This window comes from Chenopodium album, chromosome 10, assembly GCF_948465745.1.
Source record: "Chenopodium album chromosome 10, dcCheAlbu1.1, whole genome shotgun sequence".
Taxonomy (NCBI): domain Eukaryota; kingdom Viridiplantae; phylum Streptophyta; class Magnoliopsida; order Caryophyllales; family Amaranthaceae; genus Chenopodium; species Chenopodium album.
Genome location: NC_137843.1, coordinates 48,231,156 through 48,303,244, shown reverse-complemented (window position 1 = coordinate 48,303,244; position 72,089 = coordinate 48,231,156). Strand labels below are relative to the sequence as shown.

At 36.9% G+C, this 72,089-nt stretch overlaps 1 protein-coding gene, 1 long non-coding RNA gene and 1 other non-coding gene across 3 annotated transcripts; 2 read left to right on the top strand and 1 right to left on the bottom strand.

Annotated features, from left to right (window-relative positions):
* Positions 1-34,344: 34,344 nt before the first annotated feature.
* Positions 34,345-36,552, bottom strand: LOC145564008 (uncharacterized). Its single transcript, XR_014094711.1, has 3 exons — positions 36,317-36,552; positions 35,735-35,790; positions 34,345-34,618 (listed from the first exon to the last, which is right to left on the bottom strand). It is a non-coding gene; the product is annotated as an uncharacterized LOC145564008 (long non-coding RNA).
* A 1,147-nt stretch (positions 36,553-37,699) lies between these two features.
* Positions 37,700-42,944, top strand: LOC145564007 (uncharacterized). The gene is made up of 3 exons (XM_081624379.1): positions 37,700-37,938; positions 38,131-38,404; positions 42,604-42,944. Exons 1-3 carry the CDS (start codon positions 37,911-37,913, stop codon positions 42,650-42,652), a joined length of 351 nt encoding a protein of 116 aa, XP_081480505.1. The 5' UTR covers positions 37,700-37,910; the 3' UTR covers positions 42,653-42,944.
* Positions 42,945-62,867: 19,923 nt separating this feature from the next.
* On the top strand, positions 62,868-62,973 carry LOC145565708 (small nucleolar RNA R71). The gene has a single exon (XR_014095089.1). It is a non-coding gene; the product is annotated as a small nucleolar RNA R71 (small nucleolar RNA).
* The last annotated feature ends 9,116 nt before the right edge of the window (positions 62,974-72,089 follow it).

Sequence of the window (72,089 nt, the reverse complement as noted above, 5' to 3'; positions counted from 1 at the left end):
ATATGAAAACTGAAATTGTATAAAATAATATTTTATTCCAAGTAAAACTTATCAAAATATAATTACTAATTCTAATTTTATTAGGACTTAAGAGAACCTTCTAGAGAATTCTAGAAGAGTATAATTAATTCTAATAACTTTAGGAATAATAATTAACATTGGGCCCTCCCCTAGATCATTGGGCCGCATGTAAAGATCAACCGGGCCCAGTTTAGTATTTTGGCCATAACTTCCTCATTATTTATCGGAATTGAGCTTATAATATATCGTTGGAAAGCTCTTTGCAAGCCCCATCCAACTACACTATTATTGGACCCTTGTCGTGGACCAAACTAAACTGGATTGGCTATTTTCATAAAATAGAGTTGTTTTTTCGAAAACAGAAAGAAAGAATTTTTAATAAAAACTAACCGCAACACCTGACCTTTCACGCTTTCACTTTATTCGATTATCATTCGACGCAAAAGGTATTCATCACTGGGTTTGGTTTTGGGGAGACACAAATGGGTGTCTAGAGAAGCCCCCACTTTGACTGAGTTTGGAGAAACGCAAGTTTCGAAAACGAAAGTCAAAGTAGCGATAGGGACGGAGAATGATTCAGAACGTTTTGCGATCCTAAGTCACTCTTGTAACGCCGATACCTGCAAACTAGCGTTAGTTTTAACAGATAAAATAGTTAAGAAACGCGTATCTTGCACCGTCGAGCACACGTCTCTGAAGGTAACTGATTTGTTGCATTTTGTTTTGACGACCTTCCACAAGCTAGAGAACGCCATCCCGCCTGAAAACTGCTACGCTTGTAACTGCCTCCAATTTCCGCTGTGATAATCTTCCGCAAGCCAGGGAACACTATCAAAGATTGCTTCGATTGAACGATCATCTACCGCCTTGTGACCATCTTCCGCAAGCCAGGGAACATGATCGATGATTTCTTCGCCTAAAGCCATCCTCGATTGTTGCGATAATATTTCGAAGAAAATTACCGAAGATCAACGCCTGTCGATCCTTAATGCTGCTTGAATTTTGTCGTTGATGCTTTGGGTGATGACAATTCTCTTTTCATCAGGAAAAATTGTCAACACGACTCTTGTATGATGTATGACAATCCGATTTAGGGAAATTTGTCAATGCCACGTAACAATCCATCCTTGGAAATATTGCTACGATGAAGCGACAATCCGTATCACGGAAAATTTTCTAAAATCCAATTTTGGGAAAAGTTGCCAATTCTTTGTAACAATATGTCATAAGAACTTTGCTACAATCAACAATCCACATCTTGGAATATAACTCTTGAAAGCAATCCACCTTGAAAATTTGCCAACGGTATGCGACAATCCTTTTAGGAAAATATTGCCACTATTGACAATCCGCGTCTTGGAACATTTGCAACAAAGAGTCGACCGACAATCCACTTCGGGAAAATTTGCCACTTACTGAAATGAATGACAATCCACGTTGAGGAACCTTTGCCGAAATTTATGATGAGTAGAGACCTACGACAATCCTTTAGGAAATTTTTCCATAAGGAACTTGATGCATGACGATCCAATTTCGGAAATATTGCCAAGGATTTAATGAATGTATGACAATCCGAACTTGGAAAAACTTGCCAAATAGAGAAGGAGTACGACAATCCATGCTTGGAACATTGCCAATTTGAGATGACAATACAATCTTGGAAAATTTGTCGTTGAAGAAGATGCACGACAATCCACTTGTGGAAATATTGTGAGTTGGGGATGACAATCAAATCTTGGAAAAATTGTCGTATAACTGCTTTCTTTTGATCAAATGCCTTGGTGCTTGTAATGAGCCAATGCTTAGGCGCTTAAGCTAAGTGAGACGATCGTCGTCAGGTCAATCACTTATTGCGATTGTAATCGAGCCGACCACTAATCATGTCAATTTGCTTATAGGGGCTAACTGGCATATAAGGAACCCGAAATTGCTGTATGAGGTCCGCATAATCCAATATGGGGCCATGCATCTCATCGTTGCTCCGGCGCACGCTGGAAACCGCTGTCGCCACACTGACGCCTGCTGGAAGACTCTAGCGCCGCGCTTTTCTTCTGTCGCCAGGCGACAGCCTTGTCGTCTGACGCTGGAGTCATGTTTTCATTCGCGGTTTTTCGAAAAAATCCGAGAATGTTCTTGCTCACTGAAATGTACCTGCATTTATATTTTTGACTATAGGATTTTGCTCATGTAATTAGGGTTGACTTAAGACTTAGTGTTGCTTGACTCGACGTGTAACTTGATGTACTCAAATCGACTCGTGTGCGTAGACTTAACTCGATGTGATAACACGACATGACTCGATGTGTACATGACTCGCGTGTGCATTGTAATGTGATCGTGCGAATCGAAAATGCAAAAAAAAGAAAAAATTTCCGTCCCGTCATTTTTGTGGAGGGTACCGACTTTCTCCCGAAAAAGAAAGACGCGAAAAAAGAAAGAAGCGAAGTTTTTGAAGGTGCATGTTGAATGAGCTTAATCCGTTAACGTTGTCTCTCACAGTATAAGGATTGTAACATCTTAGACTATCCTGGTTGACTCGATAATGAAAGTATTTAGGTAACTTAGGCGCGGAGACTAAGTACTTCATACTTTGTGATTCAATGATGAGTGATGAGTGATTTTGTTATGACAAAGTATGCTCCAACGTTGTGTTAAGATTTCAGGACAAATGGTTCCTAAGGGAAAGACTATTTGGTCATGTATCTGCGTAGTGTGTGAAAGTGACACTAAAGTTAGGCCACAAGGGCTAAGTGTGTGGAAACATATATTGAAAAGAGTCAAATGATGGTGTCTCCTAAGCTAGGTAAGCTAATGATGTGAGGATCAAGCCCCCAAGTCTAGCTCTAAGTGGAAAAGGATGAGCATTGGAAATTCCTAGATATGATCAATTATGTACATAAATGTGAATGCATTTTTATTACTGCCGCACCCCAATGTGAGGTTGCCTACGTATCCGTTAGGAATCAGGCCAAACGTAGTTATAGCCGAACCTCGCACAAGTGTGTATACCTCAAAAAGGTCTTTAAAGGGTTGTAACGTGGTTAGGCTAAAGGTTTGAAGAAGAAAGGGATATAGGCTTAACACCCTAAGTAAGCCCCCAAGGTGTGCAACCTTGCTTTTGAATCTTTGTATTTTTATGCTTGAGTGTTTTAACTCTTTTTTCTTTTTTTTTTGCTTTTGCATTTTTTTTTTATAAGTGTGGGCAATCCCGATCATGCGGTCTATCACTCACTCGACATTCACGTTTCTCGGGCACGGTACCGAGTACTCGATAAGAAACGCAATCTGAGACGTGTTCATATCAAAGACATGTTCATGTCAAAGACATTGGAACACTTGCCCTTTTGTACACTTTTATTGTTTTTGCTATTTTATTTATTTTGATCTTTTGAAATCACTCAAGCTTTTTAAAACTGCAGAAATTGCACACTATCCCATCCCAAGGTTAGGTAGATATGGGTTGAAAAATGAAAGGTCTATCGTTAGACGAGGCTCAAAGTGGTTTATAAAAAAAAGGATTGTATATTTGAAAGGGTGAAGATGATATGATAGGCTACAAGGGGTGCCTCAAATCATTGGTATATCTTGTGCTTAGTTTGACATGGATTTTTTTTTTTTTTTTTTTAATGCGATGTAATGAAATGATCATATGCAAGAAAATAAATGTTTATTTCATTATAGGGAAAAAGAAAAAAACCTACAAAATAAATCTAAGAAAGGTGCCTATGCTAGACTTATTGGGGAAAGGAAGAATAAAAGAAAAATAGAAAAAGAGGTCACAAAATCTTGTCGTTGAAGCTCGCCTTATATCTTTTGCTTTATCATCACCCAGTCTTCTTGCTAGTTAGAGGCAATGGGATCTTGTTTGCTTCTATGAGATCTTGAATGAGATTTTGAAACCTATAGCATTCATCGGTGGTGTGACCATTTCCTTGATGGTACTTGCAATAGGAATTGGGATCCCATCTTGAAGATCGCTTTTCTGGCGTTGGATCGGTAGGGCCAATGGGTTTGATTAATCCTCGATCATAGAGACGATCGAAAGCAGCATCGTAGGTCATTCCAATGGGTGTGAACTCTCTCCTGGGTTTCTTTTTATATCCTTTATATAAGACACCGTTATTGTCAAAGGTGCTAACATTGTTACTAGAGTGGGCGTTTCCAGAAGAAGAAGGATTGTCGTTCTTCTTTCCTTTCCAGCTACTGTAGTTATTATTGTTAGTAGCTTTTTGCTTTGCGAGGTCATCTTCGATTTCAATACCGATATCATAGACGACCTTGAAAGTATTCAAATTATGTTGATACTTTAAATGTTTTGAATACTTCTCTTGGAGGTTCTTGATAAACATCCTCACAGATTCTTTTTCGGAGGGCACCTCAATCATGTTAGCGGAAGTTTCCCTCCACTTATTAAAGAAAGAAGTAAAGCCTTCATTCTCTTTTTGTTTTAGCATCTCAAGTTATCTGTAATCAGTTTCGACTTGAATATTACATTTATATCTATCAATGAAAGCGTTTACAATAGCATCCCAAGTAGAGGTTTTCTCTTTATCAAGAGAAAAGTACCATTGCTGACAAACGGTTTCTAAAGATAGAGAAAACACAGAATGAAAAGCTTTCTTATCTATTCCCTTAATATTCATTACAGTTTCAAAGGCTATTAAATTAAAATAAGGGTTATCCATTACCTTGAATTTCGGGATGTCGTTGGCATTGAACTTATGCGGAAGAAGATCTTTGTCCACCGAGACCCCTTGTGAGCTAATGCCCTGGAATCTATAGTCATTGGATAATCTGCTCAAACTCTCCTGGATGAGCTCCATTTGCTGTTGTCTCACAGGGTCATTGATTTGGAGAGTCAGATTCCTCAACATTTCAGCATGTTAGCCACTTGTCCCTTGAGTTCGTTGACTTCTTCCTGACTTGCCATTATCTTCTTAGCTTTCCTTTTTCGACCGATTGGCTTATCAAAAAGTGAGACTTGAACGAAAGTGTTGTCTTTGATTAATCGTCCTTCTCTCCTTGACCAAGTACTGTGGAAAGGGAAATTAAGGGATATTTATTGTTAATTATTTGACTCAACTCTATTCAATATGCAATGGATGGAAGAAGGTAGGAAGAACGAATATTGTGACATGGGGAAAGCATGTAGAGAATGGAAAGATGATGTAGATGGAGAGATATGAAAAAAAAATTAGGAATAGAATGTACCCCCAACTCAAATGACGGAAAATACCGACTCATGCATGAACCTAAGACATGGTCATGGTGACTATATAAAGTGTGTGCTAACACTAGTGAGTATATGTGACATGTTAAGGCTCTTGTGTAAGACCATGCGGCTAGACTATGTGACTAGACTCAATTAAGGACTTAACAAAGGTATTGTTTATTAATAAAATAATCGAATTGATTAGCAAACTGTTTAATTAGACTCATCGTGATGACTCGAGTAAGAATCTGGACTGTCGCCGGAACAACAGAACTGTCGCCACAGTTTGAAGCTTGTCGCCAAACGACAAATTTGTCGCCAGGCGACAAACAGTAAACTGTGGCGCCACAGCCCAAACTTCTGTGCCATTGCTGGAACATTAATCTGGGATTGTTTCTAGTAAGTTTACTCTAAGGGGACATGCCTACAGTCGTACTAAGTCAGATTGATTGCTTTATTAGTTTTTAATTAGTCAAATTAATTAATTAATTAGTTAGACAAAGTCTTTTTAGTCATTAATTATTTTATTTAGACTTAAACACAAGTCAAACAAACGGTTAGCACATATAGGGTATGCACAAGCAAAGAATGCACAAATAGTTCAAATAGTCACAATATGATGCAATGACTTTGCAACCTAACCCTAGTTTTCTAAAGTTCAAGGATATGGGTTAGTCAAATACGGTCCATGGTTATGAGTCCAGATGCACCGCGCGGAAGCCTTACCTTTGGAAGGGTTGGCGCGTATGGAGGGGACCCCGCAAGTTAAAAAACTTGCTTCCACAGTTTGGTTGATTCACAAACTCGGATGTACCCGTCGTTGTCAGGAGCGTTCGATTGGGTAGATGGAGCGTGAACCCTCAGAGGGTTATGTCCATATGTAGAACACATATGGCTTTCAGAAAAGAGAGAAAAACTCAATCAGGAAGTAAAATTGAGCCAACAGTGCTAGAAATGGTCAAAACAGAAAGGCAGAGTTTTGGCTCGGTATTAGAAGAACTTGGCGCCAGACTACAGGGATTGTCGCCACAAAAGTACCCTTGTCGCCAGGCGACAGAAGCACTTTACAGGCGACCAGCCCTGTTTTCTAGACGCTAGTTCCTACATGCCTCAGCAGATATCTTCGTTCTTAGAATTTTCTAGATTTCACAGTATTATTTCAATTCTAGTTGTGAAAAATATTTCTCAAGTTTCCTACGTGTAAAAATCCTATGTTTTTTACTCATTTCGGATGGTCTATCCAATGAGGACCTTTTTTTTATGCATATTATAATAATGCTAATCAAAATTATACACATGAAATACTTAGAACTTTTCGAGTCTCATCCGCTCATTCTAAATGATTGCCAAAATAAATTTTAGGAATTAAAATAGGAATCCTCCCCATTAGAGTCGCCAAAAACTATAGGGAATATTTCAAGCATTAACCCCAAGCTTGAACCCCACTATGATCATATACTTAAGCATGCTGGCGTCCAAAGGGAAGGAAGCTAGAGCAAAAGAGTCGCCAACAAGTTTTAGGAACTTGTAAACCGTTCACAGGGTGAAGGTTACACCCCTTAACGATCCATGAGATCGTCAACTCCAAAAGGTCTTGAACCAAATAGGGTTCAGGGATGAAGGTACGAATCCAATCTACAAAAGAAAGAACTCGCCCTATAAAATAGGCCTCTATTTCATTCTACTCGTATTCATGTGCACTTTCTAACTAACATGCAAACAATAGGTTAACCCTAAACCTGTTTATCTATGTTGGTTGAATATTAATGCACAAATAAATCTATTATTGGCGATCATTTGAATTATAATCAAATTAACCCTAAACAAGATTATTAAGCGTGATTACAAGTACAAATTCCCTTTAAACATGCATAAAAGGCGTGATCAAGCAATAACAACAAGAAACAATAATAATAATCATAATCATAATCATAAATAATCATGTTAAAGCATAATATTAATAACAAGATCCTAGACATGATACTAACAAGATTAATAACAAACCCTAGCATGTCACTAAACAATAAAAATCAAAGCTTTACCCCTAGCATAGTACTAACATGATATTAGAAAAGAGTAAAAGGCATCCTAAACATGATACTAGAAAGCAATAGAAACATCCTAACATGATACTAGGAATTAAACAAATTTAAACACGCTTTCTACAAGAATAGAGTAATAAGATTACATACTTTGATGCCTCGTACCTCTTTCTAATAAAAAAATACACGCGTTAGTAACTTCAAGGAAAAGTATAAAATCAAAGAATTAAATTAAATAAATTGAAATAAAGAGTTAAAAAGTTTAGACTGGATTTGGGACCAAACCCTCAGAAAAGTATAAACCTTTCACGTGTAAGGCGAAGGCAACTTCGAACTTAGTTAGGTGTTTCTAGATCTCGTGTATGCAGAATTGTGTTTGTGAAAAGCTAGAGAGAGGAGAGCTTAGAGAGAATTTAGAGAATAGATTAATTGTTGATTGTAAATTGTAGATTGTAGATCCATAAAAAACGGAGGTTCAGGAACCTATTTATAAGAAAACAGTCCGAAAATAGGTAGAATTTGATAAGGAATAAAACTCCACGTTGTCGCCGCAAAACCAACTTGTCACTTGGCGACAAGCTTTGTCGCGTGGCGACAAGGCTTGTCGCGTAGCGACAGGCCTGTCGCGTAGCGACAGCCTGGATTCTTACGCGCTTTCAAACACGAAGTCCACTTAACAATCAAAATTGACTTGTAAAGTCCGTATGAAAACTGAAATCGTATAAAATAATATTTTATTCCAAGTAAAGCTTATCAAATATAATTATTAATTCTAATTTTATTAGGACTTAAGAGAACCTTCTAGAGAATTCTAGAAGAGTATAATTAATTCTAATAACTTTAGGAATAATAATTAACATTGGGTCCTCCCCTAGATCATTGGGCCGCATGTAAAGATCAACCGGGCCCAGTTTAGTATTTTGGCCATAACTTCCTCATTATTCATCGGAATTGGGCTTATAATATATCGTTGGAAAGCTCTTTGCAAGCCCCATCCAACTACATTATTATTGGACCCTTGTCGTGGACCAAACTAAACTGGATTGGCTATTTTCATAAAATAGAGTTGTTTTTTCGAAAATAGAAAGAAAGAATTTTTAATAAAAACTAACCGCAACACCTGACCTTTCACGATTTCACTTTATTCGATTATCATTCATCGCAAAAGGTATTCATCACTGGGTTTGGTTTTGGGCAGACACAAATGGGTGTCTACACATTGCATTCATAAAAAAAAAAAAAAAAAAAAAAAAAAAAAAAAAAAAAAATCCATGTCGAATTAAGCACAAGGTATACTAATGATTTGAGGCACCCCTTGTAGCCATATCATATTACCTTTCACCCTTCAAATATACAATCTTTTCTTAATAAACCACTTTGAGCCTCGTCTAACGACATACCTTTCTTTATTCAACCCACATCTACCTAGCCTGGGGATGGGATGGTGTGCAATTTATGTAATTTTCAAAGAATAAAAGCTTGAGTGATTTTATAAAAATTTCAAAAGAATAAATAGCAATAAAAGTGTACAAAAGGACAAGTGTTACAATGTCTTTGATATAAATATGTCTTTGATATGAACACGTCTCAAATTGCGTCTCTTATCAAGTGCTAGGTACCGTGCCTGAGAAACATGAACGCCAAGTGAGTGATAGCCCGCATGATCGGGATAGCCCACACTTATCAAAAAAAATGCAAAAGCAAAAAAAAAAGAGCAAAACAAAAAAAAAATAAACAAAAGAAAGAGAGTTAAAAAGTGAGAAACCTCAAGCATAATAATATAAAGATTTCAAAAGCAAGGTTGCACACCTTGGGGGCTTATCTAGGGTCTTGAGCCTTTATCCACTTCTTCTTCAACCTTTAGCCTGACCATGTTACAACCCTTAAAAGACCTATTTGAGGTATACACATACTTGTGCGAGGTTCGGCTGGAGCTATGTTCGTCCTGATTCCTAACAGATACGTAGGCAACCTCACATCGAGGTGCGGCCGTAATAAAAATGCATTCATTCACATTCATATTTACATTCATACATGATCATATCAAGGTATCTCCAATGCTCATCCCTATCCATTTAGAGCTAGACTTGGGGGCTTGATCCCTACATCATTAGCCTACCCAACCTAAGAGTCACCACTATCTGACTCTTTTTAAAATATTTTTTCCATACACTTAGCCTTTGCAGCCTAGCTTTAGTGTCACTTTCACACACATCATAGATAAATAGACAAATAATCCTCCTCTTAGGAAGCCTTTGTCATGAAATCTTAACACAACGATGAAGCACGCCTTGTCATATCAAAATCATTCATCGCTGTAATCATTATTGCATCACTAAGTATGAAGTGCTTAGCCTCCGCACCTAAGTTACCCGAATACTTTCATTATCGAGTCAACAATTGAGATAGCCTAGGATGTTATAATCCTTGCACTATGAGATACAACGTTGACATATACATTTAACTAAGCTCATTCAACATGCACCTCAAACACCCACTTCGATTCTTTTTTGTGTCTTTCTTTTTCGGGAGAAACGGCACCCTCCACAAAAATGACGGAAAATTTTTGCTTTTCTGCATTTTGAGTCAAACACATCACAATACAATGCAAACTCAAATCATGCACATTGAGTCATGTCGTGTCCAAACACATTGAGTCAACCTCAAGTCACTCAATCACAATGATTCAAGTATAACAAACCTTAGGTCAACCCTAAGAAAAACATGAGCAAAGTCCTATAATCCAAAATATAAATGCAGGCACACTAGGTCCCAGACGGACAGGTGATCTTTACAAAAATTTTGAAGCAAAAGGATGCAAATAACTTAGCAAATCACTAGAGTCAAATGGTCATATTGATTGATTGGGTTCCTTGGTATGCCAGTTAGCCCCTATAAGCAAATTGACATGATTAATAGTCGGCTCGATTACAATCGCAATCAGTGATCGGCCTGACGACAATCATCTCCCTTTGCTTAAGCGCCTAATCATTGGCTCATTACAAGCACCAAGGCATTGGTTCAAAAGCAAGCACATCACCAAAATGACAATTTTCTAAGATTGGATTGTCATCTCAAACTGACAATATTTCCAAGAGTGAATTATCGAGCATCATTCTTCAACGATAAACTTTTAAAGATTGGATTGTCCCCTTTGGAAATGTTTCCGAGAGTGGATTGTCGTGCTCCTTCTCTATTTGGAAAGTTTTTCCAAGTTCAGATTGTCATACATTCATCAAATCTTCGACAATTTTTCCAAGATTGAATTGTCATCTCAAACTGGCAATGTTTCCAAGCATGGATTGTCGTGCTCCTTTTCTATGTGGCAAGTTTTTCCAAGTTCGGATTGTCATACATTCATCAAATCCTTGGCAATATTTCCGAGATTGGATTGTCATGCATCAAGTTCCCTATGGGAAAATTTCCCAAAATATTGTCGTAGGTCTCTATTCATCCTAACATTTTGGCAAAGGTTCCCCAACGTGGATTGTCACTCATTTCAGTACGTGGAAAATTTTCCCGAAGTGGATTGTCGATCGACTCTTTTTTGCAAATGTTCCAAGACGCGGATTGTCAATTGTGGCAATATTTTCCCAAAAGGATTGCCGCATAATATTGGCAAATTTCCAAGGTGGATTGTTTTCAAGAGTTACATTCCAAGACATGGATTGTCAATCGTAGCAAGGTTCTTATGACAGATTGTTACGAAGCATTGGCAACTTTTCCCAAATTTGGATTTTGGCAAAATTTCCAAGATACGGATTGTCGCTTCATCGTGGCAACATTTCCTAGGATGGATTGTTACGTGGAATTGACAACTTTCCCTTAATCGGATTGTCATGCATCATTCAAGAGTTGTGTTGGCAACTATTCCTAAAGAAGAGAGGATTGTCATCAACCCCCAAGGCATCAAAAGCAGCGAAGTGCGACCACAACATCAACAGCAGCGAAACTGAAGATGACTACAAGCGGAGTTATCTTCGATCCTATTCCCTAGGATGTGGAAGATGGTCATAAAACCGCAGAAGATCGCTACAAGCGGAGCAATCTTCGATGGTGTTCCCTATGATGTGGAAGACTATCACAACAGAAATTGAAGGCAGCTACAAGCGGAGCAGTCTTTAGGCGATGTCCCCTAGCTTGAGGAAGATCGTCAAACAAAATTGGTTACTCTAGAGACGTGTACTCGACGGTGCAAGATCAAGTTTCTTAACTCTTTTATCTGTTTTAACTAACGCTAGTTTGCAGGCATTGGCGTTACAAGAATGATTTAGGATCGCGGAACGTTCTGAATCATTCTCCGTCCCTATCGCTACTTTGACTTTTGTTTTTTAAACTTGCATTTCTCCAAACTCAGTCAAAGTGGGGGCTTCTGTAGACACCCAAATGTATCTCCCCAAAACCAAACCCAGTGATGAATACCTTTCACGTCATTTGATTATCGAACGAAGTGAAAATGTGAAAAGTCTTGTGATGCGGTTGTTTTTATTAAAATATCTCTTTTTCTGTTTTTGAAAATATTTCTTTTTACACTCTATTTATGAAAATAGACAGTCAAATAATAGTATAGTTGGATTGGGCTCGAAAAGAGCTTTCCAACGATATATTATAAGCCCAATTCCGATAAATAACGAGGAAGTTATGGCCAAAATACTAAATTGGGCCCAAACCGGATTTTACCTACGACCCAATGATCATGTGAGGGTCCAAAGGTTTAATCTCATTCCTAAACTAATTAGAATTTATTAGAAACTTCTATAAGTTTCTAAAAGATCTTAATTATCCTTTTTTAAAAGGATAAGATCAAAGAATTCGAAATTGAATAAAACTTCTGTTTTTGAGAGTCCTTGTTCTGTGCGAAATGAAAGATGGTCAGATATTATTTTCGTGCCTCATGATTTTTATCCAAATCTTATATGGTTGGATAGATCTTGAAATTAGGGGTGAGCATGGATCGGATATCCGATCTGAAGTTGGATTTCGGATCGGATATCCGTATCCGAAAATGCAAATATTTGATATCCGTATCCGATCCGAAATCATCGGATATCCGAAAATCCGGATATCCGAAAACTTCGGATCAGATAGTTCGGATATCCTATATCCGAACCTTTTAATGATTTGGTTTTTTTTACACGAATAATTATGTTAAAATAATAATTTATTGTCAAAATTAATTTGTTTTTAAAGGCAATTCATGACTGCAAACTCAAACTCATAATTAAAAGCTACAATTCTTCATATAATTTGAGTTTAATAATTCTACAAACTTTAAAATATAACAATCCACAAATTTCAAAATCTAAAATCAAAGATTAACAGTAACACATACCAATAGAAGGCAGAAAAAAAAAAAAAAAAAAAAAAAAAAAAAAAAGAAACCCACATAACAAAAAAGCAAAATTAATTCACTGTAAAAATGGAATAAAAATTAAAAAAAACCCCTTGTAATTATGTACATTATACAAGACAAATAAAAAAACCAAATTAAATGAAAAAAATGTAGATCTTGAGTGATGACGACGAAGACGACGAGAGTTGAGACTTGTGAAAGGCAAGCTTCTAGTTGTGACTTCTGAGGACGACCGACGACGAAGACACGATGGTTTGTAGATCTAAGAGGTTGAAATTGAGAGGCGAGGGGTCTGAATTGTTGAGGGATTTTTAGGAAATGTTTAAGGAGAGAGTGAACTAGTATAGTGAAGCAGCCATGAACTCATGAAGAGGAAGGAGGAGATCTGAATTTTGGGAGAGTAAGGAGGAAAGAGGGAGAGAGAGAGAGGGGGGAAGAGGAAACGGCTGAATGAGAGAGGAGAGAGAAATAATTAGATTATTAGGGTATGGTACTTGGGCCTTTGGGGAAATGGGGAGTTTCTAAAAACTGATGGATATTATGAGGTTTTGATTTTTTTTCGGATATTCGGATATCCAAAATCGAAATTTTCTATATCCGTATCCAATCCGATATCCGAAATATTCGGATCAGATATCCGATCCGAAAATCTTTTCGGATCGGTTATCCTAAATTTTCGGATCGGATGCGGATCGGAATTTCAGATTTTCGGATTATCAGATAGTTTTGCTCAGCCCTACTTGAAATTATCATTCCAATGATATATTATAATATTAATTTCGAGGTATAACGAAAAAGACATGAAAGAAATAAGAAACTCTATCAAAAACTGACACCCTTCCACTATTTTGGCCATATCGTTTTATCTACAAAAGATTTTAATCTGATTCCAATTAAGTTTAAAAGTAGAATTCAACAGCTTTCCAACGGCATATTATATGACTTATTGGGACTTCTGGATCAAAATATATGATAAAAATAAAATCCGTAAAAAATTATCCCAGCGCCAAACGACAGAGTCATTCGCCTGGCGCTACTACCTGTCGCCTAGCGCTAATACCTATCGTCTGACGCTAACTCCTGTCATTCGCGACAGGAGGTCTTTTATTCCGAATGGGACTTGAACTCTTTTCTATCGTTTCCGGACTATTTTTCTATAAATAGGGGTCGTATCTCCCCGTTTTTAATCATCAACAATCATCTCTTTCTCTCTCTCTAAAAGCTAGAAGCTTATTCTCCCTCTATTCTTTTTCTAAACTTCCCCTTTTACAAAATTCCACATTCACAAGTTCTAGACACACCTAGCCAAGTTCGAAGTTGCCTTCGCCCTAGACGTGAAAGGTTGATAGTTTCTGAGGGTTTGATCCCAAATCCTATTTCAATTATTTAACTTAACTGTTTATTATTTTCCTTGAAGTTACTAACGCGTGTATTTTGTTATTATAAAGAGATACGAGGCATCCAAGTAAGTAATTTAATTGTTATATAGAAATCATGCTTTGATTATTTTAATTCCTAGTATCATGTTAGGATGTCTTTATGATTCCTAGTATCATGTTTAGGGTAATAACTAAGATTTCTAATATCATGTATGTTTCTATGGGATGCTTCCTATTCTTTCTTTATATCATGTTAGTATCATGTTAGGGATAAAGCTTTGATCTTTATGGTTTAGTGACATGTTAGGATTTGTTATTAATCTTGTTAGTATCATGCCTAGGATCTTGCTAATATTATTATTGCTTTGAGATTGAGATTATTATTATTAATATGATGATGATGATTGTTGTCAATTTATATTATGTTGCTTGATATTATATATTATTGTTATTGCTTGATCACGCCTTTTATGCATGTTTAAAGAGAATTTGTACTTGTAATCACGCTTAATAAGATAATTAATAATCTTGTTTAGGCTAATATGATTATAATTCAAGTGATCGCCAATAATAGATTTGTTTATGCATTAATATTCAATCAACATAGATAAAGAGGTTTAGGGTTAACATATTGATTGTATGTTAGTCAGAAATCGCACATGAATATGAGAAGAATAAAGTAGAGGCCTATTTAGGGAATGTTCAATCTCTTTTAGGTTGGATTTGTACCTTCATCCCCGAATATCCAGTCATGGTTCCGTACCTATGGGGTTAGCGATCTCATGGATCGTGAAGGGGTGTAACCATCACCCTGTGAACGGTTTAAGAGTTCCTAAAACTTGTTGGCGACTCTTTTACTCTAGCTTCCTTCCCTTTGGACGCCACCATGCTTAAGTGTATGATCACGGTGGGGGTCAAGTGTGGGATGCTTGAAATATTCCCTACACCTTGCTATTGTTTTGATTGAGAAACTCTCTCCCTCTTGGAAGGATTTTTTTAACCAATTGATGCACAAAAAGAAAGACTTAATCTTAGAGGAGCTTGTAAGACACCTCAAAATTAAGGAGGAAAACCGTATCAAAGACAAAGGCCCTTCTGTTTTTCCTTCCTCTTCTTTTGCCAAACCCAATCTTGTTGAACCCAAACCAAACAGCTAGTCCAAAGCAAAAAACAGTTCTCTTAAGCCTAAAGGGAAGGTTCAGAAGTACAAGTTTAAGGGTACCTGTTTTGAGTGTGGTTTGATTGGTCACAAGGTTAAGGATTGCAGGGTCAAGAAGAAGAATGGGCAAAGTCAAGCAAATCTTATTGAGGATTCTGACGTTATTATTGTTGTTGTTTTAGAAGCTAACTTTACAGGTAATACTGTTGAGTGGATTGTTGACACTGGAGCTACCAGGCACATCTGCGCCAACAAAGACATGTTCACTACCTATGACAAGGTTGAAGGTGAAAATGTCTTCATCGGAAACTCAGGCTCTACTTTTATTCAAGGCAAAGGGAAGATTGTTTACATTCTCACTTTTGGAAAATTGCTTACTCTCACTAATGTTTTGCATGTCCCAGAAATGTGCAAGAATTTGATTTTTGGTAGTTTGCTCATGAAAGCTGGACTGAAGCTCTCTTTTGATTCTAATAGATTAGTTCTTACTCGCAATGGGGAATTTGTATGGTTTCTATGAGTCCGACTCACCACGGAAATAAAACTCGAGCCCAAGAACAAACTCACAATTAATATAACAAAATGCATAAATAACAAGAATAGAGAAAAGACTAAATTACCCTTGAAGCGTGCTTCTCTCAACCGGATGGAGGTCTTACTTGAGAAAGCCAAGCCTCAAAAATGACAAGGACCTCCAACGAAGTCTACCCACAACTCAATCCGACCGGTCTACTACTTGGAAGTTAGCCAAATCCGACCAAAAAGACTACCCAAGTAATTAATGAGCTTGTAGGTTTTCTCTCAAGTGGAGATGCCTAATTGAGCTCTTACTCAAGTGAACAATCCCAAGGTATGCCTTGGATATTTATAAATAGTGCTTCCTTGTGAATTCCATTCATCTTTCAATGTGGGACTTTTTCACAAAAAGATCCCACATGGAAAGAATGTTGAATTCAATCCTTAGTTAAATAAACCAAGGAATAACTAAGTAACAAGTGTCACATGATTAGGTGAGGACCACTTTCTCACCTGCTCTCCAAGGCAACTCACGTGCTTCCCTAGATTTCGCGTGGCTAGGGTTTTTAATTGTTTCTTGAAGCACTTTCCCTTCTTGTCAATTCCTAAATTTTTAGCTCGACTTTTAAGATTCGATTTCGACACTCTAAGCTTGGAATCTGACGTCTTTGTTCACAATACTCAAGTGACTCATTAACTCCTTTTGGATTAATTCATCGTGTCGGATCATTAGTTGCTTGGGTGTGACCCGAGGGGTTCAGTCAAGATTAAGCTGTAATATTAATTAAGCATTAATATTATTGATTAGAAGTGGCCTCCACCTAGGCATTACGATCACTTGAACTTACTGAATAAATATATTTCCAATAGCTCTGAACCCTCTATCGGAATAATACACTTATTCGAAGGACACCATTCCTTTCAATCTCCCACTTGTCTTTTCGGACAAGTGCGCTTTTAGTGTATAGCCTTTTTACTATGTCACTTAATGTCTCTTCATGAAATATAAGGTAAGATTATTCGTCATCCTTATTACGTCCAGAAGTGTTTCTCGAAATCCGAGTTTGACTGTCAATAAACAGATGATTTCTAAAATCCATCCGAGCACGGCCATGCATTTTCACGATCTCGCTCTTCGAGAAGCCTTGTAAACAATAAAGACATGTTCCCTATTATTAGTAGGGGTACATTCCCAGTCTTGTAATGTAAGCTTCTCTTACTAAGAGAACCTAGTCGTCTGAGTGTTGCCGTTATAATCTCCATGTACGGCAGACGTTTGACTAACATCAAAATGGGCTAGTACTCAAACAAGAGAACTCACAATACTCATGGTCGAGGAAAGAGGTTCCGATAGCCATAATGAGAAGTATACTTATGATGATTTTTAAATCTCTTACAGTATTCTCATAGGTCGATCCAGTATGGTTTTAAACCAATGCCTGGGCAAATGATTTATCACAATCATGTCCTTGTAGCACAACAAACGATGCTATAAATCAAACTACACACTAATCTCAAGCGGTCATTAATCGTCCATCATTTAAATGACCTCAATTAGGGATAATTTTCAATTTTAATATTCAATGTTCACTTAATAGATGTTTCTTTCAACACTGGTCTTGATACCCTATTTTGAATATTCTCAAAATAGAATGGACTCATAATTTAGTTCTAAACCACAATTAAATAGAAACAGAGTGATAAAATTGCATGAAAGTAAATTACTCCAAAACCTGAATGGTTCATCTTATGATAAACGGTTTTTCCAAATGTTTTAAGAGTAATAATCTTTATAAAACATTTATAGAAATCACACCCATATTTAATATGCTTGATTTCTTTCGTGCAATTGTGAATGTTGTCGTTCACTTATTGCATAGGTTTAGTTATAATTACTTTGTAAATCTTAGCATCTTCATTATTGATTACTTTCATAATAAGATAATAAAATTTTAGAGTGTCGTGGATTATATGTGATTTAGGATTTATTGTCCAAGTGATGGCTCCCACTCATCTTCATAATCTGAGATCTTCAACTTGACAATCTACAATCATCAACGTTCAACAACGAACTTTCTATTTAACATCTTACTTATTATTGCCTTTAAGGCAACCATATTCTCAACATATATTTTAGTAGACTTCCTGATGATGATTTGATTGGGTTTCACTCCAAACGGCTCACAATGATTTGGGATACCCTAATCACTTGTGATCATGGAAATTTACCTTAAATTCCCGCACATTACACATGGATGTACGTCCATGTTACCATTCTCAAGTCACGACTCATTGTTAGCTCGTGCTTATAAATAACTTCCTTGTTAAGGATCTGATCCTTCTTAAGGTTTGTGCTTGCAATATCAATTCTCAAATTACATTTGTTTCCATGCATCAAGAACCCATCCCTTTTACTTATCCAAGTACTTTGGATGTTCTTGATCATAATCTAACAGTCCATGACTTAGATTTATTTCGATTGGTACTCTATTCTTCTCCTGCTCCAAGCAAGTAAGTCGTGTGACAATTCCATATTATAACGTACACGATGGATTTAATTGTAGAATGATTCTCAACATTATCCCATCCATGTTACATTTTAACTCATCCAGTTTCACTGTGTCTTGCTAAACTGTTTGATATGTGATATGGTTGAAAGTCTCTACTAGAGTCTTTCTTGTTTGACTTAGTATTAAGGCTAGCGTATACTTAGTTCAAACATTTACATAGTTTATACATATGGGTTGAAAGCCTTTCAAAATCCTTCAATTCATGTTTAACACGATAAATTCCTTTACTCGTTTAAATATTTTATTAAGTTTATACAATAGATCTTAATTCCTAATATGTACTAATTATCATCTTTTGCTTGGTCCATTGTAATCATTTAGCATTTGATAGTTAATTTATAACAGAGTTCATAAACTTCTTGTTGAACCTTAAAAGATTGACTCTTGCTCCCACTAAACATCTTATCCATAAGAATTTCTATGTTTCTTCATAAGCTAATCCCTTTTATTAACTTTACGAGAAAACACGTTCCGATTCCTTTATGCAATGCTTCCTTCAATCCCATAATGGATTTCTTGAGTTTGCTTTCAAATCTAGCATTATTCAGATTTTCAAAACCCTTGGACTATTTTCATAGTCACTTCCAAAATCCTATTTTAGGAAGGCGATTTTGGTATCTATTTTGCCATATTTCATATGTGCAATTTTGCTAGAATAATCACGAAAAGACTTGAGGATTCCGATTGGTGAATAGGTTTTTATTAAAATCAACTCCGTGAATTTAATTATATCATTTTCAACCAATCTAGATATGTATGCATATACATTTCCACATTTGTTAGTTTTCTCCTTGAAAACTTATTTGCGATCAATGGGTCTTTCACCCTTCATGCAAGTTAATCAAGTTTTAAACATGCTTTTCAAACATGGAATCTATTTCGGATTTTATGGCCTCTAACCATTATTCTGAATTTTGATTTGTCGTAGCTATCTTACAAGGCATTATTCCCTTACTATCTAATAGTAAATAGTATGCTTGTAAGTCTTAGGTTTATTTTTAACTTAATAGAAAATTTATAGGATTCAACCCAAATCTTTGGTGAATTCTATACCTATACCAGGTAATTGCATCAAACATTGAGTTTCAAGGTGCTTTCAAGCCCTTTCATTATGAGTAATGAATTCTCTTTTAAGGCACTTGTAAAGTTCTTTTGAGTATTCTTGATCAATTATTCTCATGAAGCCCTTTTGAGTCTTCCGAGATTCTCAATTCTAGTTTGTTGCTAAACTCGACAGTCATCGAGTTCATTTTCCTCCCACTTGTTGTTTTGGAAATGTGTTACTTTCCAGAAAGACACTACTTAGAGGAACAAACATTATGTTCTCAAAAGTTTGTGGAGGTAATGCCCGTAGTCTCACTTAAATGCTTACAAAAAGACACGTATATTGACTTTGGGTAAAAGTTCGTTGTGAAACAAACAGTTAGCTCCCACTTGAGCTATCGTAGCCTTTAATGAGCCATAAAGCTCCCACTTAGACACCTAGCTCTTGCTAAGCCGGTGAGCTCCCACTGAGTCACTTAGCTCTCATTGAGCCAGTGAGCTCCCACTGAGGCTAAGAGTTTTAGACATATACTTGAAAAGACGTTTAGAAGTTATTTCTATCCATAACTGAATATGGCGTCCTTTCTTAGCTTCGACATTTTATTTAGTGTAACATTAGTCATTTGTGCAAATATTTAAGAGTTTTATAGGAAGTGATATGATCCATCATTGTTCGAGTCATTTTCAAATGGCATTTAGGTCTCCGTGAAGACACACTATGTTATTTGTGGAGTTATTTATGAAAATTTCAATTCATAAATTTGTGATGGTCACGCTTGGCTCAAGCAAACATCGCTCGATCTAATCTAGACGTTTTGATATATTTCCAAGTCGATTCTGTACTTCACTGAACTCTTGAGCTGCTTAAGTCAAGTTTGTTCACATTTGATGAATATAGCCACATTCTTTCAAATTCTTTGTGAAACTTTGAAGTAATTGAATCTTCTTTAACGTTTGGATTCAATTGTCTATGCCAAGAACAATATCTATTTACTCTGTTGGTTTTTAACAAGTAAGATTTGCTTCTCTTAGAACGATTCTGAATCGATCAATTGTCAAGAGCCTATATAGCCTTGAGTAAGTTCTTGTTAATGTGACACTGCTAAATTTTTTTGGAACACAAATCATGCCTATGATTTGAAATTTGTGAGTTTATCATGTTAGAGAAATGTTTGTTTATAATCAAGCATTTTTGACTCATGGTTTAGACAACCATGCCATTCAAATAAATTCAAAACTATTGCTCTTTACATTGAATGTGAGTCTTTCCGTGTGTTAACGGATTATTTGCTAATTATGGAACATAATAACAATTTATTTGTTCCAGCCTTAGCTTAAAAGGTCTTTAAACAAAGTATACGACCTTACAACTGATGTAGCTCTTCTTACTTCATTCTAAACTTGTAAGTCAATAACTTAGCTTAACTTCAATAGTTTGAGGTCACTTTCAAAGTGTAACACTCAAGCAATATCTGATACTTGTGAAGATAATGACTTGCTAAATTAATAACATGAACTCTTTAGTAGAAATGGAATCTTATTCCTTTTCTTTTTTTCTCGTTTCCTATAATTCTTATCATACTTTATCTCATAATCTTTCAGAATCATTTCTTTAAGAGTATTTGACTTTTATACTTTGTTAGGCATAATTAAGCATCTAGTCTGTCGTATAACAAAGTTCCATCTTTTCCTTTAATTCGTACTTGAATTAATACATCAATGAGTTGTACTCACTAGTGTATAAAGCGAAAAGATATGTTGGTTGTCAAGCATTGACAATTTGAGTTTTCAACTCAATACTTCATGGTTATCAAAACTACCTAATATTTTGAATACATGATGTCCAACCATCCTTTCGGACTTATAAAAGTCATTTATGAGAATTGTATTTTAGAAATGCCTCTCCTTTCTTTGAGAACTATTCTCAAAGATTTCCTTTACCAATCATTGAAAACAATATATTTTGATTTGGAATTCTACAAATATAAGTGCAAAGTATAACCATTTATCAAGAAAATAACATAATAAGTTTGAAATTTAAAAGCATTCATGCAAACTTTCAATCTTATTAAGCGTCTTATCCACGCATTAAATTTATCCCCATTTGGAGAGAATAAGGCGATTCTAAGATCCAAATAATCAATGAGTGATTAAGCATGCTTTGGCTTGTCTTAACACTTATTACTCTAAGGTAAGAAACTCTTTGCTAATGGCTCCAAGCCACTCTTGGTTAGATAAATCGTCGCATCTAATGCTCTCTCAACAATTTATCCCCTTTACCACGACATGTTAGGACTCCATCACTCATATCGTTGAGTATAACCAAAACCAACTTGCATACCCGGTATGCCTTATATATCCTAGGGAGTAATAGTGATGCCTCGCTTTGGCGTAGCCCATCACTACTCTCAATAGGTTGATAATTATTGTTTTGGAATGGCAATTTTACTCAATATTTTAGTGACCTAGGGTTTTTATGTTGGTTGATTTAAGTGAACTTAATTAATCATCGCAAATTTCGAAATCCTGAACATGCATCTAACATATAATTCATATATATAATCATAAATATATATCGAAAACATAAATAAATGATGCATTTGGCAACTAGAATGACCCCTTTAGTCTTCAAGGGTCATCTTTTGCAACTTCATGACTTCGTCTTCCAAGAACCTCCGTTTTCAAGACATAACCAAAATAATGCAAGTACTAATATCTACGATTAGGACTAATCTAAATATTAAGGTACAAAAATACTCGACGGTTTGCAGACCGTATTTAGATTTACAAAAATACGAGATGGAACGCAGTCCGTATTTTCTATCCTAATCAGGCCCCACTAGTTTCCATTTCTATAAAACTTGCGGGAGAATATACATTCCATTCATCCATTCACTATTTGTGAATGGCCCATGCATTTTACAATGATAAACAAGTAAAAATGCACAAACACGCGTAAACTAGTAACTAATTTAGGTTGTTAATCCGATTAATGCGCCTAATTAAAACTAGTCAAAGTTTTTTGAACGATTATGTAATCTCCCACTAAATTCCGCATCCATCTTAAATAATCCAATTAATTAAGCCGGTAAACCCAAAATTTTGCCAAAATTGCCAAAATTAATTTTGCAAATGCCGCTAAAAAACCCGAGGCCTAGCCTCCAAAATTTAATTAAACTTAATAATCATAATTAAAATAATTAAAATAAATAAAACGGCCTTAACTGCAAAATTAGCATTGCCTTAAAACCCGGGGCTAAAGTGCCAAGTGTGGGGTTGTGTGCATCGTGTCGCATGCACGTAGCACACTCCACACGCATTCCCCACAACAGCACCAAGCACACACACACATGCTCACTGCCCACAGCAGCACGCACCCCAGCCACGCCTCGCACCCTTGCGCACACAGCAGCGCGCTGTGCTAGCAGCAGCTGCGGCTTGCTGGCTGGCCATGGTGCGCCATGCTGCTGGTCAGCAGGCGGCAGCCATGCCTTGTGGCGCGCACCAAGCGCACCTGCCCTTGGCAGCCACATGTGGGCTGCTTAGTAGGCCAGCTGGCCGAGGGTAGTGTGCCTTGGTTTACGTGCCACACTCTCGGGATTAAATCCGAATTTTGCGTGACTTTAATTAATTAATTCCAAATTAATTTTAGAATTAATTTAATGAGAAAAATGAAAAATTATAACAAGTCCAACTTAAATAAAATTCATCAAAGTGCACACAACCAAAATTATTCCCAAGAACTATTCTTTAATAAAATTGGTTAAACTTGGTGCAATAAAATAAATGAGGGCAATACTCACTGTTAATTTAATTAATTTAAATTAATCATGAGACTTGACAAAATAAAAGGGGAGTTGGAATTATGAACCTAAAATATAAATAAAGATTCCAACTTTAACTTGTGAATCCTTGAAAAATTATATCTTCCAATATGAAGATAAATGAAATTTCTATCACAAGATTGTAACTTTATGATTCCAATCAACTTAATACATGATTAAATCAAAAGTTCAACCAAAAATTCATGGAATTTAGTAACTCAAAGTTCCAACCACTTAAAACAATTAAACATTGGATCTTTAGTACTTAGAAGCCTCAAAGAATAAATTTTTCACACTTAATGCAATGGATTTGCAATTATGTGAAAATTTAACCAATCTTTCAAGCACTAATTACTACAAAGTAACCATGCTTAAAGAGGTCAAAAAATGCAAAAACATTAAGGAAAGAACCATATACATAATCACCATAAATATGCCATTAAGATTCAAGGTTACAAGACTTAAAATTTTTCGTCAAAACGAAAAACCCTCAAAAAAGGCATTTTTGGTCAGATTTTGGCCTTTTTACAGTCCTCAAAAGGGTAAAAACATTTCCAGAACGCTGTTTCCACCCAAAATTCACAATTTTCGGGCGAAAATATGGGTTCGGGGCCAATAATCAGCTTTAAAACTAACGGGTTTAAAATTATTAAAACTGAGCTACTAATCTAATTAGTAACATAAACCAGAAAAATAAAATCATAAAACACCTTGAAAATTTTTGTTATAAAAATAAATGAGCAAGGCTCCGATACCGCTGTAGGGTTTTGATGAGTCCGACTCACCGCGGAAATAAAACCCGACCCCAGGAACAAAATCACAATTAATATAACAAAATGCATAAATAACAAGAATAGAGAAAAGACTAAACTACCGGATGGAGCTCTTATTGAGAAAGCCGAGCCTCACAAATGGCAAGGACCTCCAACGAAATCCACCCACAACTCGACCCAACCGGTCTACTACTTGGAGGTTAGTCAAGTCCGACCAAAAAGACTACTCGAGTAATTAATGAGCTTATAGGTTTTCTCTCAAGTGGAGATACCTAATTGAGCTCTTACTCAAGTGAACAATCCCAAAGTATGCCTTGGCTATTTATAAGGAGTGCTTCTTTGTGAATTCCACTCATCTTTCAATGTGGGACTTTTTCACAAAAAGATCCCTCATGGAAAGAATGTTGAATTCAATCCTTAGTTAAATAAACCAAGGAATAACTAAGTAACAAGTGTCACATGGTTAGGTGAGGACCATTTCCTCACTTGCTCCCCAAGGCAACTCACATGCATTGTGAGCTAACCAAGGGGCACCCAAACTTGAGCCCCAAGTTGGGTTCGGTTGGGCCGCCACCCTTCGGCCCGCGTCCATGACCCGTCACCCGGGTCCGCGGCCAGTTGTCACATGGCACTGCCAACGTGGCGCGCTGCCACTTGGTGGCTGCCAATGTGGCGCGGTGTCACTTGGTGGCTGCCAACATGCGCTGCCACGTGTGCTGCCACATGGCGTGCTGCCGTGTGCGCTGCCACGTGGCGCGCTTCCCTAGCCTTCGCGTGGCTAGGGTTTTTACTTGTAGCATTTTTCCGTCTCGCCAATTCCTAAATTTTTGGCTCGACTTTTAAGATTCGGTTCCGACACTCTAAGCTCGGAATCCGACGTCTTTGTTCACAATACTCGAGTGTCTCATTTTTGGATTAATTCTTCATGTTGGATCGTTAGTTGCTTGGTTGTGACCCGAAGGGTTCAGTCAAGATTAAGCTGTAATATTAATTATGCATTAATATTACTGATCGGAAGCGGCCTCCACCTAGGCATTCCGATCACTTGAACTTACTGAATAAATAGCTTTCCAATAGCTCCGAACCCTCTATTAGAATAATACACTTGTTCGAAGGACACCATTCCTTTCAGAATTTGTGGGGAAGGGCTTTTGTAATGGGGGCTTTTTACTCTTGATGTTAAAGTTGACACTATGAATAAGAATGCTAGTACTTCTTCTGCTTATATTGCTGAATCTATTGATTTATGGCATGCTAGATTAGGTCACGTTAATGTTGATTCGATTAAAAGGCTTAAACACTTAAATTTGATTCCAAGTTTTTCTAACACTGATTTTTTGAAATGTCAAATTTGTGTTGAAGCCAAATTTACAAACAAGCCATTTAAATCAGTAGATAGACAGAATGAAGTACTAGAACTCGTTCATAATGACTTGGGTGATTTTAATAATCACGAAAGTAGAGGGGGTAAAAGGTATTACATTACTTTTGTTAATTATTGTTCACGTTTTTGCATGGTTTATCTTCTCAGGTCTAAGGACGAAGTTGAGTAAATATTCCTCAAATATAAAGCTGAGGTAGAAAACCAATTAGACAAAAAGATTAAGAGGGTAAGGAGTGACAGGGGTGGTGAGTATAGCCCTGACACTCTTAAGGCATTTTGTGAGCAACTTGGCATTGTACATGAGACGACGGCTCCCTATTCACCCGAACAAAACAGTATAGCTGAAAGGAAAAATAGAACTTTAAAGAATATGATGAATTATATGCTTATTAGTTCTAGGCTTCCTAATAACATGTGGGGGGAGGCTATTCTTTCTGCTTGTCATGTTTTGAACAGGGTTCTTCACAAGAAGGTTGACAAGACTCCATACGAAATATGAAAGGGTCGAGTGTCAAACCTGAAATACTTGAAAGTGTAGGGGTGCCTAGAAAAAGTAGGCATACCTAGTTTCAAGAGGGATAAAATTGGTCCTAAAACTGTTGATGCTATTTTTATTGGCTATGCTTATCAAAGTGCAGCTTTTCGTTTCTTTGTTAAAGGTACTAACAACTCTTATGCAGGTGGCCATATCATTGAGGCTAGAGATGTTGAGTACTTAGAGAACATTTTTCCTTGGAAAATGTCTCCTTCTAATGATAGTGAATTACCTGCTAGTAGTTCTATTAGTTTACCTATTGATAATGCTCCTATTACTAACGATGATTCTGTTTTAGAACTAAGAAGAAGCAAAAGGGCACGCAAGGACAACAATTTTGGTCCTGATTTTATTACTTCCTATTTATCTGAATCTTCCTTAATTGATGATGATTTTGTGCATGTCTTTGTTTTAAAAGATGATCCAAGAACCTATGATGAGGCAATGAGGTCAGTTGATGCTGTTTTTTTTGGAAAGAAGCAATTGATAGTGAGTTGCAATCAATTCTCAATAATAACACTTGGGAATTGGTTGAACTTCCTAGAGGTTGTAAGCCCATCACATGTAAATGGATCTTTCGGAAAAAATTGAAGGTTGATGGATCCATGGACAAGTATAAGGCAAGGATAGTGATAAGGGGTTTTACTCAAAAGTTTGGCAATACTTACTCCCTGTCACTAAAATTGCAACCATTAGGACTTTAATTGCTCTTGCTTGCATTTTTTATCTTGTTGTTCACCAAATGGATGTAAAAACTGCATTTTTGAATGGTGACTTGGATGAGGAGATTTATATGGTCTAACCTGAAAGGTTCGTTGTTCCGGGCCAAGAGAACAAGGTTTGTAAATTGGTCAAGTCATTTTATGGGTTTAAGAAAGCTCCAAAACAATGGCATCACTACTACAAAAATTAGAATAAGAAACGCTAAATACAAAACGGTTAACAAAGATAGGAGTTCTCTGCAACAATATAGAACGTACTTGTGGTAGAGGCGTTCTATGAGTTAATAAACATAGAACGGTTGATATAGTTGACCGTTCTCTGTTAACTTTTAGCAAAAATAATATATAATGAAACTATAATGGGAAACTATATACAACGGTGCACTTGACAACTGTTTTGTGAATTTTTATTCCTATTTTTAATTTATTTTAATTTTTGGAGGGATCAGATCTTTGCCCTAAAAAATGCAACTGCAATTCTTTATATACGCCTATACTGCTAATTTGCTATACATCACTGTCACATCTTTTAGTTTCAACTGAAATTTTTTAAATTTTTTTGTACTCCATAAATGAACTCCGGGTATCGTTCTTCTCGAATTTATCAAGCCTATTACCCCTGCACCGCCGCGCCAACACTGCACCTCCGCAAGCACCACCGCAATTGTACCTCCGCAGCACCACCGTGTTACCTCCGCATTCCGCACGCACCACCGTGCAACCACTGCAATATTGAGGTAGGCTTTCGAATTTTTCTTCTCCTGGACTGTAGAAATTTGATAAGAAAATTGTAGATCTATTTGAAGTATTTATTGAATTGAATTATTCAATTGGATTGTAATGATAATTTGGTCATAGTATTCATCAAATTGTAGTAATTTTATTCGGTTTTTAGGTGATTTAAAGTTCTAAGTTTAGGAAAATAATTCAATTGGGCTTTTGTGAATGAAAAATTGCAGTAACTTCATTCAAATTACATTTAGTTTTTAATCATCCAATTTATTTCGGAATCAATCAAACTGATCTAAGCAAAATTGGTCTAACCTTGGTCAAATTTACACCCCTTAATTAAATCATTTCTCAGATTTTCTGGGCTATAAATGGACGGTTAGTTGCTGGTTCTCACAATCGATATGAGTTTGTTCTTATCTATGTTGATGAAGTTATGATATTGGAAGTTTCTTAATCGATCTATTCCGAGCTTTAATTTGATTACAAATGGGTGTTCCTAGAATTCGAAATATAAATACTTCGTATATTTCAACACCTCTTAACATGAATGATACTTGTATATATTATGTTCACTTTTATATTATATTTGTTTTTGTAGATTTACAACTATTGAAGAAAGCCGAAGAGAAGAAATAAGAACAGTTGAAGGATAAATGGCCTATTTTTTTTGTTTAATTTGTAATTCTTGTTACTTTGTATGTTTTTTTTTTAATAATCCGTATGATTCTTAATGTTCATTATTTTCATGCTACATTGATTGTAAATATTGGTTTGATTTTTAATATATTCAATTATTATTTTTAAATTTCAAATTCAAATTTTTTTTTTACTATAATTCTTGTAGATTTACTGTATTTCGTTACAGTATTAATTTTTTTTTCCTAATTAATATAGCAAGAGATTAAAATACATATAAAATACCGTATATTAGCATTTTTTTTTTTAAATAAAAGAAGGATTAGAGAACGGTTATCTAACTTGACCGTTTTCTTTAGTAATGTTTATAGAACGATTAAGTAGACTAAACGTTCTTTATTACTTCTTTATTTTCTGATTTTAGTTAGGGAATAGAAAACGGTTGTGTCTGACGACCGTTCTCTATAGTTGAGTTAATAGAACGCCTACATGACCGTTCTATATAATTTACACATCGCTTAGCAGAAGAATGGTTCTGAGGCGTTCTATAAAGCATATTTTAGACTATAAACCCTTTTTTGTAGTAGTGCATGACGAATTCGATAAGACTATGACTGGTAATGGTTTTCATGTTAATGAAGGTGACTCTTATGTTTATTCTAAGCATGATAGTCTTGGTTGTGTGATTATTTATCTTTTGGGACTAACTTGGATCGAGTTAATGAGACAAAACAGTTTTTGAGTTCGAATTTTGAAATGAAAGACACGGGTGAGGCAGATGTGATTTTGGGAGTAAAAATCAAAAGGACTCCAAAAGGCATCTATCTTAATCAATCACACTATGTTGAAAAACTTCTTAAAAATTTTGATTCATTTGGCTTAAGTTTCCACCTAAAGAAAAATAATGGTGATCTAGTTAATCAGTCAGAGTATGCTAGACTTATTGGTAGTGTTATGTTTCTTATGAACTACACTAGACCTGACATTGCTTATTCTGTTAGTAGGTTGAACAGGTACACTCATAACCCAAGCAGTGATTATTGGATTGCTCTAAGGAAGTTGCTTAGGTACCTTAAGGGTACTATGGATTGGGGTTTGCACTACTCTAAATTTCCTGGAGTTTTGGTGGGTTTTTGTAATGCCAACTGGGTATCTGATAATGATGAAGTTAAATCCACTAGTGGCTATGTCTTCACCCTTGGGGGTGGAGCCGTATCATGGAAATCTTGTAAGCAATCTTGAACTGCTATGTCTACTATGGAATTCGAGTTTATTGCTCTTGAATTGACAGGTCATGAGGCAGAATGGTTGAGGAACATGCTTGCAGATATTCCACTGTGGGGGAAGCCAGCTCCTTCAATTACACTTCATTGTGATTTGCAAGCTACAATTGCTGTTGCACACAACCATGCCTATAATGGGAAGAAGAGGCACATTCGTCTGAGGCATAAAGCCGTTAGAAATTTGTTGTATGAAGGGGTGATATCACTGGACTATGTTAAGTATTTTTATGATTTTAGCACATAAACTTATAGTGAACTAATGAATTATTAACTTTGACTATTATGAGTAATTTAAAAGCATTATTTTGATGGTTTAAGAGGTTTTAAAGTAGTTTGGTATTGCTGTAAATTTATTTTCTTGGGTGTTGATTTAATTCTTGTTGTTTGGTTTAGGAGAGGACTTTGTAGAAAGCGACTTCTAGTTCCTAAAGTGGCCAATCGAATCGTTTATACAAGGTACGTACGAGTTACGAAACCTTGCCTATAGATGCATGTTTAGGGATGTATCGAGAACTTAGTATCATATATAGAGAAGACTGGGTTAAATTGTTTGGTTATACATTGTGATTTCCGTATGTTGTGCACTATTCTACATTGCAAGTATTATTCATGCTTTAATTATGCAAGATGCGCTTAGAGACAAAGGTATGTGATATGGTGAAATGATTCATTTATCACTCGTCCATGATCATGGAGATAGAATGAGTAAAGGAAGAATTTAAGTCTTATAAGACGAGGTTAAGATTGTGGGGTGGTTTATGCACTCAAGGCGTTTATACACCGAGGTAGTTAAAGGAATAAATAATAAATGTTGCTTGTCACTAATAAATCAAGAATTGAAATTGGAAACTTGCTTTACTTGACTGATTTGATATTGGATTGATTATATTGTTTTGCATATGAGTCATCACCAAGTCTAAACTTGTAAATCACGTAAAGTGCAAGATGGATGAGCAATAAAACTCTGGTTTTGTGCACAATTGGAGTAATGACAATCAGGGGTTGGGTACACGGGGTATAAGCCGTGCACTTTTCTAGAGGTCGTCTGATCTACGAGTCTCTTATTTCAAATACTTTTCAAAAACTAGGAGTTAGATGAGATCTCATACTAGCTATGGTCACGGAGTCGCGCCCATGGTCGTTGGATGTTTTATTGATGTTTCCGAAAGGAGGCATGGGGTTTTTCTTTTATTGATGTTCCAAATGGAGCATGGGATGGACAACCTTGTCTATTTGCTTAATCCAATGAATAAAATGAAATGATTTAACTACTGTTAACTAGTGGAGTCTTGGTAAAACTAACAGTTGAGTCGTGTGTTGAGTCTATAATTTAATTGTGTGCGATGATTGAATGTCAGTAGCATGCTAGGGACTTTTTATTATATTTCGCAGCTTGTATGTACTCAGCTTTGCTGATTGCGTACTTTGTGTGTCTTTTTTTTGGTCATGGCCTTCGCCTTCAATGACCCTGTGATGATCCAATTTTTATACTTGTAATATTGGGGAGCAGATTAACCACAGGTTCTTACACATGCAGCATTCGCATCTATGTGGTGGGATCTTTAGTGGAGTGTTAGTTGATTTTCTCAATTTATTTTGTTATTTACTTTTGAAGTTATTTAAACTCGATTTCATTTTTTATACTACTTCTACTGGTTTAAGTTTTGAATAAGGCCAGGGCCTTAATGGCTCTAAGTTGTAAGACTTAATTTGGTATTGTTTGTTGGTTTTGAAACTTATTTATAACTGATTTACTTTTTCCGCTGCTAATTTCTGATATAGCCTTAACGTTTAAACACGTGGCGGTAGCACGTCAGTAATTCTCTTGGATATTGTTCAGGGTACTCACAGGTTTAAAGAGAGAATTATTGGGGTGTTACAAAGAGTGTTTTGCCTTGTTTTTATATTGTAGTGCTTTAGCACTACTTAGTTGAGTGAGTGGGAGGTGGGTGTTATACCACACACACGCTCGGGCGTCGAGCTCGGGACTTGTGGACTTGGGGTCTTGGGAATACGCGAGCATGGGTCCCTCTTACTTTTTTGGAGAAATTTTATTTCCTTTCTTTGTTGACAAAATATTCCTTTTTTATTGTTGGGATTTTCTAACTATTACGGAATTTAATCAGCCATTAATCCCTTGATTATAGCTGACTGTTTCTTGATGGCTCAAAATTTATCTGGACAATTTTTTGGCTAGGTTCTTCCCTCGTTTTATGCTAGCCATTTTCCATTTGATGGCTATATATACTCGGTTTTTCTTCAGCCAAAATATACAACAATTCCAATCTTCTCTCTTCTCTAAAAATCATCTAAACACGATTTATGTTCTTCTGTTTTCTGGGCAAGTGTTCTGAATTCCAGTCGGGTTTGTGAATGCACATAAACTCCAGCGCCATGCTTATCCTAGAGGGTGACCGCTTCTAGTCTACTGCACCGGGAGGTAGCGCGGAATCGTCTTTTAAGTCAGTGATTCTCCACGACACGGCTACTGTCAGTTTGGTTCACGCATCAAGAGATAAGTAATTTCTGTTTTATTGCTTAATAGAATAACATGAAGAACATTTATCCATATCTCCATGGCTCTGATTAAGAATTTCTCCTTCCATTTCCTTAAAGTTGTTTCTTAAATTACTAACCATGGTTAGAAGGACAAACAAACGTTAATGTCAACATAGTGGACGTTAGATAATGTTCAAAACAACCTTTATAGCTTATTTGGTTACTTTTTTATTGTTTACATTATTTTATTTTCCTAACACAACTCCAAATGGATTTATTACAAACATGTCATTCGATTTACATTGTTTATTTATCAACGAGATTAATTGGGACTTCCTCATAAACTTAATATTTTGTATTTGAAAATTATAGGCGTCATTCGAAGCGTGCCTATGTAAGAATATGCTTGACACTCATAAGAAGTGGGAATTGACATATACGATTAGGGACAAGATTAGGGACAAAGCAAATTAGGGAGTCGTCAAAAAGTTTTTATGGAACTTGTAAACTGTTTACGGATCATTTAAGGCAACCACGAATAACGGACAACTAACAATAGGCAACAACGATTGACCCGTGAAGGTTACACCCCATTCAGAACCACGAAAGGAGGAACGGGAATGATGGTACGAAGTGAATCATGGAGTCACATTCGCCCGTATTGGCCTCTACTCGATTCTTATTGTGAAAAGTATTCCTGTGATCTCAAAGCCATACAAACAAAGATTCAATTTGTTCCAAACTAGACTAGGCTAAATTGGTTGAATGTTAATGCAACATATAATTCTAAAATATTGTGATCACTTGATTAAATAACAAGATTAGAAAGGAACCTAAACCAGTCATCTAAATTATCTTATTAGGTGTTATATTCAATTACAAATTTCCTTTATCATGCAATATGGTGATCAACAATAAACAATAGAATAAACATCAAAAATTGGAAGCAATTTAACCATAATAACAACGATTAATAAGTGACAAACACAATAAAAATTGTTAGAAATATGATAGGAACATGATTCCTTACTTTGATTGCGTTTGCTTGCAACTATAAAATAATAAATGCATTAGTAACTTCAAGGAAAATAGTAAACAATAATGGAAATTAAACTAGAGTTGATTTGGGGCTAAACCCTCAAATAGTTCTACCTTTCATGCCTTGGTTTAAGTTTAGAACCTCGGGTAAAGTACGGGCTCCTTGGAGTGCTTAAGGAAAGAATGATGTAATTAGGAAAAAATAGGTTTAAGGCTTAGAATATGAGAGAGCGAGATTAGAATGTGTGTTGGTGTATAAGAGAGGAAGAGAGAATTATTTGGTCCCCCGAAACTGGTGAAATCAGCTTCGTATTTATAGAGAAAATGTGAGGGATGAGGTACAAAACCCTTGGATTGAAGGCGTCACGAAACAAAAATTTAGAAAATTGCCGCGTCACGGCAATTTGCGGCAGATTTTGCTGAGGCGCAACAAATTTTGTCGTGTCCCGGAAGATTTTGCCTTGTCGCGGCAGATTTTGCCGTGTTGCGGCAGATTTTGTCATGTCGCGACATTTGTGTTTTCTGGAATTTCGTCTAGGTTTATTTTTATCTTTTATTTTGCATTAAGTACGGGATAATCTAGGCGTCGTTTCAACTTTCCGAACTTATATTAGATTTAGGGTTTTAATATTTATTAATCGGGCTTAATTAATAAATAAAATGAAATGAATTAAAAATGGTTTTGGGTTGAAATATGAGTTGGATTGAGTTTGAATAAATTTTTGGACTGAATACGTTAATTCAGAGTTTTAAGCACTCCCGAAATTAAATACTCGACCCGACCAATAATGGTGGTGAAAGGTTGTTCATCATCGGGTTTGGTTTCAGGGAGATATTTTTAGAAGTAAAAAAAATGTATTGGCTATTTGGCCATAACCACTTCATTAATTTTGACTTGTGTTATTAAAAAAATAAAAAAAATAAAAAAATTTACAATCCTAAGTGAAAATTACTAAGATATGATAATATAAATCAATTGAATACAACGAAATCTCAATTATATGTATTTTATATCTACTCTTTATATATTATCGATTAAATTAAGTGTATAAATAAATAATGAAAAATTTGAAGTATTGCACAAAAAAAAAAGAAAAAAAAAAGGCAAAGGAAGTACATATTTTGCACGAAAAATATACTTTAATAATCCCAACTATTGACGATTTACTTCTAAGAATCTCAACTAACGTTTATTATCTATAATCCCAAATATGCTATGACTTTCCCTCCAATGGTCCCAACTAGTCAAAACCAAGTCAACGATTGTTGTAACAAGAAACCAATACATGTGTCAGCATGTAATTTGTCTAATTTTTTTTTTTTTTAAAAAAATGAACCAAAAACCCTAACAGCCACCACCCCCCTCACCGTGAAACCCAAGGCAAAACCCCCATCCCACCGGAAAATGGTTGACCGCCTCCCCTTACCCCTGATAACGGCCAGTTGGCTCCTCTTAACCCCCAAAACTACCCTAGTCGGCCTACCTGTAACACCCTAGAAATTCCTTTCCTTTAAATATCTATTTTTCTCTTTTTAAAACTCAAAATAGGAAAATCTAAGATATTACCGCCATCGTGAAAACGGCTAAGGCAATTATCAAAGACACACAGCGGAAGACTATCTTTTAAAACATTCAAAACAAGTTCAATTTTAAAAGTCAACCAAAACAAAGGTAAAGTCAAACAAAGTCAACCTACAACTTGGAACCATTGTAGGCCCTTATTAAAAACCAAACAAACTTAAAAACCTTTGCATTAGTCTCACAAGCATAATATAAAATACTAAAGCAATAAATCACATCGTAATCTTATGAAAACTAAACATGATTCGCTCTTCACTCGTGCCCCATCATGAATATGCTTCATCACCTGGAAAGCTCCTCTCTACTTGTCCCCACTACTCGCCATTAGAAATGGGTCATCATAGGGCCAAAGTAAAGATAAGGTCAAACAAACATACATACACACAATCAGCAATGCTGAGTACGTAAGTGTAAAGAAAACACACTAACATGCTTTCACCTATCATCACACAACTTATCGTGTTGCATCTGTTTACAAACACACAACATATGACATGACCATCCAATAAATAACTAATTTATTTATTTAGTTTGATTACGCATCGAACGAATTTCCCCCCTAACCTGCCCCAATAAAGGGATACTGACACGGGAGATAACCGTGCCAGTATAAAAGAACCACTTGTAAGTGGCGGAATTTCTGCGCATAATAAAATGGAAAGTACAACGTCCTGTACCCCTAGTAGAAGTTATGGTTAAATATAAAATCCTATAACTCTCCCCATATGTTCATACTCAAGGTATATACGTTCCAAGAGTTTTGGTGCGTAATCTCTTTCACTTTACGTTGTTTACATATTATTAGACTTGGTGATGACTCTCAAAATATAACACAATCAATCATTATAATTATTAAACAATTAAATATACCAATTTAATTCTTGATTGATTAGTGACCACATAATATTAAATGTTGAACCCTTTTTAATCTACCTCGGTGTCAAAGACACCTTAAACGCATAATGCGCCACAATTCCTATCCCTCGGTGTTAGAAACACCTTAAGTGCACTAAGGCACTAAAATATAATTTATTCCTTGTGTACAAAGACACTTAAATAGCTCATTCCTCATGCTTATAGCATCAATAAAAATTATATGAACCATAATAAAATTCTTTTTCAATATTCCAAATCAAATTAAACATTTAGTTTAATTAAATTAACCTTTAAACGTGCCAATAATAAAAAATATGGTTCAATGACAATATTCCAATATTACCAATTCCAATAAATAATTTATTTCAACCAATCATGCTTCACAAATAATTTACCAAAACCATTCTCAATTCGATCAATCCAATTCAAATCACCAATCTCATTTCAATTCAACCATACCAACCAATTCCTAGCATGACACTAACTTGGAATCAATTAAGTAAATCCTACCATGTTTCTACACGCTTAATAAATTTCTGAGTACGCGTACGTACCTCAATTAAGCCCTTAAAGTGGCCAAATACACTGCAACACCTTTGAACCAAGTCTCCTACATAAAGGGACAATAATACTATATTAATTACCGTTGTATACACAATTTCCAACAACTTAAACTCACTTTAAACAACTTATAATAATCTGAAAATTATAGTAAAACCCTTAATTAATCTCTTCTTTAATGGGTAATTAAACCCTTTTCATAAAACCATCAAAAGTAGTACTTTGGGCAAAATTCCAGCATTATAATTTAATAAAAAACCCATTAAAACTTCATAAAGATTCAATCTTTAAGCTTTATTATCACTTACAATTAATGGGTATATAAAACCCCCAAATCAATTGCAAGTTAGAACCCTAAAAAGCAACACTTTAATAATCAAAACCCTAACTTTTAGTACTTTATAAAATCTGAAAATAGAACACTTTATAATCTTAAATTTACAATCTTTAATCATCAAAACATAATTATAAAAAATACTAATCATGTTTAGATCATTAAAATCAATACCCAAAATATATAATACATAAATTAAATTAAAAACAAGGAGGAGAGAGAAGGGGAAAGAAAGAACCACCGTGGGTGGTGGCCACGGCTAGGCGGCGGCCAGGCGTGAGGTGGGTGATCGCCGGAGGTGGGTGACGTGGCAGTAGGGGTGGCGACATGTGGCAGCAAGGAAGAAACAAGGCCTCCCTTCCGTGATGTAGTTCACGCATGACCAAAAGAAAAACAAGGAAAAAGAGTAAGAAAAGGAAAGAAAGAAAAAGAAAAGAAATGGAAAAAAAAAAAGAAAAGAAACATAAAACTTACCCCCTTTTGATTCTTGTGTGGGAAAATTTTGGGGATTGAAGGAGTATTTATAGTGTAGGGTTGTTTAGAGTAGGTTTGGGCAATTGTGGACTTGAATAATAGAATAGGTAGCTCAAATGTAAAAATAGAATGATTGGGTTTATTATGGAGATGGACTATATTCGGATTGAATACTTATTAAAATTAAACCTTGTATTATTTAAATCCCATATAAAAATAATTTGATCCAAAATTATATTTTACAAATAAACAAATAATTTATAAAATACATTAAAAATACGGGGTATTACACTACCCTCACCCCCAAACCAACCCCTCCCTTCTGGTAATTGTTTGAATTGGTGGCAATCGGCAATTGTTGCTACTGGTGGGAGGTGTGGGGAATGCGAGTGTTGCGGTTGTGTTAATTATTGGGCGGTGGAGTTGGTTGCAATTTGTCGTGAAAATGTAAAGTTTTTTTTGGGTTTTCCGGCGAGGAAGGAGGGAAGGGAGGGGGTGGTTTAGGAGGTGGGGTGGGTTGTGGCCGGTGGTTTTGGGGGTTGGGAAGGCATGCCGTCCATTTTCGAGGGGTTATGGAGGTGGTCGACTGGTTTCCGGTGGGCTGGGGGTTGGTCTAGGGTTTCAAGGTGGGGGTGGCTGGGAATGATTTTTTTAAAATTATTTTTTATAATATCAGACCGTGCTGACACGTGGCTTTTAAAAAAATTACTCCTTTAGCAGGTTACCGGTTACTGTTGAGGTCAGTGCAAGTTTGTGTAACAGTTGGTACGATCGCTTGGAGCGGCACCCATGAACTCTTTACCTTTCTATAAATTTCTTCTTTGTTGGTACCACTGGAGGCAAAGTCCTAATATAGTTGGAATTATAGGATAATAAATCTTATTTTGGATTATTAAAACTAAATCATCAATAGTTAAGATTATTAAAATGTATTTTTTTTCCTGTTTTGTACAACAAAACTATTCACAAGCCCACGAGCCAAATATATTCGTGCTCAGGTTAAGCTAGTTTCGCTTTCACATTCAAACTATTTTGTTTAAGGCTTTAAGCTCGAACTCGGCTTAATAGATAGATCCATAATAGTGTAATCTAGTTAAGTTTCTCTGTCTCTATCACTACTAACAACATACATACTGCTCACACGAGGTGTCACCTTATTGGATACAGTCTGGCAATTTTTTTCAAATTTCACAGAATTGGTCTTCAATACCAAAAATCAAAATTATTATTTTCCAAATTTTCTTTTTGTTGAGTATTTCATCAAACCTAATTAATTACTCCTACGGAGTATAAAATATCAAATTATTCAGTCTTAATTCATAAGAAACCCAAATTCAAACAGAAGACACCAAACACAAACAATGAATTATCCTCCTCCAGGACCTCCAGGTAAAACCCAATTAATTCATCTGTTTTTTTTTTTTTTTTTTTTTTTTTTTTTTTTTTTTTTTTTTTTTTTGTTGAATTGAATTGAATTTTCTTGTTTGAATTAAATTTCCCATTTTTAATTTATATTTTTATCAATTATTATTTATTTTTTCTGGGTTTTTTTTTAATTGAATTTTGATGATGATGATTTAGGGTATGGTACACCATATGCACCACCATCAGCACCACCACCACCAGGATATGAAGGGTACCCTCCACCACAAGGGTACCCTCCACCGCCAGGGTACGGCGGAGGTTACCCTCAGCACCACCACCACCACCACCAACCTGGTGGTTACCAGGGTTACTTCAATGATGGCTACCCTCCGCCCCCGCCGCCTCCTCAACCTTATCCACCCACCCAAGTTTATCATTGTGAACATTCCCATCATCGAGATGATGGTTGCTTCTCCTTCTTGAAGGGATGGTATGTTTTTTTTTTTAATCTTTTTCCCCTTTTGATCTTTTTCGCTAATTAGATCATACACTCGGAAGCATGATGTATTGTACTAATGTGAAGTGTGATGAATGTAGTTTTTGTTTTTTCTGCTCTGTTTCATTTGCAAATAGGGGTGATTTGGGTGCATTGATGTACTCTTGCAGCAATACAGTTATTGAAGAGATTGAGTTTTCTGGTGAAGATATTCTACGGATGTGAATTGTGATGAATATGATTCTTGATTTGTGCTGTTAGTTAATTTACGTGTTTATGTGTACATACTTAGTATGTGGCTACAAGAGATGAGTCCAATTTGCAAAGCCGGTATCGCTAAAGTAAATTGCTTTGATCACTAGGACATCGGAGTTGTTTTGCCTCCTCTTGGGATTCTTCTTTAGTACCTCTTCTCATTTCTCATAATTCCTTAATGTAATCCTCTTACTAGTGAATTTTGGTGCTTCCTCCTACGTGTTAAGCTCATCTTTGTGATCTTACCCCCAGGTGCTCTCAACTTCTTTTCAGTACAATCTAGAATAAAAATTCTTACATTGTTGATCTTTGTAATTTTGATGCTGTTTTTCCTAGCATGGAAATATCCAACTAAGTTTTTTCATGTATGTCATGACTAAAGTGTTGCTTGATTAGCTTAATATTCCGATCCTTTTAAGAAACTACTGAGATGGTTCATTGATGACTTGGCGTATAATTTTTTTAATCCAATCCTCCATTTTGATTTAGATTGGAGTTGATCTGCCATCATATTAAATAGATAGAAATCAAAGTTCATGCACACGCATGGAAAAATTTTGGCAGAACTAGGGTATACTCGATTCCTCTCCTTACAATGTGATTGGATGGGGCATTTAGAGGGAAAGAGGGGAAGGAAAAAGTGAGGGATTCATTTTCCCTTGTTTAGATACGACTTTGGGGAAATGAAGGGATCCATTGTCCTCACCAATTATTGAACCAGTGATTCCCATGTTGGAAATTTTTTGAAGGAAGATGCATGTTAACTCCTGTTCTCTGCTCACTCCCTTTCCTGCCATAATAGCCATCCCAACATATTGTTAATGTTTGCTAAATCAATGTATTGTTATTGAAATGGGATGGCTTGATAGTTGATAACTTGACATGACTGAGTTGCAACTTCCATTTGATTATGCTCTATTGCATAGTTCAGGCTGTGAATATTGGAGTAATGATAATGAAATGAATGCTTAAGAGAAGCTATAGGTCCACATCATTTTCATCTCATCTTTAATCCATATCCGCCTAAATTCTGATGGAATCGTTCTCAGTGTATAGGAAGGGTTTCTTGCAAACGTATGCGATATTTTTCTATTTAACTTGAGATTAAACTAGGGTCACAGTGGAATAGTGGATCCCTCAAGCAACTAGCTTTTTCATGCTATAAAGTAAGTTGAGGATAATATTATGGTCAAATTTTACGTAGTTATTTAATTAAAATGTATCAAAGTTTATTGGCTAATGGGAATTGAGTGAAAATATGGAGTGGGATGCTCTAGGTGATGGTTTTACAAAAGAGTGATAGGTAAGTGGGCAATGCAAGATACTAGAAGTGTTTCCTCCAAATGGAGTTTGTCCTCATTCCTCAAGCATATTCTGTGGGTCTACTACTCTGATAAAAATGACGGTATCTTACAATAATGTCATTATAATGGTCCTATTTGCATCCAGTGGGTTAGTGTTTAACCAATCTATAACTACATACACCACATTTTGATTTCCCTTCTTGGCTACCTTTCTAATACAGGTTTATGAGCCTTCATGTAGTTGTATTTTGTAAGCGACCTTCCTACCTTGAATTCTATAAAACTTTGTTTGGATTGAAGGAAATCGAGGGAAAGGAAATAGAAGGATGGAGTATCTTTCATTTGGATAACAAATGAGGAAGGAAGGAAATTGGAGGGGAGAGAAATGGAAGGATTAAATTGTAAGAAATTAATCTCTTCATCAATGGAGAGATTTGGAAAAAAATATTCATTTCTCTTCCCTTCCCTTCCCACCCCTTTTCCTCCCTCCCCTTCTTTTCCTTCCCAATTATCTATCCAAACACAAACACACTGTAAGATATGCCTTAAATTGGTTGCTAGCTCGTTAGGAGGTCTATAGGCAGTTGGGCACTCAAGAAAACTCTGCCTTTATGGCCTGACATGCAGTGCTTTACTTAAACTCAATTCCTAACCTCGACTAAATCTCTATATTCTTTTATTAACTTGATTCTTCATCTTGTGTTGATCCTCTTGTAAGTGAAAACTCTAGCATCTTGATACGTACGAAGTATTTCGGTAGGAACCATAGTTCTGTCAATTGCAGCCACATTACTCTCTCACAAGACACAGTATGTAGGGTTCAATTTTCATTTAACATTGAGGATTTTCTGGCAGATGCGATAGATAGTGTTTTACCTCCCCTCAGTCATTCATAGCCCAAAAGGCCACCTCTTAGGCTGTTTGCCAAACAAATTTACAGTTGTGTACCAATATTTGGCTTATCATGACCACCCATTCAAGAAAAATAATCTGTGGATACATGCATATGCTCTTGCTGCTGGCAAAAGAGCTTTTCTTTATGTTGGCTCAAAAATATTTTATTTTTATCATTTTAATGTTGCAAGAGACACATGTCTTGTGTAATTGTGGTACAGATAGAAATGTGGTATTGTTGACCACTAAAGGGATGAGATGTATCTGCAAATGAGCATACTTGCTCAATATGTCAATTACTACCAAGATTGCCTTCCTCCCTTGAAAAGATCTCCCGTCCGCGATACCCGTTGACACCTCTGTCTAATTGCGTCTGGGATTGAGAAGTACCTCAGGATTCTTTAGAAGGCAGAAGAAAGAGTTTGTTCTTTTGATCTATCTCACTACTAGCAATAAAAACCTTCAGTCTTTTCATGCCCTTTCAATATAAAGCTCCTACAATTGGCATGTATCCCTAAGTGTTTTCTTGATAGACTGACATGAGACAAACTGGAACCTTTGAGTAAGCATAGAGTCTTTGGACACCACTTCTCTTCCTTAACAATACTCTCTGAACCAGAGGGGCTATTTGGATGGGAAGTTGCATTAGTTTGCTATGCTTGAACAATTCTGTGAATGGCACACTACAAAACTCAAGTCTGTTAACTTAGAAAATTATTTGTTCAGAAATTTTGTAGCAACCTGTTTTTCTGAAGGATGCTCTTTACAAGAAATTAATCTAATCCAACAGTCAAAGAGTCTCCTCATGCCAGTCCCACACTAAAATGTGTAATACTTTGCTGAAAGAAGTATTTCTAGTGGGAATAATCAAGCTATTTTTTTCTAGATACACAAGGCCTCCACTGCAAACACCAGCCAAAACCTCTTTTTCTTTAGTCAACGAGATTTGATGTCTAGGGAGTAGTTTTGCTAATATTAATAAATGGATGGCCTTTATGCATCAAACTGCACCAATTCCGAGTTTGAAGATATTTCAATAACAGAAGGAATGACAACATATGCCCAGTATTGGAGCAGTCAGCAGTCTTAAGTCATCACATGCCTTGGAAATTCACCACTCCTTAAACTTTATTCTTCAGACTTCTCACAAACTTCCTTCAGTTCCTTGCACACAGTGGAGAATCCTGCAGCGAACACAATGTGTCCCAACATTCCCAAGTGTTTTATCTCATGAATCTTGTGAATATATTCACCAAATTTTGCAAAATGGTAATTTCTAAGGTAGATTGGAAATTTGCAGGTTATGTAGTTTGTGTTGATGGTGCTTAAAGACAAAACATTGTAGGAGGGGGTGGCCCGGGTGGGGGTGGTTAGAAGGTTAATATTGTAGAGGCATGCTGATACTCTCATCATAATAGCAAATATCTGACCCATTGCTACCGGTGCTTCAGTGAAATCATTATCTTTACGCCTTTACTGTGATTGAGAACCAAACAACCAAGACAGGCTCCCTTGATATCCTTGCTTATAACATGTTTTTGGCCATATAAAATACATTAAAATTCCATTCTAAAATGTTCAGTGTCCCATAATTCATTATAGAGTACTGTATCATTATATTGGCGTTAAACTCTTCCCTCTCCTATTTTTCCTATCTACAATTTTAATTGATTCGGGAAAAATATCAAGGGTACATAACTTTTGCCTATTTTGAAATAACTTTTTATTTCTTGTTTGCAGTTTTGCTGCCCTCTGTTGCTGCTGTTTGTTCGAAGAATTCTGCTTCTAGTCGCCTTGCTCTACTAGGTATTCTACCGAAAACTATGTGTCCCCTTCTTGAACGCATGTCCAATTATGGCCATGCTCATCTGTGAATCTTGAGCATTTCTCTGATGCCCACATCTGCTGTCTTTATTTTATGATCAGAGCTTTTATATTGCAGAAATCAGTATTCGTAATATTATTTGAACTGATGCCTATAGTTTGTAAGTAATTCCAAATTCTATGTGAGATATCTTGATAAAATTTGAGGTTTGCCCTTAATTTTATTTGAATTATATAGATAAATGTGGGCTATTGTATATTTTGGCGCCAGATCATGTTTTCTGTACATTACACATTAGCAATGGAACTGATAGCAATTTAGATTAAAGGGTTCATGTTTATCAGTCGGTTCCTAGACCTGACTAGCCGGTTTTGGGTTGGGTGATGTTGGTCAACAACCTTTTGACCATGACTTAGAATTTTCGACTATTCGAGTACAGGTAGTTTGGGTCAAGGACGTTATATCTATTCGGGCAACTTAATAGTGCTTATTTTGTCACGTAAATTTTTTTAAATTGCATTATTAAACACTACCATCAAATCATCAATGACAGTAATAAATAACTTGAGTAAAATCTTTGTAACACGAGTTTATATTTACCACCTAACTACTAAAATTATCAAATTACTTTACAACAATAGTACTCCCTCTGTCCTCAAAAGTTTGACTTTTTAGCCTAATTTTAGTTCCAAAATGATCGATCCATTTGCATTAAAATATCCACCAATTTACAATAATATTTGTGCAAAATTAGCTTCCTCATATAAAATTTTATTTTTTCGTTTACTTTTATTATTTTTTTTTACTACAAATCCCATGTAAATTTATCTTTCCAATATACTTTTACTTTTTTTTATTTAACTTTCTTAATATCCGTTCTTTCAGGGACGGAGAGAGTATAAAATGGCAACAATTCAAAGTTGACATAATGAGTCATCTGAAATTCTGAATCAAAGAACAAATGCATTGAAACACAATATATTACTTCCTCCGTTTCTTTTTAGTTGACACGTTTCTTTAGTCATGTTTGTCAATGCACAACTTTAACCGTTAATATCTTTAATTACCTACAAACAAAAATTATGAGAAGTTGATATTTTGAAAATATATAGCGTGATGAATCAAACAAGATTCCACAGGGCTATATTTTGCATTACGTATAAAGCACAAAGTACGGTCAAAGGGGAGTGAGTGAATAATGCTAAAGTCAAAACGTGTCAACTAAAAAAACGGATGTAGTATTTATTATTTTTCTTTGCCCAAGTATTTTTTTACTCCGTAAGTGGTTTTTGGTAGAACTTTAAATTCTTACTCCCTCCGTTTTTAAATATTTGTTCCACTTTTCATTTGCGGCCGTTTTTAAATACTTGCTTCATTTCCTTATTTGAAAAGCTTTTTACAATATTTAATTAATTTCTCTCACCTAATGAACCCACCATGAATAATATTTTATTAATTTCATATTCTCTCTCCTCCAATTCTCTCCATTACTTTTGCTTTTTACAATTTTTAATCTTTCCACCAACCCCACTACCTCCATATTTTATTACTTTCTCCAAATTCTCATAAGACTCCGCGTATAAAAAATGGAGCAAGTATTTAAAAACTGAGGGAGTATTTTGGAAAAATAAAAAATTGTCACTAACCCAATTGATGTAATTTGGGCTGGTTTTGAATCTTTTGATCTGCTTATTTTTAGTCATTTCGAGTTCAATTGATTTTTGGTCCAATTTTTAAGCTCAAAATCCAACCCAATGAATGAAAAGTTTAATATTCCTATTTAGGGCTGTATAGAGTGCAATTTAAAAATGCGGTGCGGTTTTTGAAAATGACCAAATTGTGGTTTGCGGTTTGGTGCGATTTACAAAAATATTTAGACCAAACCGCATCGCAAACCGTAATTTAATGTAATTTGCTGTTTTTATACTATATTTTTGTTAAAAAAAATATAAAAGAACTAAAATACTACCTCCATTAAATGTTATGTGCAACTTTTGCCAAAAACGGATGATCAAGATTATATGCAACTTTCCATTTTCTGTCCTATTTTAGTAAACAAAAAGCTTAAAAAGACTGATATATCCTCATTTAAAAAATCAGATTTGAATAATTAAGTGGAGTAGCCCCATTTTATCTCTCCCCTTTTTAAGTGAGGTGGTCCCATTTTCTCTCTCCCTCCTTATTAAATCAAATTTTCCCTCCCTTTTTTAAGTGGGGTGGTCTTATTTTCTCTCTCCCCTTTCTTTAATTACTTCCCATTACACTAGCTAATCTTTGCCCCTCAAATTTTGCCTTGGTAACCGCAACTTCCTCCAAAGCTGCACATAATATTTAACGGAGGTAATAACATTTAACAGAGGTAGTATATGAGCTAATCTTTGACTATTAGTTAATTAAAGGTTAAAAAAAAGTTTAATATTTGAATAATAAATCAATAACTACAAAATAAAATAAAAGTTAAGTTTTAAAAAGAATAATTATAATTTAAAAAATATATATATAATTAAACCGCATCGCAACAAACCGGATTTCACGATGCGGTTTAGTATGGTTTTTTTAGAAGTGCGGTTTGAAAGAATTACAAATTGCGGTTTGGTGCGATTTAGGTTCCAAATCGCACGACAAACACCCCTATTCTTGTTAATCCCGATTCTCTCATCTCCCATCAAATACATCCTGTGGAAATTGTGGGTCGATAGCTACAACAGTTTGAAGAAATTCAAAGATATCTTTTTAAGGTAGAATAACTTGGATCAACTTGTATTACTTCCTCAACTTTTGCTAAGCTTGATCTAATTGTTGGGAAAGATCACAAATAATCTTGCAGCGGAAATAATATTCACTTTCCCTTTGTATATAAACAAAATAGATAACAATTATATCTCTATAATATAATAGATTAACTCACAAATTGTTTATAAAATATAAACTAATATTCGATGGTATACTCTCAAATTTAAATTGTGTTTCTATTTATCAAAAATAATGTGATACAAATTCTATCTTAATTCACTACTATAAACAATTTATCTGATTACATATTTATAATCAGCCTATAACTAAATAACTAATGATGCAAATTATCGTTATATAATTTGCCATAGATTATTTCTTATTTTCCTACCACTCTCCATCTTTTTCTCTCCTTTTATTTCTTGTAAATTCTCCTTTACTTGTTTTTAGCAAACTCCAAAATAAGGAGGAATACTATCCAACAAATCTCCCCCTTCCGATTTATTAGGAGATTATTGATAGACCCTCTTCATCTCGACAAACATCAAGCTTTTGCGTGGTTAATGTTTTTGTCATCATATCTGAACCATTGTGGTCGGTATAGATCTTTTCCAAATGCAACAGCTTGGCTTTAAAGACTTCTTGTTTCCAATGATACCTTACGCCTTTATGTTTGGAACGAGCATGGAAAGTAGGATTTTTCGCCAGATGAATAGCACTTTGGCTATCACAGTAAAGTGAATACTTATCTTGTTTAATCCCTAACTCTTCTAGGAAATTCTTCATCTACAATATCTCTTTACAAGCTTTTGCCACAGTAATATACTCGGCTTCCGTTGTTGATAATGCAACACATTTTTGTAACTTTGACTGCCATGATATAGCTCCCCCTGCAAAAGTCATCATATAGCCTGATACTGACTTTCGCGAATTATCATTTTCCATATCTGCATCCGTGTAACCTTTTAACACAGGATCTCCTTGACCAAAACATAAGCAAATATTTGATGTGCCCTGTAAACACCTTAGAATCCATTTGACACCTTCCCAGTGTTCTTTTCCTGGATTCGAGAGAAACCTACTGACAACACCTACCGAATAGGCAATGTCTGGTCTCGCACAGACCATAGCATACATCAGACTACTAACTGCAGATGAATAAGGAACTTTATCCATCTCTTCTCTTTCTTTATCACTTGTAGGACATTGTTGAGAACTCAACTTAAAGTGACTTGCAAGTAGAGAACTTACTGGTTTAGCCTTATGCATATTGAACCTCTCGAACAACTTCTCAATATATCTTTCTTGTGACAACCATAACTTCTTATTTTTCCCGTCACGTGAGATTTTTATGCCTAGTATCTGTTTTTCTGGTCCTAAGTCTTTCATGGCAAAGAACTTATTCATCGCCTTTTTCAAGTTAGTGATTTTATTGGTGTCGCAGCTAATAATTAACGTATCATCAACATAAAGGAGTAAAATAATAAAATCTCCCTTTGCAAATCTTTTTATGAACACACAATAATTCGATGTCGTCTTGTGATACTTATGATCCTTCATAAAGGATTCAAATTTTCGATACCATTGACACGGAGCTTGTTTTAAACCATACAAGCTCTTATTCAAACGACATACCATGTGCTCTTTTCCTTCAACCTGGAATCCCTCAGGTTGTTCCATATATATTTCTTCTTCCAAATTACCATGTAGAAAGACTGTTTTCACATCTAGTTGTTCAATTTCTAAATCCATGCATGCTGCCATGCCGAGAACAACTCGTATTGACGACATTTTCACCACCGGTGAGAATATTTCTTCAAAGTCAATACCTTTCTTTTGACTAAAACCCTTCACAACCAGCCTTGCTTTGTATCTTGGTTGTGGATTATTTTCTTCAGTCTTCAATCTGAACACCCACTTATTCTTAAGTGCTCGTCGACCATTTGGTAGCTGTACCAAATCAAATGTATGATTCTCATGCAAGGATCTTATTTCATCTTGCATGGCTTCAATCCACGTTTTTTGGTGACTATCTCTCTGAGCCTCATCATAAGACTTTGGCTCTCCACCTTCAGTCAACAACTGATAGTTACCACTAGCAAACATTGCTGGAAGTCGTTTATCTCTATTAGACCTTCTTAACACTAGTGGTGATGGTGGATGATTTTCTTGTTGTGTTATCTATTCCACATTCTCATGATTATCATCATAATTGTCCATGTTGTGAGGATAATCTTCTTGGTTTACTTCTTCCCTGAGATCATCAACTACACCCGGGGAAGGAACTACATTCATAATTATAGGCAATTCTTCATGGGATGTTGTAGATTTTTCCAATTTTTGTATGTCTTCAATGGTTTGATTATCAAAGAAGACGACGTCTCTACTTCTGACAATCTCTCTTTCATAAGGACTCCATAACCTATAACCGAACCCATCTTCGGGATAGCCAAGAAAAATACATTGTTTTGTCTTGCTATTAAGTTTTGATCTCTCATCTCTCGGGATATGAACAAAGGCTCTACATCCAAACACCTTCAAACTTTCATAATTTACTTTTCTCCTTGACCATATCATTTTGGAACTGAAGGAGAAAGATTGATTAAATGAACTGCATTTTTAATTGCCTCCCCCCAAAATGATTTGGATAACCTTGCATGAGATAACATTGAACGAACTTTTTCAGTGATCGTACGATTCAACCGTTCTGCAATACCATTTTGTTGAGGCATTTTTGGGATAGTTTTCTCAAGCTTTATCCCATACTTCCTGCAGTATTCTTCAAATGGACCTTTATACTCACCACCATTATCAGATCATACACATTTTAATTTCATGCTCATTTCTCTCTCTACTTTTGCATGACACTTCTTGAATGCATCAAGGACTTGATCTTTACTTTTCAAGAGATAAACCCATTCTTTCCTGGAATGGTCATCAATAAATGTGACAAAATAAGATGCCCCACCCAGAGATTTTTCTGTCATAGAACATACATTTGTGTGAATCAAATTTAGAACTCGTGGTCTTCTAGATGGTGGATTTCTTCGAAATGAAACTCTGTGTTGTTTTTCCAACTAAACAATCAACACAAGATTTCAAATGAACATCCTTCAAAGGAAGGAGTTTCTTTCGAGTGAGGATTTGCAATCCCTTCTCACTCATATGCCCGAGCCGCTTATGCCATAACTCGGTAGAACATTCTTTGGCTACATTCAACTGTGTGTTGAGCTTCCCATTTGTGACATAAAGCGTTTGTTGCTTCTTTCCACGTGCAATGATTATTGAGACTTTTGACAACTTCCACTTTCCATTAGAAAAGTGATTCGCATACCCTTCATCGTCAAGTTTGCCAGCTGAGATCAAATTCTGCCTTATATCTGGAACATGTCTGACATCGTGCAGTGTTAGCTTGCACCCTGTATTGGTTTCCAAGCAAACATCTCCAATACCAATAATTTTAGAGGATCCATTATTTCCTATCCTCACAAAGCCAAGATCGCTGCTAGTGTAAGATGTGAAGTAATCTTTGTTAGTAGTTAGATGATATGAAGCACCTGTATCAATCACCCAGCTACAATCTTCATTTGTAAGGTTATAACATGAGTCATCACCTACAAAATAAAATTCGTCACCAACTGCTGTAGCCGTGACATTTTTCTTGTCTTTGTGGTACCTGGTTTTTAGTGGACAAAGATTAGTCTACAAAGGTTCCACTTAAGTGTCTGATAAGACTTATAAACAAAACATAGAGTCGCCACCTTATTTTTATTCGAATAAGGATGGATTTTAAAACAGTCAATTTTAAGAAATAAAACTAAAAAAAAAATCAACTGTTAACTCCATAAAGATAAATAAGGCACATGGTTCGGGGTTTAGGTTAAGAGAATCGAACGTCTAGAACTCATCTTCCCTTCCGTTCAAAGGAACAGACTCTTACTATTGTGTTGTTAAAAAACAAGTTTTAAGACATATTAATCACAAAAAAAAGATATAATAATTAATATAAGGTAGGTTTGAGCACCAAAGTTGCACTACGTACTGATCATAGTGAGATTTTGAATTCACTCACGGATTAAAACCTTCGTAGTTCGGACAGATGCCATGTTTTAAATAACCAATTCCATTAGGTTTTTAATTTGGGTAGTTGACATAAACGTCATTTTTGTTAGTGGGATTTTAGTGATCTTTGACGGATTCAATCATAAAAGTAAAATGAACCACCTTGGTTGAGGAAAATCACCCCGATTAGTGATTACCAAAAATGTCTTTTGAACAAGACAATTCAACAAATGCGTCCCAATTGACGACTTTTTAGTGGGTCAAGGTATCTTTGGAGTGAAACTGTGAGGGTTCACTATATATTCTCACTTTGGGTTTAAAATCACTCAAGGGTAATTTCTTGTAAGGTTTTAAGGGTTATGTGTTTAGGCTTAATGGAATTGGCCAAATAAACACGACACTTGTGAAGGCCTTACTTCCAAATAAAAGGGAACAATAAACTATTTAATCATAACCGATTGTCAATTAATCCATCGGGTAATTATAATGGGATATAAGTTTATTTTTGTGGAGATGGATAATTGTTACAACCTTATACAACTAAATAATTAATCTTAACCTCGTGTTTGGAAATGAGGCCATAACCTTTTATTAACTATCATTAATTATTAGAAATAAATGACGTAGGGAAAAGTAGGTTGTTTTCTACCCTTTCCTAGAGCCAAAGAAAATTTATAAACACTCAACCAACCTAATACGAGTATATGGTAAGTCAAGGGTCGAACCCAAAGGAATGAGTAGGTGCAAGCTATAGCCTAGGTCAAGCTACTTCTAAGATTGAAGAAAGATATGGTTGGTAACTAAGGTATCGAGAAAGCTAGATAAATCGAGAAATTCAATATACTAAACACTAGGGATATAGGTTCCACATGCAAGCTCAATGATTATGATAATTGAAGGATCACTCAATTAATTCAAACTTTGCAAAGGACAAACAATAGTTGCAATCAAAGGAATTCAAGAGCTATCTCCTATAAGCCAAGCTAGGGTTCACTATGAATGGCTAACTAGGAAAATCATAATCAAATTCAATCAATTAAAGCAATTCTCAAATCAAGGGTTCATGTCATTGAAATTTGCAATGCAATCTAGATTAATCTTATAGGCTGATCACTCCTAGTCTAATTAATCACATGCACAACCATGTCAACCAATTTAATTGCAACAATTCAATCAATCAAGGATCATCAACTAGCAAAAATCATCAATCTAGCATGCTTCCCCTTCTCCCTAGTAACTAATCTACTCACTAATCATGGTGAAAACGAAAAACAAAAAAAATTCAATCAAAATCATATTCATTTCAATTTTAATCAAGAAGGAATTCAATATCTCAACAAATTCTAAAGCAAAGAATAAAATTCAAATCAAACATTCCAAAATTAAAGGAAATTGCAATAGAAGTAAATTCAAAGGAAAGAAATCTCACAAACTTTCATTGATAAGAAGAAGAAATCCAAGATCAAGTTGAAATCAAAGATCAAATTCAAGTACACTCAAGTAATCTTAAGCTTCTCTCTCTACTTTCTCTCTCTACTAATTCTAGAAAAATATATGTCAAGTACAAATTAAGTTGTCCCCCCTAAAAAGAAAAATTTTAAGGGTATAAATAGAAGAAACGAGCGAAGGGGGCGGGGTGCCTGGTGCGCGCACCACCAGGCCACGTGCGCGCAAAGGTGGGTCTGCGCGCACGCACCCCCTGTGCCGCGCGCGCGCACCCCTGCTCGGTGCTCGTGGCCTTGCCTCCTTCGCTTGCTCGATCAATCTCCGCGCTCCAGAGCATCCCTATCATTGGTGCACTCGAGGCGATGCTCGTGAGAAGGGCAGCTCCTTTATCTTCCAAGCGTTTGAATGCCTCAAGCCAAAGCATAACTTCCAAGGCCCTCGAGCTCGCAGAGCTAGCTTGAATTGCGTTTTTGGAATCCCGAACTTTGCTCCATCAACTTTCTTGAATGCGCTCGAGCTTTCTCCTTGGTGATCATACCTCGGGAAACTCAACACACCTACAAAACAAGTCAAGGAAACAAAGAATCGAGAGAAATAGTCGAGAAATGAACAAAATGACAAGAAAACCATTAAAAGCATGCATTTCTCTAAACTTACACACAAACACGCAAAGCAAGCATTATTATGTAAAAACATAGCAAAAAGGACTAAAAATGAGAATAAAACTATAAAGAAAACCTAGCCTAAGAGTGCCATAAATGACACTCATCAAATTCCCCCAAGCTAAACCTTTGCTCGTCCTCGAGCAAAACAAAATCAAGCTTAAAGGAAAGTGATGACATTAATTACGCAAGCAAGAAACGAGAAAGACTAGAGAATAAGAGAATATACACTAACTCACTTTCATAGGAATCACGATCAATTTTAGCAACAATTGACAAGCCATTTAAACCTCTAGGTCGCTCTAGAGGACGAGTAATGCTCTCGTAAGGGTTTCCTAAGAGGTTAACCCATAACTCTTTATTAAAAGGAGGCAAAACATAAAAGGAGAAAAGAGAAAATTTAAACCTTGAAAATAAAAGAGGTGCTTATACAATGGACTTTTGCACATGATCAAAACACGAGAGGATAACAAACTTTCTAAAACAACAATGGTAAGCACGTTCTAAGATATCGAGGGGTTTATTGAAACATAGGACATGCTAAGTATAGAGAACTACCAAAACGCAATTCACCTTCATCTAAAAACAATTTTAGCATATTTTCCCAATTAGCTTCAAATCTTCTTTTAGCAAGCATCTCAATAGTTCCTCGAAGGAACTAGAAAAACAATAGATTTGAGGTTTTCTCGACATCTTGACTTTGCATCCCCTCTCCTTAGGCTTTAACTCATAATGCCCTCCCTCGGTATATGACTCAACCACTAGATCAAAAGGGCTTTCCCAAAGGTTGTAACGTAAAGGCAAAAGGTTGAGGGTAGGCTTAAAATTTAGAATTTGGTGGTACACCTAAGTTGTGAAGCAAAGATTGGCCAGATCTCAACACCAAAACAAAGAGATCACCAAACAAAAACAAACTAACACCCCCAAGCTTATTCAAAGCTATAACCACAATCATATATACAAAAAGCGTAAGACGCTTCCCCCCAAGCTTGAACAAAGCATTGTCCTAAATGCTTAAATAGGGAGAAACATTTACATCAAAATGTTTTTGAACTTTTTCATTTTTTACTTTTTTTTTTCAATTTTTGCCAATGCTTTTTGAATTTGCTTTGCTTTTTCTCATTTTTTCAATTTTTCATTATTCACTTTATTCATTATTCTTGCCTCTTTTAACTGTGGACGGCTTTTTTCATTTATTCATTTGCCATTATTCACAAGATATACAAAACACAAGCTTGCTTACAAATAAGAACCAATATCTAAACTTATATACCACAATCTCCAAGAACATGATCATTTGCTTCACAAAAACCAAAAAATGGAACAAAAAGAAACAAAAGGCTCAAAGTTCTAAAGATGTGGCTTGAATAGAAGGGAAAAGGCTCAAATGGTTAGCAAGTAGGCAAATGTAAACCCAAGAACTAAAAATAAAGAAGATTAACCTAGAAAAGAAAAATTACCACCCCGAAAAGATGCCTTTGTCCTCCCTAGATGGTTTGGTCTCGTGTTTGAGAATTATGAGTCAAGATTCAAGATTAGGTCCGCAATAGTCAAGGATCCACACCGCTCATGCAAGTAATTGTAGAAGGCTTGAAAAACAATGAAACCTCACAAGGATGTGGCAAAAACTCACTAAAAGCTTCAAATTCACCAAAGGGGAACGATTGCGAGTTTTCAAAAACAAAAGAATCCGGCGTCAAGGTCCTAATAGTTCTTAAACGACTACCTTAGCATGTTCTATCCTAGAGTCAACCAAAGATACTCTCAAACCGTGCAAACCATTGTTTTTAGGAAGAATAATAGCCAATGTGCAAGCTCAAGTGGTGCTAAGTCCAAAGCAAAAGCAAAATTTTAAGAAAGAAAAGCAATGCCTCAAAAACATTTTATTCATATTTACAAAATCCTTTTTGTTTTTTAATTTTTTAATTTTTTCTCTTCTTTTCTTCTTTTTTTTTCTTCTTTTTGCATAGGAAAATATAAAATCAAAATGTACGAAAGCAAAGTGTAAAAAGGAAAGTAGAAGAAATAGAAAAGGGAAACAAAAAGAAAAAGAAAAACATAAGAAAATAGAAAAGGAGGAAAAAGAAATAAAATAAGAAATAGAAAAGCAAAGGAGAATTAGAAATGCAACAAGGAAGTCATGCTAACACACATAAGTCCCAATCGACAAACAGGTGAACATTTGGCTACAACACCAATGTTCCCAAACACACTAAGGTGTTAGAAAGCAAACATCCTCGAACCGTTCAACTTCTCCTAATCTAAACCTAAACTAAGCATCCAAGAGAAGAGAATAAAAAGAAGATCAGAAGGATCTCACTAGGCGTCGAAGCTACGCTACATTAAACAAAGTGAGAGAGCACCTTAATGAAGCATCAATATCTAAAGCATAAGCGACGAAGCAGGGTGAGAGAGAATATAGACTATATACAAAGAAGATTGTTAGTAACTTCAATACAAAAGAAAAGAAGAATATAAAAGATAAAATGTATGTATATAAAGAAAAAGTAATATATGATAGCATCAGGAATAGGGTCAGTAATGAAATCAGGAAGCAGAATCATCAGACAGAAGCAGAGTCAGGAAACAAGATATCAAACAATCATCATCAAGAATCATAATCATAGAGAAACAGAGATACACAGCAGACAGCGATCAGCAGAACAAACGACAAAACCAAGAACTGGACAGAGAAATCAGCAGAAATATATCATCATCATCACCAGAGAAGCAAGAGATACACAGAGATCAATACCAGAACCAAAAGAGACCAGGAGTGAACTACAATAGCGAGGAGGGAAACAGTGAAGCACACAAATAACATAAATCACCCCCAAGCTCATAATGAACTACCCCCCAAACCCTAAACCTAATAACATATTGGAAAAAGAGATCATCAAATAAAGCACATAAGAAAAGGGGGTAGCCACAATAGACTCACTCCGCACTGTGGTAAGGGGTAGAATGAGAACTCCCCTCACCGGTCTCTAAGACATGAACCAAGCTAGCCATCTCACTCACCTCAATAGGAACTTTCCCCTTTAACCTCCCCTCCCTCCTAGCACGGTCTATCTCAAAGAAATGAGACCAATCATCCAAAACCGGCTCTCCCAATAATCCCCACCTACCAAAAGTCTCGGGGTTCGGGAATGACATAAGGTTCGCGGGATCATATGTATAATCACATCCACCGGGCCGCTTATAGTCTTAAGTGGCCGGGATGGTGCCCATGATAGTACTAGGAGGGATATGAGGACCCTCTTAATAGGGGTAACAAGGTCTAGGACCCACGATAGGGTCAAAGGGTTCCCATTGAGGGATAAGTCCTTGTTAGACCGGGAGGTATGGGTAGTTCAAGTAAGGTTTAATCTCCCCTCTCCTCACATGGTAGTCATACAATTGATTAGAATGAAAATCATAGCCAAGAGAAGAATCACGCCCCAAAGGAATAGAAAACAAGACATTAGTGATGAAATCTAACTTGGCATGAATAGTAGATAAATCAAATGTAAAATAAGAAGTAGAAGGAGGGATAGGATTACCTCCCCGTTCAACCAGGGGTAAAGCTTGGAAATCCGTCGAGAGAGCATCATTGGAGGCGGTTCTTGTATGATTTGACTTTTTCCAAAGAGAGAGGTCGATGTTGCATCTTGAAGGTCTCCAAGTCAAAGAATCCGTCTTTGTCTTACGGTTTGTAGCCTCCTTACTCGGAATCAAGATCCAATCCTTCACTCGGGACACCTTCCATATGAAAACATTATGCTTCTTGGTATGATCAAGGAACTTTTTGTTTACAAGGGCATAGACATTGAGGAAATGAGAAGGTGTCCTCTCCCTAGGGTCAACTATCGGAGGGATCTCGCATAACAAATCATTATATGAATCATTGAGGCAAAGAGCGAGGATAGAGCTCATGCCTCCAATTTGGATGCTTCCTAAAAGCGAAACACCATCTCGGATGTTTAAAAATCGGTTGATCAAGTGTTGAGTGAAATCTACAAGCTCGATCTCATGCGACTCTTGGTCGGCAATCCATAGCCAACAAAGCTCCTCACGGGAGATAGCTCCCAAAGAGTCCTTAGAACATAGGGCATAGGTGAGAATAAGATTAAAGTATCTCATAGCCGGATGAACGATCGATGTGGATTTGGAAGTTTGAGGCTCATATTTCCTTTCATCAGAGATACGTCGCCACCACCTGAGTTCATCATATTCATGGTCTCTAGTCATTTTCCCATTGGCTGGATAGACAAGATGGTCTTCATCGACGGCCCAAGGAAACCGAAAGTAGGAACAAAGTTGTGACTCCGACAACCGATGATCATTGTTGAAAAGTTTAAAGGTCAAAGTTCTCGAAGAGTCACCACTTGACTCTCGGACCACTTCAAGGGATGATAGAAACACATACGTCACCCTAGCATATGTGGGGGCGCTCAAATCCAAGAACTCTAAGAGACCGAGGTTCTTAGCTGGGTAGCGAACGTCATCATCTATTCCAAGTATCTTGGTTGTTGTTTGATCGTAGAATCTTATTGACTTGAGCTTCCGCTTGGATAGTTGCTTGAACCTATCCCAATGTAATTCCTTAGAGAATTCAATGCTGTATGTCTCTACCACCTCGGGGAAGGTGGAACAATCTGCCTAGCTTTGCTTGAACTTGTTCTAGCACGCTTCTTATGACGGATGGGAGCCATCTACAAGAAGCAAAGAAATTCATGAGCAATTCATTTACAATTATCATTGTTCAAGAATATTCAAAAGAAATTGCTCTAAAGTCAAGCACAAATATTATTCAATCAAAAATGAAACAAGAAATGGTCATACATGAACTATGCCATGAATATTGAGACATAAGCTTGAAGCAACTAGTCATGAAGTAAAGGCAAAGTTGGATACAAGAGACCAAATCATGAATCATTATGAGCAAATCAATCCCAAAACATTGAATTATCAAAGAAATGAAACTATCACATAAAATACCCATGAGAGAGAAAATGACCAACAATGGTGAATCAAGGATTCAAGCAAGGTATACAAATTCATCATGAAAAAGCTTCAATTTAACATCCAATAACATCATTCAACACAAATTACAAGCTAAAAGAACCAACAATGGAGTTCTACCATGAAAGCAAAAACAAGAGTTTCAAGCTTCTAAAATGAGGAAGAAGATGACTAGAAAGTGAGAAATTATACCTCAATGAAGCTTTGAATTACTTGTAAATTGCACAAATTGAAGAATATAGAACAATTAGAATACCTAAAGTTAAGATTCAAACACCAAAACAAACCCTCAAAAATTCGAATTTTAGCCCCAAATTTTCGAAAATAAAATCGAAAATTTCAGATTTTTTTTTATTTAATTTTTGAAAGATTTGAATGAGGTTAATGTAATTTTGTGATGAATTGAAATTAAAAAGGATGAATGTTCTTGAATATTCAAAGAGATTAAGAGGGTTTTATGAGAAATGAAAGAGTAGAGGAATGAAAGGGAAGTCGGGGTAAGAGAGAAGAGTGAATAAGGGGGTGAACTAGGGAGAAGAGGGCACGAAATAGGGGGGCTTGTGAAGTGGTTGGTGCGTGCGCACCAGCTATGGCAGGGGGCAAGGCTTGCTGCGCGAGCTTGGGCTGCAACACAGGCCACAAACTCTGCGTACCTGGTGCGTGCGCACCAGGTAAGGGCTTGGGGGGCTGAATTTGCTTGCGACGTACCAAAATGAAGCTAAAAATCTAACTCATATGGTGCGCGTGCGCAGGGAGGGTGGTGCATGCGCACCAAGGGGGTACGGGGGGAGGTTCAAAAACCGTCAAATGCCATCAAAAGTAGCTTAAATTTCCGACCCCATTGGTGCGTGCGCGCAACCTATGATGCGTGCGCACCAAACAAGAAAATTCCGGCCATGAACATACTCTCGTACTTGTACTAACGAGATAGGTGAAAACGCACTCGAAAAAGAGTAGAAAATCAATGAAAATGCAATCACGAGAGCATAAAACCCCAACAAACTTCTTCACCTAAGCTTAACCAAACCTCATGAAACCTTGAATTAACACCAAAATTGTTGGAAATTTTCATCAATCCAATCTCATGGTACCTAAAATCAAGAAATTAAAGAAGAATAAGATAAGTTCTCAAAAATAAAAGAGATATAGAAAAATGAAAAATCAAAAGAAAAGGATTAGAAAACGGGTTGTCTCCCGGGAAGCGCTTGTTTAACGTCATAGTTCGACGTTCTCCACCTATTAAGGTGGTTGTTGGAGAAGCAATATGTGAATAAGGCCAACAAAAGCACCATCGAAATACTTCTTGAGTCGATGGCCATTGACCTTAAATGGAGACGAAGAATCCATCATTGAAACCTCTACAACACCACTAGGAAAGACATTCTTAACCAAGTAAGGACCACTCCATTTTGACATGAGCTTTCCTGGAAACAACTTCATTTTCGAATTGTAGAGAAGAACTTTATCACCAACACAAAACTCTTTATTCTCAAAAATCTTATCATGAGTTTCCTTAGAATGAGCTTTTTAAATACTAGCATAATCATAAGCATCAAATCGAAGCTCCTCTAGCTCATGAAGATTTAACCACCTTTTCTCCCCCACACTTGCCAAATCAAATTTTATCTTCTTGATTGCCCACAAAGCACGATGTTCGAGCTCTACCGGGAGATGGCATGATTTTCCATAGACTAGGCGGTATGGAGTGGTACCTATAGGTGTCTTGAAAGCCGTTCTATAAGCCCAAAGAGCATCATCCAACTTGTCCGACCAATCCTTCCTATTTCTTGTAATCCTCTTTTCAAGGATTAACTTGATTTGACGATTGGAAACCTCGACTTGGCCGCTTGTTTGAGGATGATATGGAAGGCCAAATCATTGATGAACTCCATGCTTTTGCAACATCTTTTGAAAGGCATTGTGAATAAAATGAGAACCATTATCGCTTATCACCGCCTTTGGAAAACCAAACCTTGGAAAAATGACCTTCTTGAACAACTTCATTACCACCTTGTGGTCATTAGTTGGGGAAGCAATGGCCTCAACCCATTTAGACACGTAATCCACCCCCACAAGAATATATTGATTTCCAAAAGATGAGGGAAACGGTCCCATGAAATCTATTACCTAAACATCAAATACCTCTAATTCAAGAATAGGTTGTTGAGGCATCTCATTTCGCTTGGAGATATTCCCAACTCGTTGACAACAGTCGCATGTCTTAACAAAACCCCATGAATCCTTGAAGAGATGCGGCCACCATAAACCGCTTTGAAGAATCTTGGTGGCGGTTTTAGAAACACCCATATGGCCACCACTCGGATCCGAGTGGCACATCTTCAAAACACTAGGCACCTCTTCATTTGGAACACAGCGCCTAAGTAAGTCATCAACTCCTCGCTTGTACAAGATGAGATCATCCCACACATAGTGTCTTGCCTCTCTCTTGAGCTTCTTTCGTTGATTCTTAGAAAAGGAAGGTGGAAACTCCCCACATGCAAGAAAGTTCACTAAGTCGGCGAACCATGGGAGCTCCTTTGCCTCAATAGCATATAAGAAGTCATCAAGCATCCTATCCTCAATTGGAGAACCATCATCATGAATTTGAGAATCTACAAGACGAGATAGATGATCTGCCACAACATTTTCCGCTCCTCTCTTATCCCTAATCTCAATATCAAAAGTTTGAAGTTCGAGCACCCACCGGATCAACCTAGGCTTTGATTCTTTCTTGGCAAAAAGGTACTTGAGAGCCACATGATCCGTGAAGACAATGGCCTTGGAACCTAATAAATAACAACAGAACTTTTCAAAAGCCTGAACAATAGCCAAAAACTCCTTTTCCGTTGTGGTGTAGTTCCTTTGAGCACCATTTAGAGTCTTGGACATATAATAGATCACATGTAGCTTCTTTTCCACTCTTTGACCCAAGACACCTCCAATTGCCGAATCACTCGCATCGCACATCAACTCAAAAGGTAAATCCCATCTTGGGGCTTGAACAATAGGAGTAGAGATTAGAGCCTTCTTCAACTTATTAAATGCCTCTAAACATTTATCATCAAATATAAACTCGGCATCCTTTTGAAGAAGATCATTGAGGGGCTTTACAATGAGCGAGAAATCCTTGATGAATCTTCTATAAAACCCGGCATGTCCTAAGAAAGATCTCACTCCTTTCACATTAACCGGAGGTGGAAGTTTCTCAATAACTTCAATTTTTGCTTTGTCCACCTCTATCCCCTTGTGAGAAATCTTATGGCCAAGGACTATGCCTTCCTCCACCATGAAGTGACACTTCTCCCAATTCAAAACCAAGTTCACCTTCTCACACCTTGCCAAACATTTCTCAAGGTTTTCAAGACATGCCTCAAATGAAACACCTCCCACGAAGAAGTCATCCAGAAACACTTCCATTTCCTCCTCCAACAAATCTCCAAATATACTTATCATGTATCTTTGAAATGTTTCGGGAGCATTACAAAGGGCAAACGACATTCTCCTATAAGCAAATGTTCCATATGGACAAGTGAAGGTCGTTTTCTCTTGGTCGTCCGGGTGGATAGGGATTTGGAAAAATCCCGAATAACCATCAAGAAAACAATAGAACTTGTGCCTTGTTAGTCTCTCAAGCATTTGATCAATGAAAGGAAGGGTGAAGTGATCTTTCTTGGTGGACGTGTTTATACGTCTATAGTCTATACACATCATCCATCCCGTGACCGTCCTCGTCAGAATAAGCTCACCTTTCTCATTCTCGACGACGGTCATGCCTCCTTTCTTTGGGACAACATGAACGGGAGAGACCCACCTAGAACTCGAGATGGGGAATATAATTCCCGCATCCAAAAGTTTGGCGATCTCTTTCTTCATTTCCTCTCCCATTTGGGGGTGTAGCTTTCGTTGTCTCTCAATAGAAGGTAGAGCACCCTCCTCAAGGAGCGGGGCTTATACCTTTGAGGTCATTAATGGTATAACCCAAAGCACCTTGGTTCTTTCTCAAAATATCACACAACTCTTGAGCTTGGCGCTCACTCAAAGAAGAGCTAAAAATCACGGGATAGGTGGAGTTGGGTCCCAAGAATTCATACCTAAGGTGTGATAGAAGAGGTTTGAGCTCAACCATTGGAACACCTTTACCTTCCTTTGATGTAGCCACTTGAAACGCTTCTTGGCTAGAAATGCTCATACACATTTGCTCTTCAACATCCTCAAAGCTTCCATTGAGCACATCTTCATACAAAGCCATCTCCTTGCTAGGAATCCCTATCTTTTCCTTATTCAACAAAACATTCTCAAGAGCATCGTTAGAAGTGAGCAATTGCTCATGCATAGAAGACACAACATGATCAAGAGAATCAATCAACATGCAATTTTCTAAAGAAGAACTTGGATACTTCATACTATCATTCAAGTCAAATTCTATCACTTCATCCCCTACTTTGAGTGAAATTTTAGCACTTTTCACATCTCTCAAAGCACCCGAAGTAGCAAGGAATGGTCTCCCTAGAATGATAGGAATGTTAGCATCTTCGTCCATCTCAAGCACCACAAAATCCATCGGAATAACAAATTTCCCAACCCTCAAAGGAACATCCTCTACCTTACCCTTAAGAAACTTAATTGACCTATCGGCCAATTGCAAAGTGATGTTAGTAGGTAAGAGTTCCCCTAGATCAAGTCTTTGGTACACCGAATATGGCATAAGCCTAACACTAGCTCCTAGGTCACACAAGGCATTCTCAATTTGCATTTTATAAATGGCACAAGGGATGGAAAAGTTTCCTAGGTCTTTTAGCTTAGGTGGCATCTTGTTCATTATGATTGCACTAAAATTCTCGGTCAAGTTCACCGTCTCTACACCATCACAAGTCCTCCTAACACTCAAAATGTCTTTGAGGAATTTTGCGTAGTTGGGCATTTGGGTGAAAACTTCGGTGAATGGTAGAGAAAGGTAAAGCTGCTTGAGCATGTTAATGAATCTTCCAAATTGTTCATCTAACTTGTGTCTCATGAATTTTTGTGGATTAGGAAGCTTGGGTTTCACAATTTCTTTCTCCACTCTCACCTCACTAGGCTTCTCAATCTCAACCTTACTCAAAGATGCACCATCTCTCTCATCTTCAACCAAAACCTCTTTTGTGCCCTCTTTGGTCTCCCTTTTCCTAGGCAAACTCTCCTCAAGAACCTTACCACTCCTTGTGACAATAGCATTGACCGGTCTCTTGGGATCTAGGCCTTAGGAAGGTAAAGAAGAAGGACTAGCATGGTCTTTCAAAGCATTAGAAATTTGAGAAATTTGGTTTTCAAGCATCTTATTATGAGTCATCATTTCATTAAATTTCTTGTCACTTACGGCCATGTAAGTGTTCAACAATTTTGTTTGATTTTCAATGATTTCTTCCAAATTGGTTCTATGAGAAGAAGAAAAGGATTGAACATAGGAATTATCATTTTGGGCCTTTGGAGCAAATCCAGGTGGGGGACCCCTTTGAGAATTATTTTGAAAACTTCCCATATTTTGATTGTTCCAATTACCTCTACCTTGATTATGGTTACCATAACCTTGGTTATGATTACCATAATTTTGGTTATGATTTTGGCTACTATAACCTTGGTTGTTATAGTTACCTCGAGAATTTTGGTTCCCATAGTTCCTATTACCACCACCTTGGTTGTAGTTGTCAAAATTGCCATGGTTGTTGTAATTCCTATTCCATTGACCTCTTTGATTCTCAAACCTCGAATCATTATTATTTGACACATAGTTCACATGCTCATTCACATTTCCATCTTGATCATCACAAACATCCATACATGCATTAGGGCAACTAGAAACATCATGATCATACGACCTACAATCATCACAAAACAAGCATCCGCTAGGCATGTTACTAGAAGAGGGAGGGGGTTGAGAATTAGAAGACATACCTCTCCCCTTAGATTGGGAGGGAAGACTTGAAACTTGGTAGGTAACACTTTCCAACTTCGCCTTGATAGCGGACATCTCCTTCCCCAAGCTTCTCATTTGTGAGGAGAGATTGTTGATTGCATTTAGATGATCAACCGAGTACACCGAAGAACTACTCTTGCTAGTTGACTCTCTTTCTCCATCTTGCCAATCTCTATAGTACCTCACTACGTCTTCAATTATGTCTACCACTTCCTCTTCAGTTTTGTTCATGATAGGACCTCCGGCTGCTCCATCTAAACATTATTTTCCTTGAGGACTAAGGCCTCCATAGAAGATTTGAATAATTTGGTACGTAGGAATTCCATGGTGAGGACAATCTCTTTGATACTCTTTGTATCTCTCCCATGCTTCATAGAGACTCTCACTAGGCTTTTGCTTGAAACCTTGAATCAAAGCTCTAGCCTCCGCAGTTTTCTTTTGTGGATAGAAACGGGATAGAAACTCCATGGTCACTTCATCCCATGTCCTTAGACAATTCGGCTTGACTTCCTTGTCTAGCCATTCCAAGGCACGCCCTATAAGTGAAAAGGGAAAAATCTTGAGGCGGATGAATTCTTGGGAAACTCCATTCACCTTGATAGTATTGCAATACTTTTCAAACTCCTTGAGATGATTTAGCGGGCTTTCATGCTTGGCCCCACTAAATTGTCGCCTCTCTATCAAAGTGATCATTGCCGGTCTTATTTCAAAGTCATTTGCCGGTGTTGTAGGTGGAGCGATCCCACTCTCAAATCTATATGCACCGGGAATCCCCAATTCTTTAAACGCCACCCTTGGATTTTCTCCCATTCTTGCTTGTTCCTCTTGTTGAGGTTCTTCTTCACTTGAAATGCTAGGGCTCAAAGATCGTCTAACACCCCTTAACCTTGTAATAGTTCTCTCAATTTTTGGATCAAATAACACTAGTGAATGACCACGTGCTCTATGCATAAAATCTCAAAAGAAATGGTTAGTAGCACGGCTACAAGTGTAGCCTAAAAGAAAATCTTTTTGTATTTTCAATTAAAGGTTAAATAGACTCAACAACTATAACAAAGCACCAATATCAATCCATGGCAACGACGCCATTTTTGACGTAGGGAAAAGTAGGTCGTTTTCTACCCTTTCCTAGAGCCAAAGAGAATTTATAAACACTCGACCAACCTAATACGAGTATATGGTAAGTCAAGGGTCGAATCCAAAGGAATGAGTAGGTGCAAGCTATAGCCTAGGTCAAGCTACTTCGAAGATTGAAGAAAGATATGGTTGGTAACCAAGGTATCGAGAAAGCTAGATAAATCGAGAAATTCAATGTACTAAACACTAGGGATATAGGTTCCACATGCAAGCTCAATGATTATGCCAATTGAAGGATCACTCAATCAATTCAAACTTTGCAAAGGACAAACAATAGTTGCAATCAAAGGAATTCTAGAGCTATCTCCTTTAAGCCAAGCTAGGGTTCACTATGAATGGCTAACTAGGAAAATCACAATCAAATTCAATCAATTAAAGCAATTCTCAAATCAAGGGTTCATGTCATTGAAATTTGCAATGCAATCTAGATTAATCTTATAGGCTGATCACTCCTAGTCTAATTAATCACATTCACAACCATGTCAACCAATTTAATTGCAACAATTCAATCAATCAAGGATCATCAACTAGCAAAAATCATCAATCTAGCATGCTTCCCCTTCTCCCTACCAACTAATCTACTCACTAATCATGGTGAAAATGAAAAACAAAACAAATTCAATCAAAATCATATTCATTTCAATTTTAATCAAGAAGGAATTCAATCTCTCAACAAATTCTAAAGCAAATAATGAAATTCAAATCAAACATTCCAAAATTAAAGGAAATTGCAATAGAAGTAAATTTAAAGGAAAGAAATCAAACAAACTTTCAATGATGAGAAGAAGAAATCCAAGATCAAGTTGAAATCAAAGACCAAATTCAAGTACAATCAAGTAATCTTAAGCTTCTCTCTCTACTTTCTCTCTCTACTAATTCTAGAAAAATATATGTCAAGTACAAATTAAGTTGTCCCCCCTAAAAAGGAAAAGTTTAAGGGTATAAATAGAAGAAACGAGCGAAGGGGGCAGGGCTCCTGGTGCGCACGCACAACCAGGCCACGCGCGCGCAAAGGTGGGTCAGCGCACACGCACCCCTTATGCCGCGCGCGCGCACCCCTGCTCGGTGCTCGTGGCCTTGCCTCCTTCGCTTGCTCGATCAATCTCTACGCTCCCGAGCATCCCTGTCATTGGTGCACTTGAGGCGATGCTCGTGAGAAGGGCAGCTCCTTTATCTTCCAAGTGTTTGAATGCCTCAAGCCAAAGCATAACTTCCAAGGCCCTCGAGCTCGCGGAGCTGGCTTGAATTGCGTTTTTGGAATCCCGAACTTTGCTCCATCAACTTTCTTGAATGCGCTCGAGCTTTCTCCTTGGTGATCATACCTCGGGAAACTCAACACACCTACAAAACAAGTCAAGGAAACAAAGAATCGAGAGAAATAGTCGAGAAATGAACAAAATGACAAGAAAACCATTAAAAGCATGCATTTCTCTAAACTTACACACAAACACGCAAAGCAAGCATTATTATGTAAAAACACGGCAAAGAGGACTAAAAATGAGAATAAAACTACAAAGAAAACATAGCCTAAGAGTGCCATAAATGACACTCATCAATAAACAAGCAAAGTTATGCTTCATTCTTGTGTTACAAAAGGGTTTGAAATAAGAAGGTTCACAAAATTATAAAAAAAAAAAATAAAGTTTGTTAAAACTTTTATTTCTGAAGTCATCTTAAAATAAAATTAAAGTCCTTAAGTGTAGGCGTCGTTCAAAGTGCGCCTACGTTAAAGCATGTGTGAATATGCTTGGCACTCATAGGAAGTGGGAATTGACATAATACGATTAGGGACAAGGAAAGTAGGGAGACGCCAACAAGTTTTTTAAGGAACTTGTAAACCGTTCACGGATCATTTAAGGCAACCACGAATAAGAGACAACGATAGGCAACAACAATTGACCCGTGAAGGTTACACCCCATTCATAATCCATGAGATTACTAACTCCATATGATTCGGAACCACAAAAGGAGGATCGGGGATGATGGTACGAAGTGAGTCATGGAGTCACATTCACCCGTATTGGCCTCTACTCGATTCTTATAGTGAAAAGTATTCCTGCGATCTCAAAGGCATACAAACAAAGATTCAATTTGCTCCAAACTATTATTATACTAAATTGGTTGAATAATATTCAACGCAACATATAATTCTAAAATATTAGTGATCACTTGAATTAAAAACAAGATTAAAAAGGAACCTAAACCGGTTGTCCAAATTATCTTATTAGGCATGATTTTCAATTACATATTCCCTTTAACATGAAATATGGTGATCAATAAATAAATAATAAGCATTAATATTGGAAGCAATTTACAATAAATCCAACAATATAAAATCGTTAGAAAAATAATAGAAATAAAAGGAACATGATTCTTACTTTGATTCTGTTTTATTGCAACTATAAAATAATAAACGAGTTAGTAACTTCAAGGAAAATTAATTAAACAATAATTAAATTAAATGGAGTTGATTTGGGGCCAAACCCTCAAACAATTCTACCTTTCACGCCTTGGTTTAAGGACAGAACCTCGAGTAAAGTATGGACTCCTTGGAGTGCTTGAAGAGGGAATTTTGAAAGAAGAAAGGTAGGCTAGTGTTTAGGCTAGAGCATAGAAGAGAGAAAAAGAGAATTAATTCATGCCCCGTATATCAGAAATGAGGGGGTATTTATAGGGAAAATGAGTAGAGGGAACACACGGAACCCTAAAAAGATAAAAACCCTAAAAAATAACACCGCGACACGGCAGAGGACACCGTGACACGGTGCCAGACACCGTCAGACGGGGCAAACTCCCATGACACGGTGGAAAACAGAGTGACGTGAAAAATAAATAGGTTATGGGAGATAAAACGCATGAAGGGTTTACGCGGAAAGGACACGGAGATGCCCTGGCACCGTGTCACGGGAACTCACACCGTGGCGTGGAACTGAGCCCCGTGACGCGGTGCTTTTTTCCGTGACGTGGGAAACTGTGCGTCCATTTTTTCGTCTAAATTCATTTTTACCTAATTTCGTTCAGCTTTTTTTTAAGTGCCGATTGATAATTTAGGGCCATTTCTGATTTATTATTTATTAATCGGGCCAAAATAATAAATTAAATAAAATAAAAAGGTTTGGGCCAAAATAATAAAATAAAGAAAAATAAATAAAATAAAAAGGTTTGGGCCAAAATTAAAAACAAATTATGCTTTGACTTAACATCAAGACTGATCCATGGATTATTAAAACTGATTTTCAATTAAATAAGATTTTTTAAGCACTCTCGGGATTAAATACTGAAACCGACCAATAATGGCGGTGAAATATTGTTCATTATCGGGTTTGGTTTTGGGGAGACATTTTTAGGTGTCTACAGAAGCCCCCACTTTGACTGAGTTTGTAGAAACGTCGGTTTCGAAAATTATTGTCAAAGTAGTCGATTGGGACGGAGAATGATTTAAGACGTTCTGCGATCCTAAATCACTCTGTATACGCCGATACCTGCAGAAAAATATTAATTCTACAGATAAAAGAGTAAAGGGATAGAATGCTTATCTACCACCAGTGTATCGGTGACAAATGAGTTTGGTAGCTTCCTATGCTTGAAGGAATCCACCGGATGACGTTTTGCTGAGATACTTTCCATGCCTGAGGAAAGTTGACTGATGAACTTGGTAGCTTTCTAAGCCTGAAGAAATCTACCGGACGATACTTTCCATGCCTGAGGAAAGTCGACATATGATTTTGGCGTTTTTCTATGCTTGAAGAAATCCGCCGAACAATACTTTCCATGCTTGAGGAAAGCCGACTTGGCGGTTTTCTATACTTGAAGAAAAATCCACCGATAACGCTTTCCATGCTTGAGGAAAACCGACAACAGATATGATCGCTGAAATTTGCAAGTGTATGATGGTTCGATTATCCTCGAACGTGGGCCGCAGATGATTTACCTTCAAGTCGACTTCCGACTTTATTAGGTGTTTAAAATGTCGAAAATGCATCCTTAATGCTTGTTAGGGACAAACCGATAATTTTGGAACCCTTTAAATACCAATTAGAATTTTCCACATAATTCCGGTGAGAAAAATAACTGTCCAAAAGTTGCGAAAAATCATTCTAATTTAGCTATAAATACCAAAAATATTCGCCAGGAGGTATTTAAAAAGATGCAGGACACAAGATGGGCACCGCGCCACGTGGACAAATCCGCGACATAGTGCTTTAGTCCCGTCAGACGGTGGACGACACCGTGACGTGGGATTATATTTTTGCTGAAATTGTCCACGCGCCTCGATTACAACACCGAGCCTTGCGTGCGAATGCCGTTACGTGGTAATGGGTTACGTGGCACGGGAAAGGGGTTGTGTAACGGTTATATTTTTTTGGTTTAATTCAAGGTGCTGCATCCCCATTTACTACTTCTTCTTCACCATTTTTATTCTCGATCTCTTTCTGTTCTCACTTCTCCTTCCTTTTTTTTTTTAATTTTTAATCTCTCTGATCACCGTGCCACGGAGCCCAGCACCGGCGCGTGGAGAGCTCCACCGTGTCACGGCGTCTGTTCCCGCTGCACGGTCGTTCTGTATCGTTGCTTTTTGCTTCAATTTGGCCGCTGTTTCTCACCGCTGTTGTCAGAAGTCCACCGCTGCCATCAGGGTCTCACCGTGTCACGGGGAAGTTCTACTGTGGCGCGGCATTTTTCCACCGTGTCACGGTGGGTGCGCTGACTGCACTGTAGCATTTCCGCGGTTTTTCGAGCTTTTGGAGCTCAAACCTTCACCAAATTCGCTCCAATTTTTTGCTATTTTCCTCATTTTCGTTTTCTCACAAGGATCTATGTAAGTTTCCTTTGCTTTTGTCTCAAATTTTGGTGTAAATTCTATATTTGCTTGAAACCCTAAAAAAAATCAAATTGGGGGTTTTTGATTTTGAGCTTCCATGTCAAAATTCTTGCTATGAATTGATTTATATATGATTTTGAGCTTCCATGTCAAAATTCTTGCTATGGAGCATTTAGAACTCTTTGAAGCCCCCAACGATATTGAAAAATATGGTCCCAATGATCTTGTCCGTAGGAAGAAGAATTATTCTGTGAACATGTCATATGAAGATTGGAAGGTCTTCTTTGCAAAGAGAGAATTTTCCATTCGGTGGGTGGTGCCTTGGTGGAGGCTTACTAAGATGGTTGGCACGAATGATACTCCGTATTGTCGCGTTCCTAGTATTTCAAAGTTGACTTTTTATTGTCCTTCTCGATTGATGCGACAATATGGACTTGAACAAGTAGTTCCACGCTATAACGATAGTCCTCGTGAGGTATCGTTGCATGAAAGTAATGTTCACAAGTACGAGTCTTATTGGATTTTAAGACCTTTGTGGACCGTTTCTGCGAGTAACCAAGCTCCTCATCCCTTATCTAGTGCATTCAAGGCACGGTTGAATCCTAGAAGTAGAAGGGATCGAGTCGGATCACGCAACTTTGATGTGAAGGAACGTCTTGGAAGTAAGAAGGCGCCTCCTAACAATCGTCTAGGTCCGAGAACACAAGGAATTGAGTTTAAGACTCCTATAATGCCTAAAAAGAAAAGTTATGTGAAAGGAAATGGTAAGGAAAAGATGGTTTATAGAGAGAAGCAAGCGAATAATTCTAAGAAAGGTGAAAGGGGTGAGAGTTCAACTAGAGGTGTGACAGTTCGGGCTACAAAAGACACATTAATGGTGAAGGCTGACCTAGTTGAAAAAGAGAAGGACGTTCCTAAAGTGAAGAAGGATTAGATCAATATTGCTTTGCTTATATGATTTAAATTTTTAATTTTTAAATAAGGCGCATGATGCCAATAATTGTAGTCACATTTATGTCAATAATAGCACATTTATTTTCGCCTTAAATAAAAATTACAATGACTTTTTTTTCTTTTTTTTTATTAGTATTTTTTTTTGTTATTATTATTATTATTATCCGAGTCAAGAAGTCGGACGCAATGGAAGAACAATAACGATCGTCGAAAAAATATTCGTAAAACAATAACAGAATTTGCAAAGTCCAGCGTATTTATTTTTGTTGGAAATTTCATCGTGCCACGGTGAAAATTGTCGTGACACGGTAACAACTCCCGTGGCGCGGTGGATGCTGACGTGGCACGACACCTTTTTTTTTTTTTTAAGTCCACCGTGCCACGGTGGAAACTGCTGTGACACGGTAAATATTCCCGCGGCGCGGTGGATATGACGTGTTAGGGATTTCTTCTTTTTTTTTACCGTTCCACGGGGTATCCTGCCGTGCGACGGTGGTGGCTGCCGTGGCGCGGTGGATGCTGAGCTGGCGCAATGTATGATTTTCTTGATTTTAGCTCCGTTTTGCTGTCTTGTGTGTTTACTTGGTCGACGGAGGAAGGATTTTATTTTTTAAAGTGGCAGGGCCCCCTTAAGGGGTTGCCTGCGTATCCTTAAAAGGAATCAGGCCAAACGTAGCTCTATCGGGTCATGAACCCATGTGACTAGGCATAAAATTTCTTGAGTTGATCTAAGTTGGTTAAATTGTGGAAACCGTTGCCATCCATGTCTACCAATTGTGCTGCCCCGCCAGACAAAATGGATTTAACAATGTATGGACCTGACCAGTTTGGTCTAAATTTTCCCCTTAGATCTAACACATTTTTGCGAAGTGCCTTGAGCACCAAGTCGCCTTCCTTGATATTTCTAGTCTTGACTTTTTTATTGAAATGTCGCGCCATACGCTGTTGGTAGGTTAAAACATGATGCAAAGCTGCCAAGCGTTTTTCGTCAAGTAAGACTAGTTCATCATATCTTGCTCTAATCTAGTCGACTTCATCTAGTTGGCTTTCCAACGCGATTCGGAGAGAAGGGATTTCGAGCTCTATTGGTTGTACAGCTTCAACTCCATAGACTAAAGAGAAAGGGGTGGCCCCCGTTGATGTACGAACGGAGGTTCGATAACCCCAAAGGGCGAAGTGTAGCTTACTAGGCCAATCTTTGTAATTTTCCGTCATCTTTTCGATGATAGTTTTCACATTTTTGTTGGCTGACTCAACCGCACCATTTGTTTGTGGTCTGTAAGGTGATGATCTATGATGCTTATTGATATGATATTTCTTTAATAGTTCTGCACACTCGGCTTGGAAATGTGTTCCATTATCACTGATCATTTCATGAGGTACCCCATAGCGACATATGATATTTTTCTCAATGAATTGAGCTACATGTTTTGCTGTTAGCTTAGCATATGAGGCAGCTTCGACCCATTTAGTGAAGTAGTCGATCGCTATAAGGATGAACTCATGTCCACCTTGTCCTGGTGCTGTTATCTTTCCAATAATGTCGATACCCCAAGTAGAGAAAGGCCATGGAGAAGTATATGTGTAGAGAAGCAAAGGTGGAACGTGCTGCAAATTTGCATAGACTTGACACTTTATCCATTTCTTGACGTATTCATGACAGTCTCTCTCCATAGTAGTCCAATAATAACCTTGTCGTTGAATCTTTTGGACTAACATCTTAGCATTCATATGCGTTCCACATATTCCGGCATGAAGGTTTTCCATGGTTTTGCATGCTTCTTTCTTAGCTATGCATAAGAGATTTCTCCCTAGTGCAGTCCTCTTGTGGAGTTCTCCCCTGATGAGCACATACTTTGAGGCCAGGAGCCTGCCCTTTTATCAGTGTTAGGAGGGTATTCTCCCTTGGTCACGTAGTTAAGGATATCCGTATACCATGGCTCTTCATCTTCTTCTTGTGATTCTTGTTCATCATCAAGTGCATGAACATAAGCCGGCTCATATCTTCTTTCTATGGTCAATGGCATTCTGATTGTGTCTGTTGGAATTCGCACCATTGATGCTAACTTAGCCAGCGCATCAGCAAACTGATTTTCTTCTCTAGGCAAGTACGTATATTCCACTTCATCTAGTTGCTCTGTGAGAGTTTCCAGATGAGCTTGATACGTAGCGAGACTTTCACTTCTCACCTTCCATCTCTTGGAGATTTGGTTAATGATTAGTGACGAATCACCGTAGATTTTGAGCTTCTTAATTCCCAAGGCCACAGCTGTTTCTAATCCCAAGATGCATGCCTCGTACTCTGCGGCATTGTTGGTGACATCAAAGTCGAGTTTCATGGAAATTGGGATATGCTCTTCATTGGGTGATACGAGCAAGAATCCTACACCACAACCCTTTTGGTTCGAAGCTCCATTAAAATAGAGTGTCCAGCTATCATCTTCGGTCATGAGTAGATCTTCGTCGGGGAAATCATACTCATCTTCTTCTTTCTCAACTTCTTCTAGTGGAAAATCTGCTAAGAAGTCAGAAACCGCAGAACCATTGAGTGTTGCTTTTTCGAGCAAGTACTTGAGAGGATCCATCTTGGACACGACATGCACTGTATGAGTGAGCATGTAATGTCTT

Bases quoted from the DNA above. Each gene is read 5' to 3' on its own strand.
- LOC145564007 (XM_081624379.1), top strand. From the start codon at position 37,911: ATGAATTATCCTCCTCCAGGACCTCCAG. The intron at 37,939-38,130 runs GTAAAACCCAAT...ATGATGATTTAG, and splicing joins TCCTCCTCCAGGACCTCCAG to GGTATGGTACACCATATGCA. The intron at 38,405-42,603 runs GTATGTTTTTTT...TCTTGTTTGCAG, and splicing joins TTCTCCTTCTTGAAGGGATG to TTTTGCTGCCCTCTGTTGCT.